General features: G+C 35.6%; 2 protein-coding genes across 2 annotated transcripts; both read right to left on the bottom strand.

Moving 5' to 3' along the window:
* Window positions 1-11,553: 11,553 nt before the first annotated feature.
* On the bottom strand, window positions 11,554-20,972 carry LOC127861100 (pirin-like). Its single transcript, XM_052399477.1, has 9 exons — window positions 20,941-20,972; window positions 19,504-19,642; window positions 18,874-18,996; window positions 18,333-18,469; window positions 17,175-17,283; window positions 16,449-16,577; window positions 15,383-15,472; window positions 14,858-14,952; window positions 11,554-12,488 (listed from the first exon to the last, which is right to left on the bottom strand). Exons 2-9 carry the CDS (start codon window positions 19,637-19,639, stop codon window positions 12,369-12,371), a joined length of 939 nt encoding a protein of 312 aa, XP_052255437.1. The 5' UTR covers window positions 19,640-19,642; window positions 20,941-20,972; the 3' UTR covers window positions 11,554-12,368.
* A 20,582-nt stretch (window positions 20,973-41,554) lies between these two features.
* On the bottom strand, window positions 41,555-53,666 carry LOC127859774 (receptor-type guanylate cyclase gcy-25-like). Its single transcript, XM_052397282.1, has 6 exons — window positions 53,533-53,666; window positions 48,381-48,560; window positions 46,211-48,120; window positions 44,860-45,503; window positions 43,564-43,588; window positions 41,555-41,931 (listed from the first exon to the last, which is right to left on the bottom strand). Exons 1-6 carry the CDS (start codon window positions 53,664-53,666, stop codon window positions 41,912-41,914), a joined length of 2,913 nt encoding a protein of 970 aa, XP_052253242.1. The 3' UTR covers window positions 41,555-41,911.
* Between the last annotated feature and the right edge of the window lie 6,085 nt (window positions 53,667-59,751).

Genomic DNA, 59,751 nt, shown 5'->3' with positions numbered 1-59,751 from the left:
TATGACTACCAATCAAGAAATATGCGAAATGGTTCCATGTTAGCTCTTCGATAAATCTATTTAGAAAATGTTTGGTAGTGTGTTTAGCGTGAGGGTAGATACTGACACAACATTCGATCGTTTAGAATCGAAATTCAAAGACGGTGATATCGGGAAGAGTCACAGAATTCAGGATAGCATAAAAAGTACATTGGTCAGTACTGTCCTTCGTTGAATAAGTCCTCAACTAGCTCAGTAATAGTCAGTATCCTAAATAAGGTATCAAGCGTTTACCTAAAATATTAGTCGAACTTAAGCTGTAAACGTATGGTAATCGTTTGACGTGTGTCCTACATTTTAAATCCCACACCGACACATACGTTTTCTGAACCAAACACAAAATGCATTATAGGCTGTGATATCACGCTTAGCGTGATATTAAACTTATGTCAGTAAATATTGATATGATATGTTTTACGGTTAACATATATACACAGTTTGGAATGACAACTACGTTAAGCCCAGTGGGTGTTATCTCGTCAATGAAAATGACGTTGGTATTTACTATTTAGTGTTACTGTTACAAAAAGTACCTGTTAACGATCTCGCATACACAAAAGAAGTATTTCCAAGAACAAAATCTAACTTTGCTATATGTATTACATTGAACGCAAAGATAATTAAGCATATTGGAAACAGTGATTAAAGGTAGTAGCATGTTAGTCCAAATTATAATTATGTACCAATGTTTACGTAAAAGAATAGCCCAGTAATTGATACCTCTTTAATTGCAATAACCATCTTCTGTACTCCAAAAGACACGGACATCTTTTAATGTCACGATGTTAAATGTTTAAGCTAGATATTGAGGAGAAAGTTTTACTACTTTTGCTGTCGATATTTATTAGTTTACGGATTGCTTGAAATGTTAGACGTCATCAACAGTACATCACTTATATCACGACAGTCAGTTAGCCTTCTCAAACTTTTCATTGGTAAGCTCAGTCGATCGTAGCAGTTTTCAAGTGCTCAATATACATTCTTTTGATTGACAACCAAATCTATTCAATAAGACAGAGACGGCGAATGGTCATGTAAATAATCAAGACAAATCAACATCAAACTAAAGAACCGCGCAGTGACTGTTCCAGCGATGGTCGATTGGTGTATCTTTTCTTTACCGGTCTCCGGAAATACATGTGCATTCAACGTAATTAAGGAATCGGTGCGCGTAGAGAACCGACGATTTAGAGAAATTAGTCGAAAAACGCAAAATATCCCCTCAATCGTATTTTTTGTATATGTTAAGCAATATTTATTAAAATATTAGCAAAAGACTTTCAAAACCTTTTCCGAAAACGACCGCCATTTGTAAAACGATAGTTAAAGGAGAACGCGAAGACTTCTCACGCCGGGTATGCGGATACTTTGATAAAAGATGGCACTTCGATAACAGAGAACAACAACAACAATAAAACACGGGCGAGGAAGGAGTTCTTCAGCTTTTTGCATTTATGTTCTGTTCATTTGGTTTTCAGACACGGAACATTGTTTGGTTGATTTATCGTATAGCACTTCGTATTTAGAAGAAAGAAATTCGCGGAAATGGTGGATTATATAAAAAAACAACACACGATACAATTCCATCGATAATCAGCATGAATTGGATGATCAATACATATTTCAACAAAATAAAAAGACTTGGAAATAAATCAAGAACGTTTTTATTATTCGAAATATAAGATCACTATTTAAATCATAGATCACTATGTCAATTTATGGTACAACATGTTACATTTTAGTTTTCTAACGTATTTGATAAAATTTAAAAGTTTAAGTCGGATTCGAAGTTTTCATGGACACTTCTTTAAGCGATCATCTCATTGACACGTGCACTTCTATTCCCGATTACTCGACACTTTTTACCAGATATAACACACTCTTTTACTGTCAGATATAACACACTCTTTTAGTGTATCAGAAGTGCAGAGATTCGCTGTGGAATAGTGTTATAGTAAGCAGGCTATACATGAAAATGTATGTACTGAGGTAAATTAAAAACGATTTACTGAAACATATTCATATCCCTTTGGAATTCGATAATGATTTTGTATAAATGTGAAAGATAAATTCGTTCGATATGTCTGATAAGTACAGTCTATATGACCTTATATTTTCTAGTTTTCGAGTCACCCAACGCCGGATCCTCGCATAGTACACGAGCTTAAACATTTGTAACTAACGTTCTTTGTAGCGAAACGATTGATCAAAAACACTTGTAATTATGTTCTAATGAAAGTACTAAGGCCATTTACTCATTTATATATTAGATAGCATGTCATAAAACATCACTCTGCTATAACTTCTACTTAGAGATAAATATCAAGAGCCTTTCAGTTGTGAATTCTTTTAACACAACCAAATCAAAGCGCTGAAGGCACTGAAGATGTTCGCTATTGCATAATTTAACACGCAATTCATTTTTCAAAATCAATCGCAAGTTTGAAATGAACACACGCCATTCAACTTTATAAAGTGTTTGTCATAGCGCACGGGTCGCGTTTTGTGTGCACTTTTTATCATCCTTATTATTTCATAGAAATAACTTAGACAAAATAAAAACAACACGCTTTTTGGACGTTCTGAAAGCATAGAAAGTATGATGAAAATGGTAATGAGAACTTAATATAAAGAAAATTTGCAGTCACCATCATATTAAAGGAATATTTTTTTCTAATATCAAATAACTATCTCACCAAGAATATAAATTCATAATGAAAGTTACGTGTACACAACTTTTGATTTTTGACACCATATACAATTCAAAATATACAATAATCTTCGTATCTTATATATGGAGGAATATAAGTATATAAACATTGCTGTTTATGCTTAATTTGTTACCCGAGCAGTTCACACGGTGTCAACAACGCTGACATAAACATAGGTATAGAGCACTAATGCGCTTTTAGGCATAGCTGTTTTACTCAGTTTTCATCTTAGTGACTTTTACATAACGCCAACAGACACGCATGAATATTTTCGAATATTTAATAAGCTGATTCGAGATACAACCTCTGAATTTTTGCTACATCACTGCGTATGTGCTAAATTCAAAGGATGTAGCACTGTTCAGTGTAAGGAATTCCGGACTCTCTGTATGCTCAAACGACACAAATTGTGGCCCTGTTACAATTACGCGTTACAATCCATCTCGCAGAATTTCACTTTCGCCTCCAAGATGAGAAAACAATCATTAGCGAAATAGTATAGTGTCACGATAAGAGAAAATTGTTTAATTATCATACCACAATACCACAATGTTTGCCGTACTTGGTCAGCACGTCTGAAAATCATTCCTTAATGTGTAGATAGGCTGTCATTGTTAACAAGTTTGCTATTTTGAATTCAATTTTGTATCAAAAAGCATTGTTCTTAAATGTGGCAATTCGCAATGAGATTTGTAATGACCCTCGCCATGCGAAAATGGGGCTTATTCCATATTCGCCCATCATATAAATAGCCCACTCAGCTATCTCTCCTTCTGGTAAGGAGAAACATAACATATTGAGTGATTTTATAGCGAACAGCATCGCCTATGGCCTGATTGCGCAAAAGCACATGTTGGGTTTAACAAACGCTTGCCGAAACGCATAAGACCCATTTTCGCATGACGGCGCTATTGACGTGTGATTTAAATGTGTCGAAAGAAAACTGCGTTTAAATCAAATATAAACATACGATATATTTCGATAGTGAAGAAATATACTCATAACAAGGCATATGGGGACACATATGAAGTGCTCTCCCGTAGTATATTTTTTATCTACTCACACTAATGTGTGGTTTGACAATGCTAACACACATTTCATGCGGTGAATATGCAACTTACAAGTGAAAAACACAACACAATAGTTTAACTTTTGTTTAATGGTATTTATTTATTTAGAAAAGTAAATTGCAAACTTTATTTCAAAGTCAGCGTATACGCCGACTACATTGTTAAAAGATATTTATTTTTATAAATATATTTAATATAATATATTTAGTTGTTTTCGGTTTTAGCGATTATAAAGCATTTTCGATGTTGCCTATAGTATGCCTGTAGTAATTGATGAACTCATATCCAACTGTCAATGTATTGAGAACTGTGAATATAAACAAGTTAACCTTCTACTAACCTTCTACTATGGCGTTGCTAGCACCCGTAAATACAAAAGATCGCCGCTATCTAAAGAACGTTTTCCATGTTACACATGCGCAATTAATTTCCTTCTATATTACATATCAAATAGTTGAAGTTCGATATCAATTTTTGCCATGATCAAGCAATGACCCACTATATCATCATACATCATTGGAAAGATAAATGCATAATCTTTTGAAAAAATGGATGTCATTAAATTCTATACGTTGTAACTCAAAATATTCACCTTAGAATAGGCAAACCGGTTTTGACAGCTGTGCAGGCGACTATTTTGGGCTCAAATAGTATGACCTACTTTCAAAGCCGGGAACCATCAACATAAAAAGTAGAGCACAAAAATGGCTTTTTTTCTTACTGCTTACAAATATACCTTTAAATTGATACCAAAACATTCCATTTGCAATGTTTTTTACAAATCCTATGCAGCATGCACTGAACAATGTGTGCTAAGTATCAAACTGACTGCATGTAACCCTAAAAACAGGAGTTCCGGTTTTGGGGTTATGTGACCTTTAAGAGAACCCAACCCCTTCAAATTTAAACTAAAGGCACTTTCCCCACGGGTATAATCTGTTTTGAGAAAGATCACAAAGTTCCGGTACAATGACACACAGATTAATTCATAAAAGTTGCCGTTGAAAGCGCCATGCGTAACAGCGTTTCGCGTCAAGAATTAAGGTAGAAAAGCCAAACTTGGTTACATCATACATGCAGCACTTAGACTCCATACAAGGCATAATTTTAAATTCTAATAGGCAAAGCTGATCTAATATATGACTTAATAAGTGAAAAAAAAATCATCAATAGCAATATTTGTGCAACAAAGCAGGTTTTGAACTGGATTCGAACAATTATTTATTTATTTTTTTTTGCACATTTTAGGTAAATTCCATGTAGAAGCAGCAATTCTGATGTCATTTGACCCAACAAAAGGACTTGCTTGCATGGAAAAACAACACACTTGACTTCCTGACTAATAAAGTCATCGTCAGACATGAGCTTTAAGTCTTTTGTCACACCTGGACCTATGATTCCTCGGCTCGAATTCCGTCTCGGACAGGCTCCGGAAAGTGTCAGTCTGGCCCGGGTGCTGAATTCCGTGTAATCTGAGAAAACAAAAAGGTTTTTTGTGCACATTTACCAATAACGGTGCCAACTAATGTAAGTTAGATACAATAAGAGTAAGCTTTCAATAGTGTTTGTTGCTTTATTTGCTAAAAATGGTTAATTCACCACGCCGGCATCACATTGTCGGGCACACCGGCAAAGTTATCGCTACACAATGTGGTTTCAGAGCTGCAGTCAATGTAAAACACCCAATTTACCTAATTTTGGTGACAAAAGTGTAACAGGATATCAAAGAAATCATTTTACAATAGATTTAATTAAAAATAACGGCGTACTAACCTGCAAAGACACCGATCCTCTCGACACGACTGGGCGAGTGTTGAGGTCCGTCTCCGAATCAGTCATGCTGCACAGTTTTTGATGGCCTGTCACTTCAGCCGGACTTGTAAACCAATTGAACGACAGTTCGGGCAGAGCTATAGACCCATTTCGACACCGCCTACAAATGCACACTTAGGTTTACGCATAATATTGAGGTCACTTAAATACAGATTCCCTGGTGTTTTTCGCGCAGGGTCTATCACAACAACATTCTTCCAGGAAAGAAAGCATAATATTATTATCAGTTTTGTGCTTTCAGCTGAATACTTGATTTTACTTGAACTCAGCAAGATATCCAAACAGGTAAAATAAGGCAAAGTAGTGTTATTCTGAGTAGATCTGCCTTACGGGGTTGAAGGCAAATGCAGATAGAAGTGTCGGTCCAAAATTGGCGGGCATTTTTAACAGTAAAAGGCTCAAAAAGTCAACAAATATAATAATAAATACAGATGCAATAAAGACATGCATTAGGTTCATTATTGAGATTGATGCAAATTAATGTCAAAATGGCACTGAAAAACAATACCGAGTGTTTAAGTAGTCTTAGAATATGTCTCCGGAACAGGTTTCGGTGTGATTTTCCAGCATTTACCCCCCCTTATGACCCCAAGTGCAACAGCCCAATTGCAAACAGCCCTAATGTGGGTCAACATGACATCTGGCAGTTATGACTTGCAATACAGAGAGTTTTTGAAAGGTCAAATGTCAAAATTCTGGCAGACGACTAACTTGGTCGGATGTGCTTAAAGGTTACGCATGCGCAATTAATTTCCTTCTATATTACATATCAAATAGTTGAAGTTCGATATTAATTTTTACCATGATTAAGCAATGACCCACTATATCATCATACATCATTGGAAAGATAAATGCATAATCTTTTGAAAAAAAAGGATGTCATTAAATTCTATGCGTTGTAACTCAAAATATTCACCTTAGAATAGGCAAACCGGTTTTGACAGCTGTGCAGGCGACCATTTTGGGCTCAAATAGTATGACCTACTTTCAAAGCCGGGAACCATCAACAGAAAAAGTAGAGCACAAAAATGGCCTTTTTTTCTTATTGCTTACAAATATACCTTCAAATTGATACAAAAACATTCCATTTGCAATGTATTTTACAAATCCTATGCAGCATGCACTGAACAATGTGTGCTAATTATCAAACTGACTGCATGTAACCCTAAAAACAGGAGTTCCGGTTTTGGGGTTATGTGACCTCCAGAAATACCCGCTGTAGTAGCATGAACGAGGTTACAAAACAGGTCATTCGTATTATTATTATAAATTGTTTGTTTTATTCGGGTTTAGCGATTATGAAACATTTTTTTGTTTTTGTCTATCGTATCGCTGAAGTTATTGCTGAACTTATGTTCAACGTTTTATAAATTGAGAATATAAATAAGCGGTAACCTTTTCCCGAATCTATTAATAGCCTCAATTTACGAATGACCTGTACTACGTCATTGAGGTGTATGTGAGAGCGTAACCTATTGCGTTGTTATCGCCTGTGGACTTTCCTTTGTTTATCGACAGGCGCATCTATTGATAGCCTCATATTATGAATGGACTGAGCAAAAATACAACGTCATGAAGACGCTGCAGAAAGTGGGCTATATTATACATTCATAAACAATCTCCTCCGCGACACGTACAATACGATCGTTGTTTATTGATTCGTTTCTATAAAAGCACCGTTCGAAGCTATTGCAGTAAACACGATATTAATATCATGTTTCCATTTGTGAATGAATATAATTGGAGAACTCAAACCTCTTGCATAAATTATACAACTCTTTCTCGCGCGGATACGCGTAGTAAGCGGGTATTGGGCTCCTAGAAGCTAAGGCGTATCGACCTGAATTTTAGACAAACCACCTAAGACGGTCGCTAAGGGACCATCTAAAAATGATTGAGGGTCAGGTGAATCGCACTTCTTGCTAACTTTAAAGTTGCGTAAAAGTAAGCGCTCCATATAAGCAGAGCTCAAGAAAAAGAGAGTTTTCAATTCTCTTATTCATGGTGTGGCTATGCATTAGTATCGTCTTGATGAAGCGATTCTAATGAGCACCAACGACATAAGATTTTATGAAGAACAAAGGTGTATTTGCCACTTAAAGACCCCTTCGCTCCCATAAATTAGAGACATGCTATAAGTAACATTAAACACGATCGTGTTGATCCACATGATCCGTAGTAGTTTCATCTCTCTGAATAACAAGTTATCACTATAAACAAATTCATGGTGTAGACAATTTCCGGTCGTCACTTGAAATATATTGTACAGAAATAAGTATTTTAATCTTCTTAAAAAACGGCAATAATAATAGTAATGGTATAAATTAAAAGTAATGGGATTATTTAAAACGGACAACGACATTGGTTATATTTTACGCGTGTTTGTAATTAAATTATGCATTGATTTCCAATGTGTTGCGCTTAATTATGCACATTGATTCGTACTTGGTACTGGGTAATCAGAGTGCACATTTTTTGCAAGTCTCTGTTATCCGAAGTGTCCTTTATCGGGAATCAAAGTTTCTGCAACTTCATGCATACTAGCTATTAAAATATGCTCTATCTTCGTTCATATTTCATGGAATACTATCAACATTCAGTATTTGAAGCACATTTATTACTCTACACGCTGAAATATTAAACAATTTCTTGCAGTTCTTCAAAGTAGTTTTATTTTGTTGAAATGTTTACTGTTCATCCAGTTCATGCTGTTTTCCGACCGAATTTTCTATTTTTGGACAAAGATCTACCATTCTTCTTTGATTTTTTTTCTTCTCAATAGAAAAGGATACACCATTTATCAACTAGACCATGCACTTGTCGTAAACACTTATCTTTAGGATATTTCTTTAAAAAATCAGACGAGGAAATTAGCTCTCACGATTGGCTTTCTTTTTCTTTGTTATCGAAGTGCCTTCGGTTATCGAAGTATCCGCATTACCAGCGTGCTTCTAAACAACAAAAGCTTTATGTCCAAAACGACCGAAACGAAAACTTGTAGCAGTTACACTGGGGGCTGACGAGGTCAAAGCATAGTCCGTTTCGCTACGACGTCGGGTATATGTTTCACTACGAAAACATTGTTTTAATACACTACTTAATCAGGCGAGTTTCATCTTTTCTGGTGTTTATGGATTAAAGAACGGAACATCCAATAATGGTAGGTACCTATTTTCAATAACAAACTAATAACAAATGCGCGTAGTTGCAACCTTTAAGTTTATTTTGAGCTAAAATCGAAATATTTTTATTTGAAGCACTGCATAAGGTGGTTATTCTATTAAAATAGCCAATTACGGTAACTTAAATTAAACAAAATTACATGTTACTTTGATTCGGTGTACATTACACATTTTAAAGTACAAAACAGGTTACGAACATGTATTTTAATTATTCAAATGCTTTGTTTCGAAGGAAATTACAAGTCGCTTTATGTATAGGTTTCGCACAGAGTATGTATTGGTTGCGCAACGAAGTACAAATATAATGTATAGGTTGCTCAACGAAGTTTCTGTATCCATTTCAGGACATATCACATGCAGGTTGCAGTTAACCGGGGACAACCGGGGCTCCACCGGTAAAGTATTCAAATGTTTAATACCTCCGGGATGAACCAGGCGTTACCGCGAAGGACCGGCAATGACCGGCTTGGCACTGGAAACAACCGGGACTGCACCGGAAACAACCGGGACGGCACCGTCAGAGCACCGGTTTACTTATGTAACGTAGCTATAAAGGGACTCTGCCGGCATTCACCGGGGCTCCACCGCGGCGTTGCTGTAGCTCTGCCAGGGTGTGTTTTGGCCCCGGTGGAGCTAAGGTGCCGTCCCGGTTGTTCCCGGTACAGTCCCGGTTGTTCCCGGTGCCACCCGGTCGTTGCCGGTCCTACCCGGTGACTCCCGGAGGTATTAAACATTTTAATACTTTCCCGGTGGAGCCCCGGTTGTACCCGGTCGTCAACGGTTCATCCCGGTGGAGACCCTGTTCATCCCGGAAAAGCCCCGGTTCATACCGGTAGATGCCTGATCACACACTGGGGCTCCGCCGGCATCATAGTTAGACTGGGCCTTAACCGCATTGTAACACGAGGTAAATTTACCGGCCGTCATGTACGCAGTAAACAATAACCTGTGACAGAAACCCACTGCCACACCTTTGAAACAATATATTGATTACCGGTATGCAATTGCGGATTTGTGCCATTGGGGTCCTACTTTCCACACCTTACGGCTGTTACAGGTGTGGATTTTACAGGTAAAATCATGTATACGAACATGAAATTCATCTCAAAATTAATTGACGATAACCGATTTTCAAGAAATTCGCTTTGATATATACAATGTAAAACTCAAAATCCGTTTGAGATAAATAATGATCGAAGTTAGGCATAGGATTTACTTTAACATAAGCAGAGTTTCGAGATAAGCGAGTTGGGGATAACGAGAATCGAATGTTATTTGATAAAGAGTACCGTATGCTATAAGGGATTGTCACAAAGTGAAGATGCGTCATTTTTATTGAGACCGACGACATTAGGTTCTCGACTCTCAACTGTCATCTTATATATGGATTTTCGATTTTAATCGTTTCCTTTGGCCTAGTCGTGAATTTAATTATATCATAATAATGTGCATTGCCATGTCGACTGTGCGCTTCGGATCATGTTGTGCCGTTGTTACTACCTCTTCCTTAAAGGAAGCATCCAGCCACTCCATGACTCTGTATTAAATTGTTTTTTCTTTATTTTGCCTTTGAGAGATAACCAATACGTCTTCTGTGAGAAACGCATACACGCTTAAGCGTTGTCGTAGCCAGGCATATACGTATACTGTCAGAGACATGATCATGCCTTATAATAATATTTAGCCTTTATTTCTGATAACTGGGTCACCCTACACATTTCTAAACACACCAGTGGCTTAACGATACATAGATCAATATGGAAATTGTAAAATTGTGTCAATTAAACACAGTTGTAAACCTTAATTGCATTTTTTTAAAGTGAAACTTGACTTCGGTTTGATAAATCAGCGGTATATTTCTTGTTTAACCGCATAAACCAGACACATCTTGGATTATAATTTTATGTAACAGACCTATGAAATGTCATTGTGCTTAAATTCAGAGTGTTGTTATTAAAAAAGCATAATCTTACATGTTTTAAACACAATTTTCGACTAATCCGTTCTCGATGTCATGTGTATTTAAACAATGTTTTCGTAGTAAAACATATACCCGACGTCGTAGCGAAACGGTCTATGCTTTGACCTCGTCAGCCCCCAGTGAGTTAACCAGGAAACAAATTATAAGCGGAATGATTTGATTAAAGGCTGTCGCCAACACAGAGTGGCGCCTTTTCCGTACCATTTTATAGTCATGTTTTCAAAAAAATCCACCACAAACTGAAGAGAAAATGGCGACTGACAAGATATAAACATGTCATAAAGATAAGCAAGTCACAAGGACATAGACAATCATTCGTAGCTACGTCAACGCAAGTGCAAAACTATGTTTAAGTTCGTTCTTACCGGGAAGAAACTACCGGCCGGTTTTTTTTATCAAAAGTTATGAATTTATATGCATATGCGAATAATAAAAATCTGTAGTTATTTAAATTACTGTCAGAGATATACCAAATTTGCCTATTTTCTTTTAATTATTATAAGTAAAGTTGTTACATGAATTATGTTTTATTAATTGAATTATGATTTGTTGTATTAATCGTCTATTGTATTGTTTGCTTTGTTTGAATTACACACTGTCAGATTACGCAATATTTTGTTGGTTTATTATTTTTATTTATTGTATTATTTAATTAAGGACTATATTTGAGTTATTATTTCTATCGTTAGTTACGTAAGGAGATTAAATACTTTTCTTTCAAAGATATAACACCTTCGCATATTTGTAATATTTATTATAACAAATACATGTGTTACAGTTGTCGATGCGAGTTTATTTATACATGCACCACGATAGAACCCACATATTACCAGTCGGCAATATTGGCGCCCAACTTGCGGCCAATTGATGGCATTGACACAGAAATTAATCAAAATTATTAAAGGAAATAACACAACATAAATATACAGGTCAATAATACTGACTACCTAGCACATTTTCTGATAGATAGATAGATAGATAGATTTATTTCAACATAAAATGCATAGATTTACATGGCAGCATGTTATATACACACAATAAGTAATAAAAAACAACCTGCATGTATAAACAAAGCCATGTCAATCAACATTATACGTTAAGGATTGCACAATAAAGGGTTTGCAATTAAACCGATCATGTTAGTTTCAAAGAAAGATTGCGAACAAATTACTTGATTGTGGTCAATAACTACTACAGTTAATATACGTACGGTATTTTCATTAAAACAGTGAGATTTGTGCCTGGATTTTCTATCTCGTGCCTCTTTAAAACATTTCATGCAAAAAGCATATCTTTACAAAAATTATTGTGATAACTAATAGAAAACATGACTCGTGAAAATATTCAAAACAATTAAATGGTATACATCATATTAAAAATTAAACCGTAATTACACATAAATAGTACACCAAAAGATATACAGTATTTTATCTGGTTAATGTAACGTCAAAGACAAAACATTCTAAATACAATCACTTCACTTAAGATTTATTTTTGCTGCGATCTTTACGCCTGTAGTAGAAAATCAACACTAAAGTGAACAATTATGCAGTTAGCTGCGATCCCATGTTCCGGTGCTCTTCTGTGTTCGCTTGGCTGCTTCCGTCTCCCGGCGTCTCTCATCAGCCCCCGGAATCTCCCCCAGCTTCCCCTTCCGGTAATCCTCGATAGCCTGGTAAAGACGTTTGAATATGGATAATTGACCGGAAAGAAAACCGTATGGTCAACATAACTCTGTGCGCTTAAACGACACTAAGCACCCACAGGGCAATGGAAAGACGCCTTCTAACATGGTGGAAACATAGTAAACAAGCCTCGCTCTGTGAAAGCCGGGCTTAATGCATGTGCGTTTATTGTTAAAAGGAAGATTCTTCTAGAATAAAAACGTGTCAATGCGGAAAGTGTCGTTCGTAATCAGCCTGTGCACACAACACAGGCTAATCTTGGATTACACTTTACGCACATGCATTAAGCATGGTTGTCCTGGAGCGAGGCCCATATATAATGAAACACTTGGCATTACAATACCAACAGTGCGTACACAACATCGTTTTAAGAGTACCATTATCAACTGATAAGTTTATATAAATAGAAGCATGTTTGTAAAAGTACCATTTTTATTTCACTAGATTCGCATGCTTTTATATAGTGACCCCCTGTAGGGCGGTTGATATTGTACATAAATCACACTTCCGCTGGTAATCTGTTGAACTCATAACCTTTTGATTGCTAATAAAGAAAATTCCCGAGAAAACAGGAGCATGCGATTCTTGGAAAAGACTCGAAACCAATTTTGCACCGGTTTTATGACAAACTTATACATCTTTTACCGAGATTTAAAATACTCGTGCCTTGCATTGCATTATCTTCGTAATAGCGTAATATATTAAATATCAAAACAATAAAAAAAAAACTTTTTTTGTTGTTGCTTTTTTTTGCTCATTATTTAAAAGTTTAGGTTTCTATCACACAAAGACCGTTATCTATAGGTCTTTGTATCACATAACACCTGAAGACTTAAAGTAAATGAGATGAAATGCTTACACATATATTTAAAGAAAAGAACTTCGCAGCCATGCATTCGGTATTTTTAAGCAAACTACAATTAAATTCTCACTACAGTTAATCTAAATTGTATCGACACTTATGTTATATAAATCAGACATTTATATAAATATTATCTATAATGTACTCAGAAAATAATGCCTTCATAAACATGAACACTTGTATAATAACTTGGAAAAGCGGGCTTATTATGCAAACCATTGAACGTTAACATCCTGTAACACGAAAACAATCAGGCAAACCATTGAACGTTAACATCCTGTAACACGAAAACAATCAGGCAAACCATTGAACGTTAACATCCTGTAACACGAAAACAACCAGCAACGAGGCGGGTCCTGTGTAATCTGCTTTATCACAAAAGGGTCGTGTTGCATACATGATTGTGTAATCAACAGTTCTGTATTCACAAAAGGGCCAAGTTGCACACCAGTGTAAGATGCTGATGTGTTCATCCCAAAAGAGTTGTGTTGCATATCTGTGTACTCTCTGTTCATAACAAAAGCTTTATGTTGCATACCTGTGTTATCTGCTGCTCTGTGTTCATCACAAGAGGGCCGTGTTGCATACCTATGTAATCTGCTGCTCTTTGTTCATTGCAAAAGGGCCGTGTTGTATACCTGAGTTATCTACTGCTCTTGGTGTACTACAAAAGGGCCGTGTTGCATACCTGTGTAATCTGCTGCTCCCTGTTCATCACAAAAAAGCAGTGTTGTATACCTGAGTTATCTACTGCTCTGTGTTTATCACATAACAGCCGTGTTGCATACCTGTGTAATCTTCTGCTCCATGTTCATAACAAAAGGGCCGTGTGGCATACCTGTGTAATCTGCTGCTCCATGTTCATAAAAATAAGACCGTGTTACAAACCTGTGTAATCCGCTGCTCTATGTATGTCCCAAAAGGGCCATGTTGCAAACCTGTTTAATCTTCTGCTTCATGTTCTTAACAAATGGGTTTTGTTGCATACCTGTGTAATCTGCTGATCCGTGTTCGTTACATTAGTGCGGTGTTGCAAACCTGTGGTATCTGCTGCTCTGCTCTGTGTATACAACAAAAGAGGCGTGTTGCATACCCGATTTATCTGTTGCTATGTGTTCATCATAAAAGAGCTTTGTTACATACCTGTGTATTTTGTTGTTCTGTGTTCATCATAAAAGGGCCGTGTTTCCTACCTGAGTTATCTGCTGCTCTTTTTACATCACACTGAGGTCGAGTTTTTATACCTGTTCAATCAGCTGCTCTTTGTTCATCACGAAAAGGCCGTGTTCCATACCTGTGAAATCAACTTCTCTGTGTATGTCACAAATGGGCCGTGTTGCATATCTGTGTAATCAACTTCTCTGTGTATGTCACAAATGGGCCGTGTTGCATATCTGTGTAATCTGCTACTCTGTGTTCATTTCAAAAAGGCATTAATGTATACCTGTGTAATAAACTGCTCTGAGTTCATCGCAAAAGGGCCGTGTTGTATACCTGTGTAATCTGCTGTTCTGTGTTCATCACAAAGGGGCCATGTTGCACCACGGGCTCCCGCAGCGGCTCCCCCGCGATCAGCAGCAGCCGGCACTCTGTAACCGGAAACATATATTGACGTATGACTTTCGGACGTTTGTCCTCATTGATAAAATGCACGGGCAAGAAGAAGGCATTGAAGGTGGCGAACCACTTAAATCGTAGTACATCACAAAGCAGCCAATGTGCGCTTCATAAACAATATTCTTTGGTAGGTTCCTGAAATTATTAACATTAGCCGATATGCCTTATGCCAATATGTACGAATACCTTAACATCAAGCAAACAGTTTGTAAGCATCTCCTTTTGCATAACGTTTCTGTATAATCTGCAACACTCCCAGTTAAATATCGTATCGAATATACTGCATTCGTTTTCTGAGGTCAGCATTTAACGAAAACAACAAGAAATGCACATTGAATATCTTTGTCTGATTCGTATACTGGGTTATTTGGATGACATGTTTCCGTGTGCTGTAAACCTTACCCTCCTTTTGATGGTTTTCAATCTTGACGTCTGTGCCTTGTGCCAATATTGCAGTCTGTCCAAATTCTATATCAACTTTCCCAATGGTAGCTGTAAACGGAAATAATGATATATGACGCATGATCATAAGCTGTGTTGCCGCAATACAAAACCAAAACATTACTGCCACTTTATACTAAACTTCTGCTTTTATGACATGGCCGAACAAATTGTATGAACCATAGTACAAAAAAGCGATTAAATAACCAAACCTAAACATCTACTATGTCATTGTTTCAAACTATACTCATATGATACATTTCGAGATGTGTCAAAACAAAAACATATCTGTAGTTAAGGAACAGATGTATAAACAGAATAGCATCGTCGTTTGAGTGGCAATTTTGGCACATCGTTAGGAATGAGCGAAACACAATTGTTTACCATCCAGAAACATTTAAGTCAGGTGGACAAATGCCCTCTCGGAAGCACGCCGTCCATTCTTATTTAAGGCAGTAGGTCAAATAAATTCAGACAGACATATACCCTCCCTGAGATGTGTCACCAAGTCTAATGTAAGTAAGGCGAACATATGTCATCCCGATCGTGTGTCACCAAGTATAATTTAAGTCAGGCGAAGATATGTCCTCCCATACGTGTGTAACCAATTCTAATTTAAGTCAGACGAACATCCCCCCAGTACTTGTGTAACCAAGTCTATATTAAGTCAGGCGAACATCCCACGCACCTGTGTCACCAAGTCTAATTTAAGTCAGACGAACATTTGCCCCCCCCCCCCCTACTTGTGTAACCAAGACTTAATTAAGTCGGGCTCTAATTTAAGTCAGGCGAACATATGTCCTCCCCGTAAGTGTGTAACCAAGTGTAATTTAAGTAAGGCGAACATATGCCCTCCCGTAATTGTGTAACCAAGCCTATTTTAAGTCAGGCTCTAATTTAAGTCAGGCGAACATATGCCCACCTGTACCTATGCCATAATCTTGTATTTGTGCTCTACATTTAGGTCAAACAGATACAGGCCGTATTTAACATTTTATCCCAGAAAGTATTGTACTCTTTTACCGACCTTTCCCACCCCGAACATAAATGAATCCGTCATATCTTTCCGGCACGTGCTGTGTAAACTCTGACCCCGGAGTCAACAGAATGTCCAGGTACATGATAGGGGTGCGCGTGGAGATGCTTGCGCGGGTCCCTGAAATAAGATGAAAAAACAAGCGGGGTATTTTTTATATAATCATTTGTCCAAGAGAATAAAAATGTATTACCTTTTACACAATAATCTCACATGGCATTTTTGTTCGAAAACAATCATGACAACAATTCCAATAGCAGCAGTAGCACCGAGCAGCAGCAGCAGCAACAACAACGACAACAAATCATTAATGTATAAAATGTGCTGTTTATTCGCAACGAATTGACGGCCATCTAATGGCATTATACATTAGTCATGATTGATTTCTAACATAATACATTTTATTTGTTGTTCGTTTTGTTGTTCGTTCCTTCAATATCATGGGCAATTTCCAAAAAAATGCAAATTGTCGTTTCGAATATCGTACGACAAGTTAATTAAACGACACAAATTCGTAGTTTTACACAGATATTTTCATAAATATCATATTGAAATAATGTACATGTGAAATATAACGAGTAAACAACAAAGTTGTTGCCAGTAGTGTGAATGCTTCGAAAATAAGTCTTTCGATTTTCAATTAGACGCATACGGTTAGCCGAGACGTAAATTGTTATGCATCTCGATGAAACTGACCATATTATTACGTGGTCTTACCAAGCGACTCGCCGGCAATGACTTTCACAACAACGCGTTTGTCTGTCGTCATGGCAACGGGTATCTTGTCAGGGGGCGTGTCCTGGTAGCGAGGGGGGATCATCTTATCCTGGAAAGGATGGCGTCGTGAATAACATTTCTGGAAGTAACATTTTTAATTACAGTGCATTAAGAACTGGTATAATGACCGTCTGAATAAACGGCTACTTATGATTGGAACTTTAAGTTAAAAATGTCATCCAAGAAAATGTATTAATGTATCCAGCGTTGAAAGTATTGCTGAGACGTTAATGTTATGACGATGCGTTTGAAAAAAAATGTATTCGCCGTAACACTTATAGGTACGTGGGGAACAAAAGAAAAAAAAAAACATACAAATAAACGTAGACAGAGTATTGACAATGCCACGTCCGTGTCAAATTAAAGGGGCCTTTTACGTTTTGGTATATTGACAAAATTTAAAAAAGTTATTTCAGATTCGCAAATTTTCGTTTTAGTTATGAGATTTGTGAGAAAATAGTAATACTGAACATTTACCATGCTCTAAAATATCCATTAAATGCATCTTTTGACGATTTGAAAACCTGAAAATTATAAAGCGTTGCAACGCGAAACGATTGAATAATTTGGAAAGTTATGTTGTTGTCGTTATATTTTGGGAAACTACGAGGAATGATTATATAAGTAAAAAATACATCCACTACAAGCATGAGCACGGATGGTCGAGTGGTCCAGAACTCCAGGGGTCAGTGGTTCAACTCCAGTTCAGGGTTACTTTGTTATCCTTTTATAAATTGTATTCTTGTTTTTTTACTGGAGATTTGTATGCCCAATGTTTAAATATAGCAATATAAAGTTTTTAACGACAAGCTTCAATACATGCCAAAATCTGTGAAAAGGCCCCATTGAATAGACCAGTCAAATTGTTTAAGTAAAGTACCATTTGGCTTTATGAATATGGTGTCCGCCTAGCGATCTGGATGTCACGTGTTCAATGCGTACTCTGAGCGTTCTCAACAACTCCTTAAGATACCAATACTAAATAAATCCTGGAAACGGACCTGCTAGCGGCTTTGTATGCAGTGGCTTTTGATGCAATGTAAATAAAATAAATAGGTTTAAAATGATATCAAATATAACACAGTAAATAAAACTGACTTTGGCCAGCAGGTTGACCCAAAGCTGAAAGCCCTCCACTGTGCCTCCGTGTTTCCGGGTATTCTCTGACGGCATCTCCGCGTGCACGACACCACTTCCGGCTGTCATCCATTGCACCCAGCCGGGACCCAGGTTTCCTGTGGTGTTCACATGTTTTTGATAGATAGGATATGCGTAAACATCGAGAATGAATGTTTCTTATGACAGCATAGAACTGTGCAGGGAAATGTTAAAAACAAAAGTTTGTCTCGTTTTTATCGCATTTGAAGAAACATAACATTTTTTACAGACACGATCATACATGAAATGTAATAATTTATTGATTTGACAACAAAACGAACATTTTGTAAAATTTGAAAAAAATGTACATTCGTTAAATAAGGATGATCCATTTTTGATATGTACGAACATAAATGATAACATATCTGACATGATGCTACTTGGCACTAAGTACTTATTTATTTGCATAATCAAATTTAACATGGAACAGAAAAACATAGGTTTGATTTTTACTAGGATTCAACTTTGTCTTTGTACGAACCAGTGTTGCCTTGTGAGTCTTTATGACACATCTCGCCGCTGATCACGTAGCTGACGGTCTCGAAGCCCCTGTGGGGGTGGTCAGGAGCCCCTAAGGCCTCCCCGGGTGCGTACGTGATAGGACCTGGAATAAATAAACTGTAACCACTCTAATCACGATCACACAGCGTCAGGCTACTGGAAGAAATTCGAATATGGAACGAGATTTTTTTTACAAAAAGAACGTTATCATGTTAGATCCAAATACACAATGCGAAAAGTAAATAATATTATTGACTTATGAAAGAGTATGTGTCATGATGTAATTACAGAGCGCAATACATTTGCAGAAGTTATAGTAAAGATCGCGTTAGTTAAGAAATAGTTATATTCATGTGAACAAATAATATTGTGTATTTCGATTTCGCGTGTTAAATCTCTCCTGATCAAATTGTTTATGTAGGTGAACGCCGACCAGTTTGCTAGTAAACGTCAATAAACAATTGTACGAGGTGCTATGCTCAGACTACAACGATGATGATAATGAAGATGATTATGTCGACGACCAAGATGATGATTGACGATGAAGACGATGATGATGGTGATGATGATGATGGTGATGATAGTGATAATGGTGATATGATGGACTTACCAAAGTGGTCAAGCATCAGGAAAGGGTCACATAACGGCACGGACCCTCCTAGAGCGCGGCGCACGATGAAACCTCCTCCCTCTCGCTGCTTGTGGCCTGTGTACACCTTACGTACCGCGCGCAATGATGTCGCCATCGTCTAAAGAAGCAATGATGCATATGGCTTTGATATACATACATAAAAATATTTTTAGACACTTTTTTTATTAAATACATTATGACTTAATGGCTATTGTATCATCATTAATCGATCTTTGTATTGTGTTATATTTAAGAAATAGTAAACCCCACCGAGGTCCCTATGGCATTAAAGTGACCAGTGACTGGCTGGTCACTATAATGCCATTGGGACCGAAGTGGAGTTTACTATTTCTTATATTACACCGAAGAGTTTCCCCTTTACTATTTTACAGTATTGTACGATTGTTTATGGTTTAAAGAGATAAACTGAGGAATTTCGAAGGAATAATGACGTCATTTCGTTAAAAAATGACGTCATTTTACAGTAAAAAGTTCAAATTTAGTGGTGTGTAACCGCGAACGGTCCAAATACAAAAACAAGTGGCCGATCAATATACTCTATCTTTCTCTATCGCATTTTACAGAATGAAACCGGTCATATAGATATAGAAGGACCAATATCTCTGAGGTGTAATATTTAAGAAATAATCGACGGGTAACCGTTGTTTATTGCGGTAATAACCAACGGTATGGAGTTCCGATGCGTAGGAATTAAACCACGAGGGCGTAGCCCGAGTGGTTTGATAACAAACATCGGAACGATTCAATAAAAAATACAGCTCAACGTTTACCAATTCAGGCAGAGTTTGAATTAGGATTACCAAACTTGTCGTTTGGGATCATTTTAATATACAGAATACATGTGAGTTTGAATGAAATCACTCAGTCAAGCCATTGCCACAGTCAGGCAACTAGCTTACCGAAACCTAGCTAGCTCGGACGTCAACGTCTGCGCGGCGAGTAGTAGTTCTGCCTTCCATAACTTTAAATGTCGCTTTTTATGATTTTTGACTGGCGCAATATATAAACTGTACGCTGAAGTTTCTTTAGCTAGACGAGTAGCATAGCTTGCATTTCTAGTTAAAAATCATGTAACGTTACATAAAAGTATATCTAAACATTTACCTTTAGTTAATCCGTTTCTTCCAGTGGACGATGTTTTTTTAAATGCACTATGATAGTATTCTATATATTTACCTGTATTTAAATATAACTGCTTATCGACGAAAAGTAGAACGCGATGTAAATATCGATTTATGCTTAACTGCCTACTGCATTCTTAATGCTCAATATTATTATTAACACTAAATGTGTTGCAATCAAATAACCGTATAGTTTTATATTAAAATTACATGTCAACACAAATCCATGGAACTTAAATTATTTCTAGATTCTTAACAGCACGAAGATTCTTGCCTCTGATAATTCACATGAGCGTTTTCCACATGCTTTTTGTTATTGTTCTATATATTAACCTGTATATATAAATAGAACTATTCACGCATGAATTGTAGAACGCAATATAAAAAAAGATTCATACTAGTAATTAGATACAGAAGGCCTTTATCGTACGGCGGAACGCTTTTGCTGTATCAAACTATTAATAAATGGTCTTTATGCCGACTTCAGAAACGACGAAAAAAGCAAACTTAATGAAGTTCTTTGTTTTTCAGTGAAGTTATTTGCAAAACAAAGTATAACATTGGTTAGGAAACCATTCGTTGAATTGTGTTTGGGTTAAAGGAACTGTCCAACAGATTAGAGCGTCGTTCGACGTGAATCGATATTTTGGGAAACTACGAGGATTGCTTATATAGCTAAAAATACCTACGCATTTGATATAAGGGTGGATGGTCGAGTGGTTACATCGGGTGGCATTTTACTCCAAGCTTCCATGACTCTAGGGGTCAGTGGTTCGAGCGCTGTGGAGGTTAACGTTTTTTCTTCTTTTTTAAAATTGTATTCTTATTTTTTACTGGAGATTTTTAGTTCAAATATTTAGATTTATCAATATAAAGCATTTGAAGTAGTTAATGTCAGGCTTAAATACATGCCAAAATCTGTTGGACGGCCCCTTTAAGATGCTATGACTACTTTAAATTATTTATGAATAATTACATACATATAAATTTGGTTTTGAAAAGATATCAAAGTCGACTGAAGCGATGGCTTGTGTATCGATATTATAACGCGATAGGCTTTTCCATCTCAGTAACAGTTATTCCAACACGGTATTAGACTTACAGTGCATATGGAAACACATGTAACACATGGAAAACAAGTAATGTATGTTCAAGATGTTAACTATAATTCTTTTTTTATATTTAATTTTCATGAATGCTTGTTTTCAAGACGAATTGCAATATGGGTTTTGCCGTATAAAGTCATTTATACTATTAATTAAGTAGTGCAAACGTTAAAGATAACAATGGTCCAAATTGTATTTTCTTAACATTTAATATACAAATATTAACTATAAAACGTACGTTATTATAACCACGCCGGGTATGCGGATACTTTGATAACAGATTGCACTTCGATACCAGATAACAACAAAAGCAACGCGCGAGAGTTGAGTTCATCAGCTTTTTTGCATTTATGTTCTGTTCATTTGGTTTTCAGACACGTAACATTGTTTGGTCGATTAATGGTATAGTACTTTCGTATTGCGGAGCAAGAAAGTCGTGAACAAACCAGTGGATTATAAAAAGAGATACAATTTCATCGATAATCGTAATAAATTCGATGATCAGTACGTATTTCAACAAAATAAAAATACTTGGAAATCAATCAAGAACGTGCCAACTAATTGAAATAAAAGATCAATATGTCCATTTATGTTACATCATGTTACATTTTAGTTTAATAACGTATTTGATGAAATTCATATGTTTTAAGAGCCGGGTGACACATTTTCATGGACACTTCTTTTACCGATCATCTCAAAGACAATGGCACTTCGATTCCAGATAACTCGACACTTTTTACCAGATATAAAACACTCTATTTAGTAAATCAGTAATGCAGAAATCGCTGTGGAATTCTACTATAGAAAGCAGGCAATAAATAAAAATGTATGTACTGACGTAAATTAAAAACGAATCACCGAAACATGTTCTTATCCCTTTGGAATATGATAATAAAAGGGAAAGGAAAGTGTAAAGGGAAGTGCTTCCTATTAGTGGAGCTCAATATAAAGGGAGTTTTCCAATCTCTTTTAAAGTTTGTGACTACGCATTAGTATCGTCTTCATGATGCGATTCTAATGAGCACCAATGACAAAGGATTTTATGAGGTGTATTGGCCGCTGTTAGACCCCTTGGTCCCCTTATCTAGAGTCTTGCTATAATATAAGTTCAAATGACCACAGTCGTGTTGATCCACATGATCCGTTGTAATTTCAATTCTCTTAATCTCAATTTACCACTTAAAAACAAATGTATTATCTAGACAATTATTTTCGGTCGTCACTTGAAATATATTACTACAGATATAAACATTTGAATCTTATTTAAAATTTGCACGTATTATCATATAAATTAATAGTGATAAGATTTTTGAAAACGAACAACGCCATTGGTTATATTTTACATGTGTATGTACTTACGTTATGCAAAGATTACCAATGTGTCGGGCTTGACAATGCAATTATATTCGTACTTCAAAATGTTTGGTAAGAATAGCCAAATTCATATACATAAATACAAATACATAAATTCATTTCAGGTAGAATATAAAACTCGGTTATCAGAGTGCCCAATTTGTTGAAAGTCTCTGTTATCGGAAATCAAAGTATCCGCAACTTCATGAATACCACCAATTAAAACATGCTCCATCTTCGTTTATATTTCATTGAATACTATCAAAGTTTCAGTATTTGAAGCACAGGGATTACTCTCCATGCTGGAATATCAAACAACTTCTTGCAATATTTCTAAGTAGTTTTATTTAGTTGAAAAGTTTAGTGTTCCTCTAGTTTATGCTGTTTTCCGACCGAATTTTCTATTTTGGGGGGAAAAATCTACAATTCGTCCATGATATTTTTCTTTGCAATAGAAAAGGATACACCATTTATAAACTCAACCATGCGCCTTGTCTAAAAAAACTAATCTTTATGATATAACTTTTTTGTTATCTGGTATGGAAGTGCCATCTGTTATCAAAGTATCCGCATACCCAGCGTGTATAACGGTGATGCTATTTAACAGATCTGCATACATGAATCGATCTATTGAACGTAACAACGATTAACCCTGCAGTGACTTTAACTGCTTAAGAACTTACTTTTGCTTTTTTGTCATCAGAATGAAATTTCATTAAATGCATTTGTTATAAAAAAAAAATAACTTCTTTGATTGCATTCTTTATGAAGGATAATTTCTCCAATAACAGAGACGTCACAGTATGCATAGAGCCAGCGGAAAACCCCATGCGTCCGCAATTATCGTTAGGCAAAGGAAGTTTTTTATATTATTACCACGTGTTGAGTTATACGAGGTCAAGTCATATATGTATGTTCTATGCGTTACTTCAATCAAATATCTAACTACTACCCCTAATGGCAAGCCTGAACTTATAGAATACCAATATATCAATATAACAATCGATCAGTTAGTTTATGTAGTTGCCACTTAATACAATGTTGTTAGGTAACGTGACGGTGACATATATATAGGATATAGCACGAGTTGTCATATCATATTCAGGAATTTTGTTAGTAAGCGAGCTTTTACTAACGAATTTCCTGGACGAGTTTAATAAAATATGGTATGATATGACAACCACTGGGGGCTGACGAGGTCAAAGCATAGACCGTTTCGCTACGACGTCGGGTATATGTTTTACTACGAAAACATTGTTTAAATACACATGACATCGAGAACGGATTAGTCGAAAATTGTGTTTAAAACATGTAAGATTATGCTTTTTTAATAACAACACTCTGAATTTAAGCACAATGACATTTCATAGGTCTGTTACATAAAATTATAATCCAAGATGTGTCTGGTTTATGCGGTTAAACAAGAAATATACCGCTGATTTATCAAACCGAAGTCAAGTTTCACTTTAAAAAAATGCAATTAAGGTTTACAACTGTGTTTAATTGACACAATTTTACAATTTCCATATTGATCTATGTATCGTTAAGCCACTGGTGTGTTTAGAAATGTGTAGGGTGACCCAGTTATCAGAAATAAAGGCTAAATATTATTATAAGGCATGATCATGTCTCTGACAGTATACGTATATGCCTGGCTACGACAACGCTTAAGCGTGTATGCGTTTCTCACAGAAGACGTATTGGTTATCTCTCAAAGGCAAAATAAAGAAAAAACAATTTAATACAGAGTCATGGAGTGGCTGGATGCTTCCTTTAAGGAAGAGGTAGTAACAACGGCACAACATGATCCGAAGCGCACAGTCGACATGGCAATGCACATTATTATGATATAATTAAATTCACGACTAGGCCAAAGGAAACGATTAAAATCGAAAATCCATATATAAGATGACAGTTGAGAGTCGAGAACCTAATGTCGTCGGTCTCAATAAAAATGACGCATCTTCACTTTGTGACAATCCCTTATAGCATACGGTACTCTTTATCAAATAACATTCGATTCTTGTTATCCCCAACTCGCTTATCTCGAAACTCTGCTTATGTTAAAGTAAATCCTATGCCTAACTTCGATCATTATTTATCTCAAACGGATTTTGAGTTTTACATTGTATATATCAAAGCGAATTTCTTGAAAATCGGTTATCGTCAATTAATTTTGAGATGAATTTCATGTTCGTATACATGATTTTACCTGTAAAATCCACACCTGTAACAGCCGTAAGGTGTGGAAAGTAGGACCCCAATGGCACAAATCCGCAATTGCATACCGGTAATCAATATATTGTTTCAAAGGTGTGGCAGTGGGTTTCTGTCACAGGTTATTGTTTACTGCGTACATGACGGCCGGTAAATTTACCTCGTGTTACAATGCGGTTAAGGCCCAGTCTAACTATGATGCCGGCGGAGCCCCAGTGTGTGATCAGGCATCTACCGGTATGAACCGGGGCTTTTCCGGGATGAACAGGGTCTCCACCGGGATGAACCGTTGACGACCGGGTACAACCGGGGCTCCACCGGGAAAGTATTAAAATGTTTAATACCTCCGGGAGTCACCGGGTAGGACCGGCAACGACCGGGTGGCACCGGGAACAACCGGGACTGTACCGGGAACAACCGGGACGGCACCTTAGCTCCACCGGGGCCAAAACACACCCTGGCAGAGCTACAGCAACGCCGCGGTGGAGCCCCGGTGAATGCCGGCAGAGTCCCTTTATAGCTACGTTACATAAGTAAACCGGTGCTCTGACGGTGCCGTCCCGGTTGTTTCCGGTGCAGTCCCGGTTGTTTCCAGTGCCAAGCCGGTCATTGCCGGTCCTTCGCGGTAACGCCTGGTTCATCCCGGAGGTATTAAACATTTGAATACTTTACCGGTGGAGCCCCGGTTGTCCCCGGTTAACTGCAACCTGCATGTGATATGTCCTGAAATGGATACAGAAACTTCGTTGAGCAACCTATACATTATATTTGTACTTCGTTGCGCAACCAATACATACTCTGTGCGAAACCTATACATAAAGCGACTTGTAATTTCCTTCGAAACAAAGCATTTGAATAATTAAAATACATGTTCGTAACCTGTTTTGTACTTTAAAATGTGTAATGTACACCGAATCAAAGTAACATGTAATTTTGTTTAATTTAAGTTACCGTAATTGGCTATTTTAATAGAATAACCACCTTATGCAGTGCTTCAAATAAAAATATTTCGATTTTAGCTCAAAATAAACTTAAAGGTTGCAACTACGCGCATTTGTTATTAGTTTGTTATTGAAAATAGGTACCTACCATTATTGGATGTTCCGTTCTTTAATCCATAAACACCAGAAAAGATGAAACTCGCCTGATTAAGTAGTGTATTAAAACAATGTTTTCGTAGTGAAACATATACCCGACGTCGTAGCGAAACGGACTATGCTTTGACCTCGTCAGCCCCCAGTGACAACGAGTGTCAGATATTTTTATCACACGCTTTTAAATGAGCAAATTAAATGTTGTTTACATTTCGTGACGTCATTTGACGTTGCAACGTCATTTCAGCATAACAACACAATGCGATTGGTCAATAAACGCAAACTAAGCCAATGAAGACGCTAAAAAGTATATTACACATGTGTAAGATAAAAATATATTTAATGGTTATATTACATGGGCATTTGTATGGCATTTGATAAATAGTAATCTGTTTTCAAGTCTTTCGTTTTATAAATGCTTCGCACTAAACAAAGATTGTCAGAGTAGCATATCTTTTGGGTTTAACATGTTAAGAAACTTTTTACCATTACGGGTTTTCTTATGTATTTTATAATACTAATGGATTCGATGTTTATGCGTTTTCTATAGCAAAATAATGTTCATAGTTGAATTACTAACATGTATAACAAGGACTAGTATAGGGCAGTGGATAAAAGCCATGTGTTGTATATCAATCGTTTTTTTAAACGTGGGTATGGTAATGGAATGTTATAAGATAATGTTCCAACATCTGTAAGTTTTACGGCTTAGAACAAAAATTGGTCAATATGCCACTGAAACATTTCCAGGAATATAATATTATTATCGTTGTTATAAAGACATTTGATAATTAAGAAATAATCGACGGGTAACCGTTGGTTATTGCGGAAATAACCAACGGTATGGAGTTTCGATGCGTAGGAATTAAACCACGAGGACGTAGCCATTAGACATTAATTAATTTTAATGACACTTTTTCCTGTTATTTACAAATGTTTCTCTGTATTGTTATATGTTAATGGATATCTCTGTTTCGAAACATAGTTTATTGGTAGAACTATGTATTTAAATTATATAGCGATACCACTTACATATAAAAATATGGTATGTTTAGATGATGTACTCTGTACTGTACTTGTCTTGTCTTGTATAAACGAGGGATTTAATAATTTTCTAATGACGTTGACAACCTTTGAATGTGTTCAACATATTGCAGAACAAAAATAGTTAGAGTATAGTATTAAAGATAACGTTTGTGTTATGCGGAAGTGCGTACCCTTGATCATTACTAGATGAAACTTTTTTTAATGTATTGCTGATCTAATGAAAACTTTTTTAGACTATGTGTTACGAAGTTATACACGAAAGACAGAGATATTATAACAATTAAATAAAATCATTTATTGTTCTTAGCATGTCTGTCCGTAGCATCGGTCCTCTATATGAATACATACGAATGTCTAAGTGAACAAATATAAAAACACGCATGTGTTATATGTCAATTTCAATCTATAATTAAATGTGTATTCTTGGGCATAAGAACGAAAACTGCATTTAAATCGGCAGTGTTTTGACAAAATACTGGCTACCCTTAGCTCCCTGTAGAAATCTGTATAATGCACAATGGTTCTCATAATATCGACCCTTCTGATTGGTTGTATAAAAAGGATATGTTAATGGAAAACGAAACTCTTGCTCATGTTGTTCTTAATTTTTTTTTCATAAATTAATTTAAATGGGTGAGACGTAATTTACAAATCATATCATCATCCTGGAATAAACATGACCTACTTTTCAATGAACACCGGACAACATGATAATGATCGTCGCAATAGTCACGGATATCCAGCAAATAAATAACGAATTCAAAAAATGGAAAAAAACATGAACTTTCCAGCACTTCTTTATGTCTTTTCGTTAAATTCACGATACTATGAGGAGGGTCGATACTATGATACTAAGTGATACTTGATGTTTGTTTGTTGCACTGGCTGTACAATACGAATTTGTTTCTTAACACTAACGAATCGATGAACTTAACGGACATGTTTTGCCAGTTATTATCTAGTTTAACCTTTCATGAAAGTATCTTCCGGGAAGACAAGTTAATTTTCACGTTGAGAAGTACTTTGAAAGATGTTTTTCGTTAATTGAAAGTAAATTTTGTTCAGGTGTTTCGAGACAGCCGCTTGGAGATATTCATTTTAAATCCATATCGACCAATTTATTCATTAAATATTTTCTCCGCGATCTATCGAACGTTCTCCAGCAGCCATGTTGATTGTTGTCGTAACTTCTTCATAATCACCGAAATAAGTTGTAATTCCTAATCATCGAAAAGATGTTTCAAATCATCATACTCTTTATAAGTAGAGTTCATGCGTTTTTTTAGGCGCAATATCTATTATAATATATACTACTGTTTAAATTTGTTGTATTCCTCAACTTAACTTAAATTGTTTAAGCACTTAACGCAAAGCCAGCTATTAACATTTTTTTTGTGTCGCAAGTATATCAATGCGAAAAAGGTATAGTTTCCACACATTTGGTTGAATTCAACAAACTGTTTAGAAAGCGGGTGTATAAATAGAATGCTTGTGTTCGGACAAGAATTCACGCAAGATTGTTAAGCATTTTTTGAACTAACGACCCTTAAACAAATCCCAATCAGTCAAATATGTGGGTGTTAGGCTTTAAACTTATCATACATACATACATACATAAGAATATTTACGAACTAATTCGAAAGTATTAAAGTAACAATGGTTTTGTAAAGTTTTGTCTCTTTTGATAAGTATTAGTACTATTGTTGCTGTGTTCCTTACTCAGTTAAATTGCGTATGTCATTCAATATTTGAAACTTATAACAATTCTGAGTTTTATCTTTTGCGACTTTCACTTTTCCCTAAGACATTTTGTAGTCCAAGTCATTACCAATACCAACCATACCAACCACCACAATAACAACAACATTAACGACAAAAACGACAAATGACAGACACGATTGTTTATTGCATTGGCATCGATAGATATAACGAAGGTGGCACGACCACTTTTTTACAGTTTAAATGATTTTTGTCAAGTGTAGAACTTCAAACCAAACTATTTGCATAAGTCAGTATTAATGCGGTTTCACGATACAAGAACCTGAGAAGCCCTACGGGTAACTGCTTTATGAAGCCGTTTACGCCCACACGCTCACGTTCCATCTTAGTTAATACAAAGGGTACAAAACCAATGTATGATATAATTACCAAAAATGAGTCATCGCCAGTATGTATAAATAAATGGTCGACTATTTTAAATTATATGGAAACAAAAAATTGGTGACATATGTTTTATATGCCTTTACATATTACACGAGATACCAATGTACAGTGGTGTCAATGTAGAATGGTTCATAGAATCATAGGAACAAACTCCTCCTTGTTCAAAATTGAATACGCCACTAATTCTAACTGCACCTTTTGTTAAACTGAATATGAAACTAGATAATACATTTGCTGGGAATATCAGCATGTCAATAGGTTAATTACCAAATTGTTATCTGGATGTAATCATTTTTAATACTGTCAAAACATACCTTCCTTTCTATTGGGGCATGCAAATACAATTCGATCCTTAAATTTAATATTTGTTTTGATCAAAATGTGTATTTACTCTTGTAAAATGAACGAAACTAGACCTACTACAAGCAGCTAAATCATACACGTACCTGTCCTTGCATTTTCGTGTTCTAAATGAAAGTAAATATTTTAATGATTTGCGTCAAAGTAAAGATACGGAACTATCGTTAGCCCTTTTGGACAAGCTGTGATATGTATTTTAAACATCATGTATTAATATTATCTTTTAAATCAGTACTGTTCGTATGATAATGTAACAGCTATTGATGATTAAATGTATAAAAATGTGTTTTCTATGTGGATATCAGAGTTATATTAAGAAAGCGTGGGTAATGTTTAAGATGCAACTTGACGATCAAACATAAGCTACTCACTTACTTTATTTGCTTTTCCGCAAACTTTACTCTTTGTACTTACTTAATGTTGTTGTTGGCACTGGCTGAAACATAAGAGTTATGCAGCGAAACGTTCTACTTAATTTCCAGTGCATCATTAAGTTTAGCTTTTCATGTAAGTAGTCAGTGTTTCATGGCAATTTTTCCGCGTAGCCAAGTTGATTTACATGGTAATAACTATCTTCTACAGACATGTTCGTTCATTATCACTGTCTTTGATTAGAGTTATCAACGAGATTGAAAGCTGATATGCATGTTAAATCATTAGTGTCAAAGTTATTCATTAAACTTTTTCAAAGCGTTATTTTTTTATTTTTCCAATGAATTTTTTGTTTGTTGTCGTACTTTTCAGTATCATAAAAATATATTTTAACTCCGCACAGTCCTCAAACCAGAGTTCAGGTGTGTTTAGGACACAAAATGTCAACTTAACTTAAACATAGCCCGGGATACTTTGGGGTTTGCCGGATAAGGGCAAGGTCACTCTAACTCAAAATAGACAACCAGTATCCACTTGATACCTTTCTTTAATAAAATTTCGTTTTATGGATATCGTGTTAAGCTTACCTGTATACCTAGAGTGTGATTGCATTTGGAATAATCACTGTAAGGTCAAGGTCACTTCAACTATTAATATAAAACCTTTTTCCGTTCTTAACAATTTGAGCTTGGATTAAGGTGCCGCATTTATTTTTTTGCTAAGGCTGCTCACATTTAGACCTATCACGAGATGCTATATGAAACAGTCAAATAAAAGTCAAGGTCACTTTTGCTACAACTAGAAAAAAACGTTGAATCTGGATTGACGTATTATACTAAAAGATGTGTGAATCTGACTTGCATGCATTTAATTGCCATGTTTCATGTTGTCTTTATTTTTTCTGTGCCATTATTGCTACAGCAAATTAATAAACCCTTTGTAGATCAATCATATAAGTACCTAAGCACGCATGTATTTTGTGTCGAAATGGCACTCAAGACGGGAAAAATATTTAAGTACGTCGTAAAACTGCTATTATTGGATGTTTAATTCGAACACAATCACTTGTGGGCGTATGTTACATCGTGGTTTCAATTTCTAGAACGCTGTTTTCGATGACTGAGACAGCAACTTATATGGGATTATCCGCCATTTTAATGTGCTGTTCATTTTTAATATTTAATGCAGAATGTGACAAATACCACAATTTTTTTTTATAAATATCAAAGTAATCATAGTTTTATCAAGCTTGGGTTAGTTGTTTGCGCATTTGTCAATTTTAACGTGCAAAAAGAGTTCGCTGACAAAAATGAGGTAAATAACGATGCAATATAAAAAACGCACATGCGATATTATACCGAAGTTCGGTTGAGTGATAGATACATATCAATTATAATTTATAAACGAACGAAGTATACCTTAAATAAATACATGCATGTTAAATTTTGTCTGAAAATTAAGTAAATATGAGCAATATGTTTCCACGTTCAAATAATTTTGAGCAGTTTTAATTACTCTGATTTTTTTTCTTTCGGCATGCATTTTACGAATCCGTTTATGTGAAACGCTGACACAAATATTATCTTCCTTATCAAATAGACATACAGAAATTTCATTCGACGCTGATTCTCGCATTTGGACGCAGTAAAATAGAAAATCAATTTTTGAAGCAAATGTTCTATCCTGCGTCACTTTGACCCAACAAAGTCCTGACCAGCGAATCAACATCAACAATACATATCACAAATGCCATGGAAAGGACCCAGTCATGCTACTAATGACATCATAGCAGGGTATTTAAAACGCCCTCTACCGATTAAAGGAACCTCATGGGATGTCGTTTATATTATCTCAATTGCATTCATGTCACTGAAATCACTGTTTAAATGGAAAATCACAATAATAGTTCTATTTTGATATTTCTCTCTAGAATACCCTTGGCACAAAATCGGTTTGGCTACATCGATCCTTTGAGTTGATAAAGCAAATCTCAAAGTATTCTATGATTGAATTATAATTTGCAACAAAATCAAATATCAAATTGTTATATAAGAATGTTGGGATAGGGTTATGCTCATTCTAACGTAATGATCAACATAGTATATTTTCTAATGATCGCCGTGTGTACTCTTTGTGCAATTTTGGTTCAAAATCAAACAAGTTGAATCGCACACAAAGTATGTTTTACAGTGAAACATCTAAAACATTCATTAAAAATAGAGCTTTTATTTAAATAGAATGAAATTAGAAGTACGGCAATCGTATTCAGTTAGCAATTTTTAAATTCATTTTACGTATAATTATATGATCTTCAAGCAGTAGTCCAGACATATTAACTGTTTAGTATATGATCCGATAACATTTATTTCTGAACAATCAAGTTTTGTAAGGAAAATATAAAACAACATAAACGAGCTAACAAATTTATTTAAGACATTCATTCAAACCGGCGACGGGAGTTGATTAATTGTCAGATCGCGCAAAATTAAGAGTACCACATTGATTGGCTAAATGACTTCTCAGACCACGTAACATATTTTATATTTTGCTATTGTCATTAATGATGCAAATAGTGCACTTCTTCTATGAACATGGAGATCATTAAGATACGTCTATTTGTGTTTCACACGAACAATTAATGCATTTTAAGCGTGTTTCACGATTGACTGTGGAGTTATGTAAGTGTTTCTGTGCGAGCCTTATGATGTTTTTTTGTTCACGTAAATGTTAAGTAGACAATCAATGCATGTCTTTGGATACTACTAAGCTCATGATTATGTATTCGAAATTGTTTTTCCAAAGGATGTTTTGAATGGAATTACGTTTAGATCAAAGGCCATTCGTTTTTAGCTCAATTAAGCACAGGGTGCTCATGAAGACCTTTTAAAACACGTCATCATTTCAGTCATCCGTCAGTCCGTGTATGCGTCCAATAGCTTTTTCTCAAACAATATTTACTCCAGAGCCGCGGGGCAGTTTTGTATAAAACGTCAAATTAATTATTATTGGATGACTATTTTTCAAAGTTGGTCAAATCGTTCCGGTATGTTGCGCAGAGGTAAGCGAGTTAAAAAGTTGTTTGTTTGTTTTTTATTTTAAAAGTTGTCTTCTGTGAAACCACTAGGGTCATTGGTTAAATAATTGGTATTTACATCATTTAGTGTCCACGCTCTATGGTTCACAGGACTTATAAAGGAAATAAAAAAAATGTATTCTATGAAACTGTCAATGGTTTAATATGGTGTATATGTATTCTATGAAACTGTCAATGGTTTCATATGGTGTATGTAAAATCGTATTCTCCAAACTTTGTTCAACTTATGTAAAAATTGGTCAGGTCCCGCTTTTTTGTTTTCCTGAGATGTATATAGTGTAAATTAATATATGAAACGCCAAAATTGTACGGAGGTCCTCTACCAAGTTCGTTCAAAATCACGCCCCTGAGGGGCAACGTTGAAGCTTATATACATTCCCCTCGATGTTTGCTTCCTTAGTACTACACCGGTACTCTCCTCGGTCTACAACACATTATAGTGCCAAATGTGTTAAAAGTGTCCGTTATCCTATATGTCCATTATCGGGAATCAACGTGTCTTTATGCATACCGCATATTAAAACATTCTCAATTTTCGTTCATATTTCATTGAATACGGCAGGGCTCGAATTTAACTTTTTTTTCTACTTGCAAAAAATTGCGAGCAGCTTTAATACCAACTCGCAAAATCAAAAGCATTCTCGCAAATTTGATGGAAACATACAAAAACCTTGGACATTAGTTTAGTACTATTTAAACAAAATAAAAGTACTTAACATGTATACACATTTTATTTCTGCAACCATACAAAGATATCAGTTCCTTGGACCATAAGGACCCACATCAGGTTGATTGACCATCTTCATCTACAACAAGTTTTAGTCTTATTTTAAGGTATTTTCCCCATTAATTCACTGTTTTCGTAGAAGGATTTAAAATCCGTTTTTTCTAACTTAACGGTTAACTTTGCTTAATCTTTTGCATTATGTATATTTTGTGTTATTTCCGTCTGTGGTTATAAAGTGAAAAGTCGACTGTTTCAATTCCTTTGTACCAATACCATCCGCGTATCTGTATATACCAGTCTACATACAAGGTGCGCGCTTACGCATAAGGGTACTTGGGCGTTCTATAAATTGACTTAAGATTTAGCGATCATGACGTCGAGCAGCATTATACCTACTCATTCTTTTCACCATTTATTTACTCGCAAAAAATACTAGTGGCTTTAAACTTAACTCGCAATCGGTATTTTTTACTCGCATTTTGCGAGTGTGCGAGTGTTAATTTCGAGCCCTGGAATACGATTAAATTTCAGTATCTTATACACAGTCTTTACTCTACTTGCTGGAAGAGCAAACACTTTGGTTAAAATAGTAATAATATAAATAAACGCAATTCAAGTAGAATATAAAACTACGATATCATAATGCCACATTGGTCGAGTTTCCGTTATCCTACCTACCCTTTATCGGGAATCGAAGTGTCCACAATACCATGCATACCTTCTATTAAAACATGCTCTATCTTCGTTAATATTTCATTGCGTACATAGAGAATACTAGGTTAGCGTTGAATACAGAGAAGTTTATGTTGCGAGGCTTAGAACGCCGGAAGCGCGAGCCTTGGCGAGCGCTTTCGGTGTTCGAGCCGAGCAACATAAACTTCTCTGTATTCAACGCTAATCCCAGTATTCTATTTATCCCATTTGATTTTTTTCAACGTGACATTTAACATAAATAGATCTAATAACCTTAACAATAATTTTAATTCAGTCATAAAAGCGCTAAAAATCTAACAAATGTAACCATCCGTAGTGATATGCATGTATTTGTTCTGGTACGCAAAATAGTCTTTAAAAATTCACACACAAACTGTAAAACAAGTAAAAATATCACCATATGTCTACATTCAATTTTACGCAGTATGCGAATTTTAACACATTACGACCGCGAAAAGAAGATTTTACTTTACTATAATTCATTTTATTTTCGAAAGAAAATGATCAAAATCCAATATGGCGGCGATTGCTCCTGACAAAATGCTGTCGATGTCAACATACATGTACACCATCGACGACCTAGTTCTGGCTATCATAACTTTAAATGTCGCTTTTTATGATTTTTGACTGGCGCGACTTTGTACAGGTCTGTCAATACTAAATAAACTGTACGCTGAAGTTTCTTTAGCTATCGACGACCTTGATAATTTTGACGAGTAAACAGACAATTGCAGCGACTGACACTTTATTTGACAAAATATACAGGGCAATACGTTTTCCGACTTCGGACGACGAATTTAAGGACGCGCAGAACGTGTTTTATATATAATGTTATGGGTATGCCGTATGTGATCCGATGCATCAATGGCGCCCATGTTAAAATCATTTCCCCGAGAATAGGGAACGACAAAAGTACAAACAAAAATCAAAACACGTAAGAACTAGTATCTTACCTTTAATTATCCTTTAAAATCCATCTAATAATCCATTTAACTCAATAATTGACGATTTTGCATCTAGGTTCTTTAATAATTATTTCAGCATATTTAAATAAAGACCCTTATGCCATTCTATCACTTTATTCAAATGAGTTTATGAACGCGATAAACTTTCTTCTTCGTCACACGCTACGTCATGTACTCTACATTACTGCTGTTCAAATGAACCGGAGCAGTTTATCTAATAATAGCCGTTGGTAAACTCGGTTGCATTTGCAGATTTCTGCATACAAACATAATTATGTTTAAACTTGCACAATGTTTTATTTATCTATAGTAATTGCCCTTATTGAACGAGAAAATAATTTAATATATAAATACACAAAGAATGGAAAACATTCCAGTACACAACAGATAAATGAGTAGAAAATACCCGTGTACAAAATGGGACGTTTCCAATTCCAGTGTGATGCTATTTTTACCATCTTATACTTTACACAGCTCTATGCCTAACGTGAATTAAATAGGACAGCAAACATAGCAGATTATTCATCAACTGTGCGTTATGTGTATGGCTTGTTGTACATTCTTAATATTTAAGTTAAATGTCAAAAGTATATGGTTTGGTTATAAACAATGCACATTACACGAAATAAGGAAAATGTGATCAATTGACAATTCAGATATGTCGGCATACAGTACATGTAGAAAACATGTGAAATAAGTCGCGTTTATAATAAATCGTCAAAAAATGGGGAAAATGATGCAATAAGTATGTCATTTTATGAAGCCATCAATCAGCTGATTCATTATACGGATGGTGAAAAATTATGTCATATGACTAGATTTAAAGGTTGAAGCAGGGACCTATACAATTTGTTTGTATAGGTCCCTGGTTGAAGGTCGTATAATTTTGAAGCTTAAGTTTTGTCGACTTTGTTTCTTATGAAAAATAATTTAGTGGTAAATATAAATGGAAAAATAACAAAACAAAAATCGTGTAATTTTATATTTTATTTCAACATTTCTTTTGGTGAATATGTCATATATATTTTTTTTCTGCAAAATATGCACATTTTCTTCTAATGGGTGACCTTACAATTCGATCAATGAACCAAACAATATCGACCTAATTTTAGCGCATATCGCATGACGTCATTTAAAAAGTAGTCCGAGCACGCGACAGGTATATTCCACAGTGTTGAATACAAGCAAGTATATTCCACAACGTGTTATACCGTCAATGTCGCGGTGAAAATGGGATAAAATAAAAAGTTCAATATTTGAAGCGCAGTAATTACTCTAAATTCTGGAATGGCAAACAATGTATTGCAATATGTTTTAAGTATGTTTATTTTGTTGAAATGTGTACTGACCATCCAGTGTTTGCTGTTTTCCAATTTACTTTTCTCACTTTCACATTAAACTTATTTCTTCACAATACAAAATGATATACCACTTATCAACTACATCATGGACCGTGTCTCAAAAACTACTATAAAGTATATGCATGAACAAAACAACTAAGGAACTTATATTTTGCGCATGAATTTTGTTTTTCTCTCTTTACGACGTGCCATCCGTTATGGAAGTATCTGCATGACCAGCGTGAGCATTACAATTATTTGAAAAACACGGCCGTTAATCACGGGCGCCACCCCGTTTTTTCGATGCATTAACAAATACTACTTCCGACGTGGCGTTAAGGACCGGATGTTTTGATTTTTTAAGGATAATTCCTCATGTATTAAGGCTCGTGTATTAAAGCATCGCCAAAAAGAGGTGGCGCCCTTGAATAACGACCGTGTAAAGTTTATAATTTATTGAAAGTCCATTTGATTGTATGTGAAAAAATATATGTTTTGCAATGTTTACATCTGTTGGCAAATATACAATACCAAATCAATTAAGAATAGTATCATCAAGTATTTATGTTTATGGTTTGATTTGTTTAAAAAAATGTTTTAGTCATTTTGATAATGATTATGTTACCTGTTTTCATATTTCATAATATAAATGACCTGGACTGATTTCAACATTTCTAATACAGAAGAATTTTTCCTAGACTGTGCTATAACCACATGTATAATAACGATTGGTTGTTTTTGTTAAGAACAAACCAAGCGTCCCTCTGCAGAGGACTATAGCACAATTGACACTGGCTCCAAGTAGCAGATTACGTTTGCGCTTAACCACAACTTACTCAAATTGGCAGACCACCTGGCTTTCAGTGAAAGAGAACTCTCTCGAAGTGAAGGAAAACATATTTGCATGTGGCATACAACTTATTCATGTTGTTTGACAATTAACGTGTAGTGCTTGACAACAGAGTCCCCTAGAAACCATCTTATTACGAGAGCGCTGACGGCGTTGAAAGTCTATTGGCTGGATGCAGTTTCTGATTAAGTAAATGTTAAATGACAGTTGACTGAATGAAAATCTAAAAGGCTTTCAAAAAGAAAAAAGTTTTTAAATAGGTACACATAAACGAAACTAGAAGTTGTGAAATATTGCAACTATCCTATATCAATCTGAAAATTATAAATATATATCAAGGGAGCTTGGTAACATAACATCATGACTATTTTCGAGACGTAACGACTTTTTCATATGGAAGCTTAAGTCAAAGTTATATCATTGTTTTTTCTTGTTTTGGATGTTACTTTTCATTATACTGTTATGACCTCTTTATTTTCATTTAAGCAGAAAGGAACAATTCATTGCTGCTGTTGTGTTGTTGTTGTTATATATACCGTCTTAAATACATACGCAAACTTGTACATGCACGCTGTATATTACATGCAACATAATTTGCAGATTAATATTAAAACACTGTAATTTGACCCCCCCCCCCCCCCCGCGCTCTTGCCACCCAAAATCGCAAGGTCAATGTTTGTCGTCACAAAGTAAAATGATATTACATACCTTAAAAATTCGACAGTCTTCTGCAAGAAACAAGACAGTTATTTATCCGTTAAAGCTATTGAAAGTGACTTACCCAAAGACCTATAGAATACATGTATTTTATAGGTCTTTGACTTACCCCATTAATAATCACATTGGAAAAGTATGTAAAATCAAAATCAAATACGACGGGTTAAAAAAACAACAACACACAACTGAGTATGCAAGAAGTAAGGAAACACTTATAGGAACATATTTATTGTATTTATTTGAATGTTCGCATACATGAACAAAGTTGTGGAACTACGAAATTAAAATCTCGTTCCTATCCACGTGTTTATGGAATCGTTTACAGATTTTTGCCTTTTTTCAAATGTCAGTAGATACGATTGCTTACAAATCTTTAATGTTTTTAATCGACCTAACTAATTATGATAGTTAGAAAAAAGTTTCACACAAAACAACTGATTTCGCCTGTTATTCGAACCAGTGTCGCCAGGATCCATAGGCGGTTGCGCTACCACTGCATACACGCAAACCTTCATGAGCTGTTTCGAAACATAAAACATATTGTAAACGTTATCTAGCTTTTGCCAACAACAGAATTGTTTAACAAACGAAATTTGTTTTATTTTTTAAGAACGTTTTTCACTAAAAATGGTCCTAGAAAAAATCACTTTAATGGTCTTAGAACAATTTTCAGAAGAAAATCTTCTAAAAAAAGTGTCTCGGTGAAACATTGTGAGAATTCGAAAATTCTGTGTTAAATATCTTATCTTTTTCTTCCACAATCCCACATTCGGGCCTTTTTATACCTAGATAAACACGCACCTGACTGCGAGACGAGTTTCTGCTTTGCCATACACGCCAATAGACTAAAAACATTTTTAAAGAAAGATACCCGCTCACGCGTCTGATAGTACCTGAATAGGTGCAGTCGTATTTACAAAGTATAATAAATACTGACGGACCAATTTATGCTAAGACAAACATTTGGTCGGTGTTTATTTACAGACTGACTATATTTCGATACAGCAGAACTCAAATTATGATCAAGCTCGGTAACTTCAACCTTTTTATTAAACTAGTTAGTGCGAGTTAATTGAATCAAGAGCCGTAAGTTATGGAGACAACTTTGGAGTCATTTTCATAGGTAAAAGCACAGCACATGATGTCGTTGGAGAGATCAACGCGATTGATTGGGATCGCACCTGGTGAGTTTTAAGCCCAAGTATTAAACCATTACCAGACACACCACGTAATATTTAATTTATCAGAACAATACACTTTTTCATGAAAAAAGAACAAAACAACAACACCAACAAAACAATTTTCAAAGTGGTCAATTGTTATAAAATCGAGACGCAAATAATTCGAACTTTCAAGATATTAAAAGTCGAAACATTAAGTACATTTATAACTTTCCATAATTATAAAAACAAAAGCGCCCGTATATTATGAATATTTGTATAATAATGTTATCTATGAATAAGTGTCGTTCCAGATTAGCCTCTGCAGTACGTACAGGCTAATCAGGGACGACACTTTCCTAATCCTAAATTAAATTTTTGCTAAGAAGGGACTTCATTTAAACGAAAAATGTCATAAAAGCGGAATGTTTTATCCCTGATTTTCCTGTGCGGATTGCACAGGCTTATCTGGGACGACACTTTACGCACATGCATTATGCCCAGTTTTCTCAGAACACGACTCAAATGATAACCAAACAAGGCGATACAGAAGCAAGAATTAACATATCAGTTAATGAAAAGCCTTTATCGTCACTAAAAACTATATAATCATAAATAACAACTCCATGCAAGGATCCAAGTATCAGGCGACCACGAAATAGCTTGCAACGGATTGTCTTTTAATTGGATGCGAGCCAAATAAAAACACAGTTAAAAACTTCTTTTGAATGCATGGTGACACCGATGTACCATGAGCAATATTTATCTGAACAGACTTGTTATAATTGATAATCGTGGACATTCAGTTTATTTATTTTTCGTTGTTCAAAATAGTAGTGCAAAATTACGTAAAACAGATATGTGTATGCCCTCGCGTTAAATCTAATCACATTGTTCAAGCGATTCAAATCTTGATTACTATAATACAACTGTATAGAAGCTAGCTTTAATATTATCGCTTTTCCCGCGAATAGATGCCATATCAGGAAATGACAATGTGTTCGGTAAACACTCATATTGTAAGGAAACGCCGTGATTTAAACAATTGTACAATATTGCCCGCCTCTGCAAAATGCATAATCAATCACTGTGCAATCATTTTTTATTGTATTACATTTAAATCAATACCATGTTCGTGTCTCCAATTAACACCTGTATCGAACAGTCGCACTTAAATGATAATGCTTTGTGGTAGAATAAATTACTTGATGGCAAATGAGTTCAAATAAACTGATTCATGATATAACATAAATTTGCTGAATCTCAGTTAAATTGAAAACTGGTGAAAGTTTCACACGCCGAAACCATAACTAAGCGCGAAGAGCGTGAATCAACCATTGGGCTGACACCAGACAACCAAGAATGAGACCACGCAACATTTCGTCAATGTAAAGCGGACATGGTAGCTCCTGGCCATTGTGTGCCTTCTATACTGGCCACAGGCACGAGGCCATTTTTTTGCAAGAAGCAGTTAATGTTATTTATGCACAATATGACTATTTCTGTTGAAATTACTATAATATTATATCCTCAAAGTGTGATAACCAGCCCTTAATTAACATGATAATACCATGGAAACACAAATACAATTGTACTCAAAACCAAATGATTGATCTTTTAGAAATATACGATATAACACGAGATAATAGACCGGTTCCACAAATGCAAAATGAAATTCAAATACGTGTAAAGCTAAGTAATTATCTAATGTCGCATTTAGGCGTCACATATTTCGCGCATTTAGTATAGAATACACACATTCGTGTATTACAATGTACGACACCAATCACCACATGGTTCTGTTTGTAATTTTCCAGGAATGAAAATTAATCTGTGAACAATACGACTGGAACGGATTTTTGACTATTCGTGGCCAATCCCCGTATGGACTTAAAGGCCTTGGTAAACCACTCGCCATTGCAGACACAAATCCATCCCCGCACATCGTCGGTATGCACAGCGCGGCTCAGGCACAATAGCAAACATCTGAAATCCGATCGGATACAAAAATTCGCGATTCATAAACAATTTATTATTATCGAAAAAGTGGGGATATTGTATTGATGTGCGTCCGTCCGTCAGTCCGTCCTGGCCACCTGCTCCTCCTACACTATTAGCACTAGAACCTTGAAACTTACATACATGGTAGCTATGAGCATATGTGCGACGGTGACAGTGACGGAATTTTGATCTGACCCCTAGGTCAAAAGTTATGGGGGTTGGGGCGGGGCCGGGTCAGAGATTTTCACTCATTTTTTTATGTTATTTTACATTAACTTCTTCATTTATGCACCGATTTACTTCAAATTGATACTGAGCCTCTCTTATGACAATAAGGTCAATCTCAACTATGCATGGCCCCATTACCAACCCTGGGGCGCCCCGGCCACATAGGCCACGCCCACCCAAAATTGCCTTTTACTATAATTTCTTCATTTCTACACCGATTCACTTCAAATTGATACTGAACCTCTCTTATGACAATACGGTCAATCTCAGCTATGCATGGCCCCATTACCAACCCTAGGGCACCCACCCACATAGGCCACGCCCACCCAAAATTGCCTTTTACTATAATTTCTTCATTTCTACACCGATTCACTTCAAATTGATACTGAACCTCTCTTATGACAATACAGTCAATTTCAGCTATGCATGGCCCCATTACCAACCCTGGGGCGCCCGCCCACATAGGCCACGCCCACATAGGCCACGCCCACCCAAAATTGCCTTTTACTATAATTTCTTCATTTCTACACCGATTCACTTCAAATTGATACTGAACCTCTCTTATGACAATACAGTTAATCTCAACTATGCATGGCCCAATAACCAACCCTGGGGCGCCACGCCCACATAGGCCACGCCCACCCAAAATTGCCTTTTACTATAATTTCTTCATTTCTACACTGATTCACTTCAAATTGATACTGAACCTCTTTTATGACAATACAGTCAATCTCAACTATGCATGGCGCCATTACCCAACCCTGGGGGGCCCCGCCCACATAGGCCACGCCCACCCAAAATTGCCTTTTACTATAATTTCTTAATTTCTACACCGATTTACTTCAAATTGATACTGAACATCTCTTAAAACAATAAGGTCAATCTCAACTATGTATGGCCCCTTTACCAACCCTGGGGCGCCCCGCCCATAATAGGCCACACCCACCCAGAATTGTCTTTTACTATAATTTCTTCATTTCTACACCGATTCACTTCTAATTGATACTGAACTTCTCTTATGACAATACGGTCAATCTCAACTATGCATGGACCCATTACCAACCATGGGGCGCCCCTGGGTCAAACATGTGGCGTGGGGATACGCGTCGGCCTCTGCCGCGCCATTTCTTGTGTTAAACTAGCTTTTTATAAACACAAAAACATGCACATCTCAAACATGAAACTGAAACATTATTATTATTATTATTATTATTATTATTATTATTATTATTATTATTATTATTATTATTATTATTATTATTATTATAATTATTATTATTATTATTATTATTATTATTATTATCAGTAATATCAGTAGTATTATTTTTTTCATATTTATTTCATTTATTTATAAATCACTGTAATTAAGTGTGTATGCTAAGTACTTACCAATGTCGATATAATATTGTTTTTGCTGAAAATATAATAAAACATTTTTTCTTTATTCATTGACAAACGTTAAATCGTTTTCCACCTACCAATTAAAGCAAGGAAAACAATCTAATTTATCTTCAAATTGAATATGTACAACGTCAATAAAGTTAGTATTAGTTCGTATGTGTTTGTACAGTTTATGCGTTTTGCTTCAACTGTCGCACCACTTGTTTATTAATGGAAACCGCTTCCGCTTAAAACACTCTGTTTTTAATGGGAACATGTTTGATTATTCAAACCATTATCGGCTAAATTAATTTATATAAATAAACTTATTTTACGAGAATATTACATATGTAGTATGAAATTAACAATTATGTTTTGGTGCAGCAAAGTTCGACGACTCTTTAATAACGGATGTGTTTCATTGTTCCACTAATTATGAACCCACGTACAACGTTCTTTAATGCGATTAACCGCTGACGAAGAACGACCGTTCGTTGTTGTTGTTTTTTTTGCTAAGCCCATATAAGCGTTTAAGAAAAAATAGTCATGTTTCCGTGTGTTTTTGAATGACAACATATGCAATATTTCCCATGCAAAATAATTGGATTATAAAACATACATAAATGTTTCCACAGATGAAAAAGTGTATATTAAAATGATGGAGAATTTCAACAACGGGAAAATTACATTTGTGATGGAAGATCCGATAAAACGTGCATTCGTTTCATAATTGTACATCTGTGTCAATTATTTATCAAAACAACGTACACTCACAACTATAAGGGCAACATACTGCGCATAATTGATTATTGTGTTTGAATAAGGAACAGTTGTATACTTATTCTACATGAGCCGTGCTCTGTGAAAAGTGGGTTTAATGCATGTGCGTAATGCATGTGCGTAATGCATGTGCGTAATGCACGTGCGTAATGCATGTGCGTTTAATTCATGCGCGTAAAGTGTCGTCCCTGATTAGCCTGTGCAGTTCGCACAGGCGAATCAGGGATGTAACTTTCCGCTGTTATGAAATTTTCTGTTTACAGAAAGTATTTTCTAAGCAAAATCTACTATAGGCGGAAAGTGTCGTCCCTGATTAGCCTATATATTTTTTTTTACCAATTACAACATTTCTGCTATCTCATGTAATAGCATAAACCGTATGAACATTTGGGTTTTGTTTTATTGTTGAAAAATAACAAGTATATCGACCTCAGTGCCTCACACTCGAAATAAGATTCAATTAAATAATTTAAGTTGATAACGATAATTGAATAATTTACACAAAATGGCATTATTGTACATTACCTCGTTGACCTCTTGTATGTGAATGGTTTCTTCGTTTACTGCGCGAAAGGTCTGAAACACGCTCGGCGCCAGTCTGATGTTGCCTGCAGATGAGTTGGCACAAAGGTCACGGACCTCCTCCATCGCCTTACCGAACACCGAAAACTTGGGCTGCTTAGTCTTAACCACGCCCGTAATTGCGGGGCCCAGAGTGATCGCGAACTTCAGCATTAACTCGGCATTGATACCGGATAATCGCTCAGCACTAAATTTTCTTGTAAAATTGAAAATATTCTTTGCAGCCTTAACCGCTTCTATCGCAGCCTTAGTGGCATTATACCCTGTTGCGTCTGAATCAAAAGTCATTCCTATCGCATACACGTTGTATTCGCATTGACCGTGTAGACAATACAGGTTACTGTTCAGAAGGACTTGGTCAAGTGACGAAAAGAAATGTGTCATCAGGTTCACAAACCCCGTCGGCGTCGTGTGCACAACAAGATTTTCCACGTGACAGACGGCGAAAGCCATAAGGCATATGCTCTCGTACTGTGTGCACTGGTATTTCTTGTTGTTGAGCAGAATATCTGCTACGGGAGGTGGGACATTATGGTAAAGACTCGTATTGATTTGATTTTTTATCTTTTCAAACTCGGCCTTCAATTCTGAAAAAGACAATATGTAAAATTGCATTAAGTACTGATTATAGATGTAGTTGTTCTACCCCATGGAATCAATCAATATATTTTAACGATTTGTGTTGTTTTTTTTCTGACCAAAATGTATAATTTTATTGTATATAAATATTTTTGTTTAGCGTCCATTTGATTTTTTTTTAAATCATGGAAGTAATACTGTAAATAAATGTTAAACTATCAACATGACTTTATTATAAGTTATTAAAACAAAGTAAGTTTTTACTGTTAAATGGTTAGTTTTGTTTGGAAAAAACACCAGCAATATCAGACATGAATCTTATGTCATCATTATACGTATGGATGCATAAAGGTCTTAATATCACAGAATAGTTTTTATATAAAAACAAACAGAAACATATATTAAAAGTTAATCATGGAACGGCAATAAAAATATATCTATTAACGACAAAACACACAATTCACAACATTGAGAGCTATAAAGTTTTCGGCTCTGATAAAAACGCCATTAACACGCACATTTATAAAGTGTTCTAAAAACGGTTACCTGAATCGAATTTGTATGGACAATATATATGACTGTTGTACCAAATCGACACGGGAAACACTGTTTATCATGTGATAAATGTACATCCTTTCAAAACGTTCTGCAAATTGCTTATACTTTCGCATTTTATCCTCTTATATCTGTCTGAACGCTTCTTCAATCTGCTTACCGTTATGTTTGGTCTCTAGACCGACCGCGTACTGCTCTAGTGTGTCCGTCATGCAGTCCAGCAAAGAAACGGTGTCTGGAAACTCCTTGTGCAGAGCGACCTCTATGGACGCGGTACTCGGGCGCGAGGCTTGATCGATCTCCCAACAACGTTCCATAATCAACCGGATAACGTTCGGCGTCTTCTCGGTGATACGCGGACGGATTCCGCAGGTGACTACTGCATACAAAATCTCTGTAGGTTTTAGACTTAGCTCTGTGTAGAGCGGTTTTCGAGAAAAGATCTCTTGATAAACCATTGCCAAGCTATAGGAATCTGTTTCTGGTGTGACGTCACTCCGATATTTAATGACCTCTGGAGCTGTGAACAATAGCAGTTCCGCAGACGACTCATCCTCAGGGCTCCAATCAATTGGTAGGATTTTATTGTGACTTGAGTTCGACCTGCTGTGTTTATAAATACAAACTTCGTTCCACGCAGTTACTCTTAGGTTCCACGTGCTGTCGATGAAACAGCATTTGGACGTCAGTCGCCCATGGACAATGTCTTTTCTGTGTAAATATGAGATGGCGCTTACCAAACATTTTGCCAGTATTACAAACATTTTGTCGTGGAATTTAAATTTAGGGTCTCTTAGAATTTCACTGAGGTTGCCTCGCGAGTGACACATGAATACAGAATGCCATGATTCGGTTAGTTGTGTTAAGCCAACTAAGGGCATCACATTGACATGGCTAACGGTTTTAATCTGCCATAAAATCATACGTCTTTGTTTCAATGAAAACACGGGTTCCGTTTTAAGACCGAACTTTATTAAAGTAACATTTTGATGATTTAATTTTCCATATCTTACATAATTCAAATTGTAACCATCTCCGAAATGAATACGGTTAGACATGTCGTTACTTCCGTTTGACGATATAGGAGTCGAAGGTGTGGAATATTGCTGGCCGTCTAACTTTATGCTCAAATGAGGTATTCTCCATGTATTCTTTATTAATTCCCTATGAATACCGTACTGGTATTTTATATAAAGTACGACGAAAATCACCATTACGGAAGTGCCTGCAGAGACGCCGATATACACGTACGTTTTCCACGAGTTATCTTCGGCCAAGGCGTTTTCTAATGCGATTTGCTGCAGCATCAGTTCCCACACATTTTGTCCCTTGCATGTTATCATCTTGAGCGTATGATCCGCAATCAAGTCTGACGTGTGTTTCTCCAGGGCGACAAAGCCCAGCCGTTCCGCCGATATGGCGGCCTGTTCTGACGTCGACAACCACGTGATATACCGTACGAGTTCAATCGCGGAGTCACAGTCCGTCATTGACGTCATGTACACAATAAAATACGTAAACGTTGATAGCGGGTACGCGAATGAACCATTAGTGTTCACAATACTCAGATTGCCATCAGCGCTCACAATGGCGTCTTGGACAGACTGAATTGAGGCGTTTACAATGTTGCCTTGACTGTTTTGCAACCAAGCGTGGTTAATGCTGAAGGATTTAACGTCTGACAAAGACGAGTATGATAACGAGAATTCTGTTGAAAGTACGAGCCCAACTGCGCCGACTGTTGTTTGACCGAATTGTTTTACGACGCTCGAGTTCCAGTAAAATGGAGCCTTGGTGACATAATTGTAACCTTTCGAAAATGTCCCATAATGTTTTCTCCATTCCGGGCTGACCGAAGACAAAGCTGATGTAAAAACGCTTGTACTTCCAGAGTCGTCTGCGCGCGCAATTGGAACTATATTGGCATCCGGAAGTTTAATTTGGGGATTAAGCCTTACAATGTCTGTATGATTCCACGTTTGAATCGTACCGTTGTAGATTCCTGTGACTACATCAAGGTTCAAGACAAGTTTGCTTACATCAGGGACGTTAAACACCAGCACAACGGCACTGAAATAACCGATTTAAATATAAGCAAGGAATGCCTAAGGAATGAAAAATAAAACACGTAGAAATAAATACTGAGCTGCCATAGATTGCCTTATACAAGATGATAAACAATTTGCGTCGCATACCATAAGAAAACTTATTCCAATCATAATACACGTACGATCAATTTTAAAATAATTAATGTATGTACATCATATAAAAGTCTATAAATCATATAGGAGGCACGTACACGACGTTTTCTTCAATTTAATACTACCAACCCTGCCAACGTTTGTACGAGGCGCAGATCCGTGTAATTCGCTTGTTCGGTCTCAGTGAGCATCGCATCTGAACCCGCATAATGCACAGCGGGACCCTTTCCCATGACTCTTTTCTTGCCTTCGCCGCTTCCAACGACTTCGTAACGCATGTCGATGTCAATGTGCGCAAGGCGGGAGATCCTGAAAAGCAAGTGCGTCGGCTATGCGAAATTTCGTTTGGCGCAATACGTGTATATAATACTGGTTACACTATACTCAAAACTTAAGTTGTGCCATGCTATACTCTCTCAAAATCAACCATTTATTTGACGACACAAGTATATGTATGGGAACTTGCAACGACATTATTTATAAGTATTTCTTTGACCGTGTGGTGGAAAAAACCTTGATGTGTACTAAAAATTCACTGTTTTGCTTTTTGGTAAGAGACTTCAAGATTAAACATTTACATTTGACAGTTTATCTTTAGTTGAGGTGCAGCCGGTAAAAAGATTGGCTTAAAACAGTGATATTTGATTCGTTTCGAGTTCTTTCTTACATATCACATGAACAATCTTTTTAAAGGTGATGTTAAAGTAATTGCTTTTACATTGAATTCGATACGGGCATGTTTAAGTATGGTGTCCGCTACAATAGGCATATACTTCGAGTACTGCGTATCGGTGGGTACGTAGTATCGATGATCCGAAACGTGCCAAATATCTGCACCATAACTTCTTAGAACCGGTGCCGATTGATTACCAGTTTTTCCCACGGCATTTTAAACAAAAATACCCGGTAAATGGCCCAGCTATGTGTAAGTATCATGCTCTCTTTTATAACAAAATTCGACGTTATTCACAAAATCTTACACAGGTGCATTAGATTTGATAAGAATGAAGAGAGTATTTTACGGTTTTTGATAGCTTTTTTACCCAATAGAAACATGTCATAGTAAAATGACGCCACAAGGTGTTGTATTTTTACATATCAGTCAATTGAAATAAAATGTTACTTTTTTTCTCGAATATTTTACCTGGCCGTTTCCAATTAATGTTGTGTTTTGTTCATTGGCCAATTATCATCAAATTTGATCTGAAGAGAAGTCGATGTGAAATTGTTAATACTATATTGACACTTAGAGGACTAGAAAGTTCGAATTTTTCGCTAAGTTGCTGTTGCTTTTGCAATATGTAATAATGTTGATATTGTTTTGTCATGTTTTTATAAAATGCACATCTATTATATATTAAACATAAAAATATGCATACTACTGAAATAAAAGGTAAAATTGTATGTATTTTGTTTAACTAACAATAACTCTTATATAGTACACCAATGACAAATCCGAACTTTATGCTAGTAATCTACTAAGTTGCTAACCGTAAATATAAACCGATACGCACTTACTCTTCATAACCAACAAAATGGTGTCCGACCGAAAGCAGAACCCAGCCGATATCGAGATAAAATGTCCCATCACATCATAGTGGAACTTGATTTCTTCACAAAAAGGATAAAATAACAACGAAACGATGTGTTTTCTTTGATTTATTACGATTATTTGTTAATTTGAAGACAAAGGCTTAATACATCGATACGTGTTATCCCCAGGCTGTGTTTGTCAAGACAGCCTTTCCACATTGCCTGCCTTTAGATTGGTCATGAAGATATGTATACGGAGGTTCCTTCCCTATATCTGATTCAAGTAGGTTATTACCGACATAAATTGCTGAGAGATTGAAAGATTTGCTGCGGGTCCAGGGTAGCTTATATAATAAGTAACATGTTTATGATTATTAGAAAATTGATAACATGTTTATTAAAGACTGTGACTGTATATAATTAATTCTAACACAATTAAATCTTAACTGCCGAATATTGATGCGCGTTTAAGCCCAATGAGTGTTTTGGTTAAACGGTCTTTGACATTGTACGTGCTGAAAAAATGAAATGCGATAACTCTTTCTATAATAAATATTGACAAATAAAATAAATTATGCTTCAGGTATAAAAGAAAATTATGCTTCAAGTATATTTTTTACAAAACTTAAAAAAATATTTTAGCATCTATTAAAAAGACATTTTGTATTTTCCAAGCAATGATCTTGGTTTGTATTTATTATTTAGATATAGTATACAATTATAATATTTCTCTTGCAATAAAACATAGGTACATGATACTGTAATATTTATTGCAATTATAAATCTACGTTGGGCATTAGGTGATCATTATGCATTAACCTTTCACACGTGACACTCTCACGAAAACATTTTTATTTCGTGTATATTTAAATTTATATTTGTTCGAAATGATATATTTTATATTTACTTCAAACGCATGCTGTTATTGTATATGTATGTTTATGACAATGTGCTTTATATGCTTAAGTTTAATAAACTATTTTGTTATGTTCTGTTCAATAATAACACTTGCTAATGATGGTGAATTTTAAATATATGTACATGTATATAATATGTGTACGTTTAAATATCATGGACGGCGAAATTTAAAACTGTGATTTTTCATAGTGTAGAACAATGTATGTCGCATTTGAATTATGAAAGCAATTTTCAATCCTTGATATAGAGTAGTGCGCATCAATTAAACAGTTAACACTTGTTTAAATGATTTTTATTGGAGTCGCGTTCTGAGAAAACTGGGCTTAATGTATGTGCGTAAAGTGTCGTCCCAGATTAGCCTGTGCAGTCCGCACAGGCTAATCATGGACGACACTTTCCGCCTAAACTTGATTTTCGGTAAGGAGGGACTCCCTTGTAACTAAAAATACTATACAAGCGGAAAGTGTCGTCCCTGATAAGCCTGTGAGGACTGCACAGGCTAATCTGAGATGACACTTTACGCACATGCATTAAACCCAGTTTTCTCAAAACGCGACTCATTGATGGTATGCTTGCATAGTTAAATTACGGTATCATGTTAACGCGTGAACCAATATTAAGTTATGAATAATTGATTATGTATCTGGCATGGTAATTCATTTGCCATCAAGTTGATTCTGATTTGATAGTCTCTATAAATTGAAGATAATTTTACACGCATTTGTTATTCTTGCAGAATAGAGTGCCATAAAATATTAATTTGTTGACGAATGATTAATTTCAGATTTTGAAGATCACTCGTCAAAATTACACTTTGCAACATGAATAAATAATAACTACAATGATACAAATTTCCGCGTATTTACATATTACCTTGTTCCGTTAAGGCCACTCGTTATTTTGTCGACCGCTGCCTTACTTGGGCGAAATCACGACGCAAGCACGCGAGATGACGATATGAGATCGATATAGTATTATCGCGAGCTCGCATCATAATATCATGTGTTCGCATTGTTTTCCGTTTCCTCGACCGAAGATTCTCAAAGTTTAAGACTTTGAGAACACGATTAAAAAAAGCAACAAGATAATAATATCGCGATCTCATATCCTATTATAGCAACCTCGCAACTTGATCTCGCTTCGAATTATTGCACCTTAAATTGTTATCTTGCAATCTCGTCTCGGAATTTTGCACTATCGCTCTTTAAATTACAAAGACGAATACGCGAAAACATGATACGAAGGCATGAGAATATGATGCGACATTGGGAAGATGCAATGCGAGATTAGAAAATAAAATGCAAGAAAGCGGAACAACGATGCCAGACCACGATATGAAAATCGCGATTTCGTATTGTGATATTGACTGAGCTATGGTCGGAAACGTGAAATCTCGATTTTAAGTTGCGGTCTATAATATGTCATTAGCAGAACCAACTGTAGGCGCGCTATGGGTATACTTTATTTTGAATTGTACATCGTAAACAATAAATGTATAAGTGGTTACAACAAAGACTTCTTCTACTTCTACTTCTACTTGTTACTCCCGAACAATCAATCCTGACTATGATTGGGAGGCGCTGTCAAGAAAACTGTGTTAAGAATAAAATATTAGTGCAGATTAACAGTTAAAAGTTCAAAGATAAAAGTGTGCAAGATTAAAAACATAGTAGGGTGGCTAAACTGTAACTGTCACCAGCCTATCTTTTAAGATATCTAGGCTGGGACTGGACTTGACCTGGTGTGGGAGACTATTCCAAAGTCTTAGGGTTCTCGGGAAAAAGGAGTTTAGGTGGTACTGGGGATCAGGAAGTTTAGGTTTCGGGTAGGGGTGAGGTGGTCATGGTCAACGTAAACAAGGTGGTACTGAATTTTATAGAGAAGGATGAGGGAGGTTTGGAGTCTGCGGCTTTCTAGGGTGGGCCAACCAAGCTCATTAAGCATATGAGTAACGCTACTCTGGAAGCTATAGTTGCTACAAACATATCTAGCCGCAGCTCTTTGAAGCTGACAAGAAAAGTTGTATTAATTTATTGAATGTTATACAATATTATACAATATTATACCTTTCCAACTATAATCACGCCTGCATTTTGAATTGTATACGATAACATTCACAGATCAAACGTACGCCAATCTCGTTGAAAACTGACTTCAAAACTGACAACTTTAGTTGATTGCATAGGCGAGAGATTGTGGTTGGTTGTGCTTGGTCGGGTAATATTTTTGACGATAGGTGTTCAGTTATTTATCGGATACTGAAGCAGAACAATACACTGTCCATGTTTTATAATCCTTGAGTGACATTAGAAACAAACATTAACTCAAATGAAGGGTAAAATTAGTAATGTGGAACATTATTGTACGTGCATTATTCTATTAACTCGTACTAATTGACTCTAAGTGTAATGAGTTGTAATGAGTTTAAGTTATGAGTACTTAGGCTTCAAAGCCTACATATTCACTGCAAGAGTTGCTCAACAAACTTATTGTTTCTACACTTTTACGCTCCTGAAATTTTATACGAGACCTATTGATTTTTAAATTAATTTTATGTTTTCCTGGTGTATCAAACCACCTTAAATGAAGAAATTGAAATCAAATTAGAATTATTGCGCGTTTCACCATTTTCACGTGCAAAAAGATGAAACCACACCTACACCATGTGCAAAAGCGCCCCAGTGCCACGGATGACTTACTTTATCGTAATCATGCAAAGAATATAGTCAAATGATCACATGTTCAATTTTAAATCAATATTTTAACTCATTACTGAGATATTCAAGTTTGAAAAGTGTTGCGTTAGAAAAGTATCCAAGTGTATAATTACCTGTATGCATTTATCCACTCGCTGTACACCTGACTCGGAAATGACGCTCCGGCTCCATACAGTGTCGCAGTTTTTCCCGCCACATTTACAAGTGTCACGAGGAAAAGGTATATTATGGTGAATTGGTTTTTCATTGTTAGCCTGAAAAGATGGACGAATACGGTTTACAAAATCAACATTAACTGTATTACATAGTTCATATTTTAATATGAAATGTGTAGTCTTAAATTTTTAGTGAGTAATATTCCTTTAACGTTATGATCAAATCTACGGAAACATTGTATCGCTTCGTTAAGGCTACAAAACATTAACAACTCAGAACCATAGTAGAGTTTTTGCTGCCTGTAAAACACAATTTTAAAGTATAATGGTATCGATGTAAGCTTTAAAAAATGTCAAATCGTAAATGGTCCAAACTGTATTAAACCTTTCAGACTGCTGTTGAATGATATAGATTTTCATTTAATACCTATTTATTTTTTTAATTAAAAAGCGCGGCTTCTCGCGAAGAAAACAGTCCTAACGGCGAAATACATGATAACTCGCCGTGTGATATAACACTGCATGATCGATTCCAGCGATTACGATTATTATGTATGCTAAGACATAACCATCAAAATGATGTAGAAAACGAAAAATAGAAGATCTTAGTTGGAAATTCAGGTTTCAACTGAATTGCCTATTCTGGTTTTGTGACGCTGTGTTATATATTATTATGCGATTAGTATCAAGTATTTGCTTATTTAAGTTGGTTGGTGAGCGTTTAAGTATAGTATTTATGTTGTTATCAGCCTACCGACTTAGATATCATTGTACTAACATTCCCGGTGGTATTCATGCAGCAGGAACCTTTTGAATACTTACAACAATGATTTAAATAAAAAAACACAATCTTATTGTGGGGGGATAACATAATTTCTAACATAAGCCCATAACAAAGTTATAAAAAAATATCAAACAAAGAAATAAACATATCAACAAAATACAATCTATAATTCAACATAATTTTACGCACTGTGTATCCTGACTATCTTGAACAAATAATCAAAGCGCTGAAGGCACTGAAGATGTTCGCTATTGCATAATTTAACACGCAATTCATTTTTCAAAATCAATCGCAAGTTTGAAATGAACACACGCCATTCAACTTTATAAAGTGTGTGTCATAGCGCACGGATCGAGTTTTGTGTGCACTTTTTATCATCCTTATTATTTCATATAAATAACTTAGACAAAATAAAAACAACATGCTTTTTGGACGTTCTTAGGGCATAGAAAGTATGATAAAAATGGTCATGAGAACGCAATATAAAGAAAATTTGCAGTCACCATTATATTAAAGGAATATTTGTTCTAATATCAAATAACTATCTCACCAAGAATATTAATCCATAATGAAAGTTCCGTGTACAAAACTTTTGATTTTTGACACCATATACAAATTCAAAATATACAATAATCTTCGTATCTTGTATATGGAGGAATAAAAGTATATAAACATTGCTGTTTATGCTTTACTTGTTACCCGAGCAGTTCACACGGTGTCAACAACGCTGACATAAACATAGGTATAGAGCACTAATGCGCTTTTAGGCGTAGCTGTTTTACTCAGTTTTCATCTTAGTGACTTTTACATAACGCCAACAGACACGCATGAATATTTTCGAATATTTAATAGGCTGATTCGAGATACAACCTCTGAATTTTTACTACATCACTGCGTATGTGCTCAATTCAAAGGATGTAGCACTGTTCAGTGTAAGGAATTCCGGACTACTCTCTGTATGCTCAAACGGCACAAATTGTGGCCCTGTTACAATTACGCGTTACGATCCATCTCGCAGAATTTCACTTGCGCCTCCAAGATGAGAAACAATCATTAGCGAAAAAATATAGTGTCACGATAAGAGAAAATCGTTAAATTATCATACCACAATGTTTGCCGTACTTGGTCAGCACGTCTGGAAATCATTCCTTAATGTGTGGATAGGCTGCCATTGTTAACAAGTTTGCTATTTTGAATTCAATTTTGTATCAAAAAGCATTGTTCTTAAATGTGACATTTTCAATTCGCAATGAGATTTGTCATGACTCTCGTCATGCGAAAATGGGTCTTATTCCATATGCGCCCATCATATAAATAGCCCACTCAGCTATCTCTCCTTCTGGTAAGGAGAAACATAACATATTGAGTGATTTTATAGCGAACAGCATCGCCTATGACCTGACTGCGTAAAACCACATGTTGGGTTTAACAAACGCTTGCCGAAACGCATAAGACCCATTTTCGCACGACGGCGCTATTGATGTGTGTTTTAAATGTGTCGAAAGAAAACTGCGTTTAAATCAAATATCAACATACGATATATTTCGATAGTGAAGAAAGATACTCATAACAAGGCATATGAAGACACATATGAAGTGCTCTCCCGTAGTATATTCTTCATCTACTCACACTAATGTGTGGTTTGACAATGCTAACACAAATTTATGCGGTGAATATGCAACTTACAAGTGAAAAACAAAACACGATAGTTTAACTTTTGTTTAATTGTATTTATTTATTTAGAAAAGTAAATTGCAAACTGTATTTCAAAGTCAGCGTATACGCCGACTACATTTTTAAAAGATATTTAATATATAAGTTGTTTTCGGTTTTAGCGATTATAAAGCATTTTCGAGGTTGCCTATATTATGCATGTAGTAATTGATGAACTCATATCCAACTGTCTATGTATTGAGAACTGTGAAAATAAACAAGCTAAACCGTCTACTAACCTTCTACTATTGCGTTGCTAGCACTCGTAAATACAAAAGATCTCCGCTATCTGTTGAGAACCAAAGAACGTTTTCCAGAAATACCAGAAATACCAACTGAAGTAGCATGGGCGAGGTTACGAAACAGGTCATTCGTATTATAATTATAAATTGTTTTTTTATATTCGGGTTTAGCGATTATGAAACATGTTTTTGTTTTTTCTATCGTATCGCTGAAGTTATTGTTGAACTTATATTCAACGTTTTATAAATTGAGAATATAAATAAGCGCTAACTTTTTCCCGAATCTATTAATAGCCTCAATGTACGAATGACCTGTAATACGTCATTGAAGTGTATGTGCGGTGTTATCGCCCGTGGACTTTCCTTTTTTTATCGACAGGCGCATCTATAAATAGCCTCGTATTACGAATGGACTGAGCAAAAATACTACGTCATGAAGACGCTGCAGAAAGTGGACTATTTTATTCATTCGTAAACAATCTCCTCCGCGACACGTACAATACGATCATTGTTTATTGATTCTTTTCTATAAAAGCACCGTCGAAAGTATTGCATTTAACACGATATTAATATCATGTTTCCATTTGTGAATGAATATAATTGGAGAACTCAAACCTCTTGCATAAATTAAACATCTCGTTCTCGCGCGAATACGCGTAGTTAGCGGGAATTGGGCTCCTAGTATCGACCTGAATTTTAGACTAATCACTTTAGACGAGTCGCTAAGCGACCATCTAAAAATCGTCACTGTTAATTCGTCGAAAGCGCTTCGATTTATAAAACGCAACATCAATTATTCATTTCATGGGGTGGGAAGTCGGTTACAAAATATATTACGAATGCAATCAGTATTTTCAATTAACGGCGAACTTTCAAACACAATATTCACATATCCCATCCTCTGCATTAACTCTTTTCTTTATGAAGACGATACTTGGAACTACTTAACCAATTTCAAAAATAGCTAGTGTAGTTCAGAAATATATCAGTAATAGTAAGCAAGTGTGCTACTTAAGTATGCTAAAGAGCGACGCTAAAATAATTGTTCTATTGCATCAATTAGTGTGTTTTTTTCCTTTTCGTTAAATTCTTACTACGTTTGTATCTGCGTAACCTTTCAAATTGCAACCCATAACAAAAAATGGAACTCAAAATCGGAGTTAATCTATTTTTACCATAGTTTATGATCTTTTACCGATCTTTCGCCGTCCAAAAAACTACATCAACGACGTATTTGTATTTTTAAAGACAATTCTTGTTTTGCTCATGTCGTCTAAGCCAACATATTTAACCACATTTGCACATTTCTTTAAAAAGGGATATTTTTAAGCTTTCTGCACTGACATGGATAATAGCCTGCTCTACGTCAAAACAATGCGATAATGACATGAAAAATTTGGACAATGAACGGCTGGCCTTTTAATCTAAACATAAAGCTAAACAATTGATTCTTTGTCCTGCATAACTGTGGTTCCCACCGTACCACGTTCATTCGTATGCCTTTACAATTGTGCATGTCGTAGATACAATAAAAGCACTTAAAGCGATTTACATAGACGCTTACATCAGGTAGATATGCCTTAAATAATAGTATTAGTACCATTACAGCACCATTTTTCGCTTCGTCATTATATTGATGGAAAATGACAGAACATAACAACATCAATGGAACGAGGTTGGCAGTAAGAAGAAACTAATTAAGAATAGCATTTTACGTAATGTAACTTTCATTTGATTACTAACAAGGTTATTTCCGATAATAAAACCTACTTTTATGCTGCTATACCAATATATAATTATTGCGCGGATATTGATATTTCATTTTGTCAAAGTTTAATGAGCAATTTTAACTTGCTTATAGCTCACATCATGTACTCATATATCTTTATTAACGAGGTCCCTAGTATAAACGCGACATAATGTACTTACTATTTCTTTGACATATGACATAAAAAAAATACAATAAGAAAATGCCGAAACATAGAACTTCTAGATAAACTGGGCAGTTCGATCATTATCCATTTACTTTTTATTGTAGCATGCCATTATCCATTATGAAGCACGCGTATCAAATTGCTTATAGCTGACAATAAATGCGTTTATAAAACAATAACTAATAGATATTTTGATAGTTTAGCTAGTTCTGCGTTGATTCATTAAACAAATGATTATATGTATATCAATATCTCCGGAATAATCTGTTTAAAACTATCCCGTACCCTCTTACAATTAACAACCTACACTTTGGATGCTATTGCCTTACCCCTGAGCAAAACAAAACTAATATTGTTAATGTCCAACGATATATCGTGTTGTCAAAACGCTTCTCATATAAGTAACTGGCAACAGCCCACCATAGTTTATGTCGTCGAGTGTCCTTGCATCACTGTTCTTCGTCTTTCCACTTAGTCTAAATCTCTTCATGAGTTATCTTTCATCTATCGTTATCATTGTTTTATCACTTCATTCACATTTAAATGTTTAAACAGTGTATCACTCGCTTCAAATTGGTAATTGCTTTAAATTAACTGGTTACATGTGCTTATTTCTTAGACGCCCTAAGAACATCCATGGAGAATATCATATAAGTTTTAAATGACTTGTTTTCTAATTCATTATTGGATGAATAAGATTCACGTGTCATGTTCACAGAATAACAATATAGAATACTGTTACGTAGATGCGTTTGATCTATCAAACATGCAACACATGTATGCTGTGTGCTATTTTATATTTTAGTGCATACTATTACTATTAATAGAAACACAGTCGTTTAAGTCATGGGCGGGCCCGTTATTTGCATCAGACGCGCTACAATAAATTTTGTGCACGTGGTAAAGTTACCGAAGTGGACAAGTTTGCGCTTCGGTATCGATTATAAACGGTTGTAACAAAATATTTAGACGTATATTTGAAATATTTAGACGTATATTTGATTTTTTACTTGAATACTGCTCAGTTGCCAAATTATAGCGTTGTGTCACCTTTTCACACCTAATCTGTTAGCAGAACAGAACAGAATAGATATTTTATTTTATTTGTACATAGAACATCATCATATACACATATTATTATATGACAATTTATATAATCACGTATATCAGTATAATATATAAACACGAATTAATGGACATTTCAATATAACATAATACAGCATGTAAAGAGGATGATCAGTTTTCGTTAACATTTGTAATTTCGTTTCTAATTTCCAAGCTTTCTTTAATATATTTTGCAAATTAAATCAATACAGATTTGTTTTCAGTTTTCAATACCTCAATAAATTTGAACATTGATGGTCGTACCTAATAATGTTTTTTTAATATATTTCTTACATATATTGCTAAAACAAGGACAAATAAGAGTGAAATGGTACTCGTCTTCAATAACAACAGAATAACAACATTGACAGTATCGCTCATTTCTTGGTATTCTATTTCT

Source organism: Dreissena polymorpha, chromosome 15, assembly GCF_020536995.1.
Source record: "Dreissena polymorpha isolate Duluth1 chromosome 15, UMN_Dpol_1.0, whole genome shotgun sequence".
Lineage (NCBI taxonomy): Eukaryota > Metazoa > Mollusca > Bivalvia > Myida > Dreissenidae > Dreissena > Dreissena polymorpha.
This window is presented reverse-complemented; position numbering and strand designations above follow the sequence as displayed.

Coding starts and splice junctions, on each gene's coding strand:
- LOC127861100 (XM_052399477.1), bottom strand. CDS start 19,639: ATGGCGACATCATTGCGCGCGGTACGTAAGGTGTACACAGGCCACAAG. Junction 18,470..18,873: donor AGACTCACAAGGCAACACTG/GTTCGTACAAAG, acceptor TGAACACCACAG/GAAACCTGGGTCCCGGCTGG. Junction 12,489..14,857: donor CAGAACAGCAGATTACACAG/GTATACAACACG, acceptor CGTCTTTACCAG/GCTATCGAGGATTACCGGAA.
- LOC127859774 (XM_052397282.1), bottom strand. CDS start 53,666: ATGAAAAACCAATTCACCATAATATACCTTTTCCTCGTGACACTTGTA. Junction 48,121..48,380: donor CTCGTACAAACGTTGGCAGG/GTTGGTAGTATT, acceptor CGGTTATTTCAG/TGCCGTTGTGCTGGTGTTTA. Junction 43,589..44,859: donor ACATACAAGAGGTCAACGAG/GTAATGTACAAT, acceptor TTATATTTTCAG/CAAAAACAATATTATATCGA.